This window comes from Pinus tabuliformis, chromosome 4_1 (assembly GCF_031772625.1).
Source record: "Pinus tabuliformis cultivar Carrire ecotype Pingquan chromosome 4_1, CPIR1, whole genome shotgun sequence".
In the NCBI taxonomy this organism is placed as follows: Eukaryota; Viridiplantae; Streptophyta; class Pinopsida; order Pinales; family Pinaceae; genus Pinus; species Pinus tabuliformis.
Window position 1 is genome coordinate 300,197,006 of NC_142303.1, and position 72,089 is coordinate 300,269,094.

A 72,089-nucleotide genomic window follows, 5' to 3' on the forward strand; every position below is an offset into this window, starting at 1 on the left:
TTCAAAAGGTAAAAGAAGCTAGAAAGGAGGGAAAATGGGCAATAATCAGAAATAGAAAAGCCTTTATTCAAGATAGAAACCAAAAAGATAGTAATCAATAGCAATTAAACATGCTCTAGATCCTTTCTTGGAATTGTCGGGGCTTCCCATGGAACAAAGGCCCCAAGCTAAGTTGGATTTCAAATGATGTTGATATTATTTTGCTTGTTGAAACTTGGGAGCACGAAGAATCTAAGGTCCCTAACATAGATGGCTTTACGCTATGGTCTACCTGGAACAAGCGATCCTCCCGTAGAGGCATTGGGAGAATAGCTTGTTACATTAAGAAGAACATCTCCCCCCATGTTAGGATTTACAAAAACAACCCTCACAACCAATATAGTTGGATAGAGATCAAAGACATTAATAATAAAAAGTCCTACATAGCAATATGTTATTTTCCCCCCATTAATTCTAACTTCTATAAGAAGAAGAATCTAGATAAAACTAACCCTTACAATGGTTTAGAGAATGATATTTCTAGCCTAAGGAATGACGGTAATATCCTTTTAATAGGTGACTTTAATGCTCGAACTTCAAACAACCAAGCTATTATTCTACGCAATCATTCCAACCCTAATCCTCTTTGGTTAGATGAAGACCCTACTCTGGCTAGCAGGTACAAAAGGAGCTCTGAAGATCTCGGGGAAATTTTGTTTGGGTCAGAGCTAGTCAAGCTCTGTAGTGCTTAGGATCTCATAATTTGCAACGATCTAAAGAAGTGGCCCAATTCCAACAAGATGACCTGCATCCATGGACTTGGTAGTAGCATGGTAGACTACGTTATTTCCGATCTCCCATTATACAACGAAATAATAAATTTTGACATCTTAAACGACCACGAACCTGACTCTGATCATAGGCCTTTACTTATAACTCTCAATTTTGTCATGCATAGAGTTCCCATAGAAAATAATACTTATAGCCAAAAGAACTTAATATTGGATAGAAATAAAAATGATCTCTTTCTAAATGAATTAAAAACTAATTCGCTTCCTTTATCTAATATAGACAACATAGAAGACCTCTATCATAATTTTACTACAACCCTCTCATATTCTATTAACAAGTTCTCAATTGAAATTTCAAATAATAAAAGAAATAGCAAAACCAATCCATGGTATGACAAAGATTGTAAAAGTGCAAGGAGAGCAATTAAGGAAGCTGTTGATGAATCTCTTAAAATGGACAAGATAAAAATATACAAAGCCCTAACTAAAAGGAAAAAGAGGCAGTACATTCGTCAAAGACAGAAGAATCTCTTACACCTCTCTAAGGTAGCTCCTAAGAAATTTTGGAGGCAGATTCTAACTAGGAAGACTAAGGATAATAATAAAATTGCTCTTCACGATTGGAATTCCTATCTTAAAAAGATTTATGAATCTCCAAATGTCATGGATAATTTGGAAACCCTTCTCACAACGAAAGAAGTTTTCTCTTTAGAAGACATTAAGTTTGGTGTTAATCGCCTCGCTAATGGGAAAGCTAAGGACATTGAAGGTTACCAAGCAGAAATCTTAAAAATTGGAGGTCCTGTCCTCATCCCCCACATCCACAAGCTTTTCAATCAAGCAGTCAAGCAAGGGTTCCCTAAACCTTGGACTGAGAGCCTCATTATCCCTATTTTTAAAAGTGGGGATACAAATAACCCCTCTAATTATCGAACAATTATGATCAGCCCTCTCTTAGCCAAGTTATATGGTAGTATTTTGGAAAAGAAGTTAAGAATATGGCTTGAAAGTGAAGGTAAGCGGGCTAAAGGCCAAGTAGGTTTCAGAAGGCATCACTCAACAACAGACCACCTTGTTACGCTTAGGATCATTGCGGAGGAATGTCATAATGATAAATCCAATTTATTTTGTTGCTTTGTGGACTTTAGAAAGGCTTTCGATACGGTTCCTAGATACAACCTTTGGAATAGATTAGAAGAGCTAAAGGTTCCTCTCGAGTTGAGAGCTGCCACTATAAGGTTATACGAGAATGTAATTGCCAAGCTAAAGAGCAATGAAGGGTGGTCGAAAGATATTAAGTGTAACATCGAAGTTAAACAAGGTTGCCCCCTCTCCCCTACCCTATTTGGCATTTACATCGATAAGCTCGAAGGCTATTTAGAGGAAGCAGGATGTGATGGCACGATCTTAGCTGGGATAGTCATCATCCTTCTTCTTTATGCTGACGATATTGTTCTTTTGGCAAGGTGCCCATCTGATCTTAATAAGCAACTCAGGCTTCTTAAGGATTTCTGCTCTACCATGGGTATGACTGTTAACACTGACAAAACAAAAGTTATGATTATCAAATCCAAGAAGGACACTTACGCTAATTTTATGTATGACAATAATAACCTGGAGGAAGTGTATTCTTACAAGTACCTAGGAATTGATATTCATCACAAGCTCAACTGGAACCATAGCATTGAGAAAAGGATTAATGGGGGGTGGAAAGCTTACTTTGGTCTTGAAAATAATTGTAAAATAGCAAACCTCGTAATGTGGGATAAAAAGAAGTTCCTCTTTGAAACTTTAGTCACTCCTGTTATCTTATATGGCTGTGAGGTTTGGGGTTGCAGCATCTCCAGAGAATCATGGAGAAAGATTGAGCAAATCCAGAAGCATTTTATAGCTTATAACCTGAAAATTAAAAGTAATACACCCTATCCTATTCTCCTTATAGAAGCAGGTCTTTCCCCTATTGAGAGCCTAGCTATGCTTAGGTTTCTATTGTACAAGCACAAAATCAGTAACATAGACGATCATAGACTTCCTAAGCTAGCTTTAAATTCTAGCCAAAACCACCTAAGGCTCAATCGAGGGTGGAATAAAGACACAAGGGCCTGGTTAAACTATTGGGAGATCAATGAAAATGATGCATTGCAAAACATAAATAACATTAAAGATATTGTTACTTCTAAGTTCAAAGAAAAAATGTAGTGTGAGAAAGATTTAGCGGCTAAAAGAAAATTAAGTTATTATAAGAAGGTCATCAACCCCACCCTAGAAGATCAAAAGTATCTCTCTATTTTAACTAGCTCAAAGAAGAAAATTAATATAGCAAAGATTAGAACGAATTCTCATGAGCTCCATAGTGAAACAGGTCGTTGGGCAGTTCCTAAAACGCCATGGACAGAAAGGATCCGCCATATATGTGAGAATAGGAACATCAAGGATGAAAACCACTTCCTCTTAGAGTGCCCCGCGTATAACCACATTAGATCTCAGTTTCACAATCTTTGTTACAATACTGACCTTCCTAGCCTTTTACAATGTCAAAATTATAGTGAGCTCGGGAGGCTTCTCTCCAGGCTTTTTGAGCATAGGAATAAAATCTTAAATCAAAATAGATAATTTGTTTCTTTAGGTCCGATAGACCATTATTTGGTCTCAGCGGACGTTAACCATCATCATCATCATCATCATATATATATATATATATATATATATATATATATATAATTCTTAATAATTCTAATATTTCAAAAAAAATTAATGTATTAAATTATTTCATTGATTTAAATATATTATTATTTATTAAATATTTAAAAAAATATTTTAATATATTATAATACATTATTATTAATTAAATATTTTTCTTACATCTATTATATTTTGTTTTTCATTTTTTTATTAGTGTTTACTTTATGTTGGCTTAATTTCTTCGTTAATTCTTCAAATTATATTATTATTATTAGATAAAATTTAGATTTATTATTTATCCTTTAGGGTTTTTTTTAATCTTAATTCTTTATATTTTACAATTAGGTTTTAGGGCTGACACTCTCTACTGACACTGTCTACTCATCTCATTTATTTATATGGTTCTCTCGAGTCTCTTTCCCTCAAGCTTTTATGTCTTGAAGATAGATAATCCTAGGGATCCAAAATGTCTATAATCGAACATGAATTGTGGTAAATCTAAGCTTCCAATCTATATATATATATATATATATATATATATATATATATATGAGACTGTGTATGTGCCTATAGCTTTTGTTATGACAAATTTATGTAGCCTATACAAAAATAATGTCAAAAATAGAGTTATTGAGAAATATTTAGAAAAATGGAGGTTTTAGCATATTTGTAGCCCGAATCACTAGGTTTGTCACTCCAAACCTAAATTTGAGGCAACCAAATCAGCAAACATGCATATTAGAATTATCACTCCCTCCTATAAAAAATTGAAATGAAAAGAATGTGCACACAATCTTAAAAGTTTGTATGTGCTTTTGTGAGTAAATCGTTTTCCCAATGTATAACCCTCATCTCCACTTGGGGATATCAATGACATTAGAGGATATGAGCATTAAGTGTGGGTAATAGGGTCCTTAGTATGGTAATGGAAGGAAACATGAGCCTTAGGGCATAAATGTTGCTTCTAAGTATCAAGGTCCCTATACCGACAACTCGAATTAACATAATTGACATTTTAAGGGCATCCTTGTCACATGCATCATTAAAATATTTTGAGCACTACTTATAGGTCTTGAGACACTTGATATGTTCATGAGAGGAAACATAGTGATTGAACCCTAAGTAATCTGTTTAGAATATATCCTTTCTTTTATCTAAAAATATGGGTGCACTTAAAAATTTTCCGATAATAAATATGTGATTCTTTGGCTCCTAGACATTTATGAAAGAGAAAACCTAAGCCTTACATCATAAAAGAAATTTTTAAGAATCAATATTCAAAAATAACACATTAATTCACTACCATAGTTTATTAAATATATCCTTATCATTAAAATAAAATATTATTATATTATATTTTAAAATTAAAATAAATATGTTTTAATTTAATTAATATTATTTATAATATTAATTAAATTAAATATCATATCAATACACTATTAAAATTCATTGTAAAATTTATACAGTAAAAAAAAAAAAAAAACCCACATCCCATGAATTTATGAGAAATTACAAAACACACGTAAAACTAAAAATAAAAAAACTTCACACCTCACCCTACTTTCCATTACATTTTTTGTTATAATAATACTTTCCATTACTTTCTTGTTATAATAAGAAATAAAAATAATTTGGACGGTCCATCTAGACTTCATAACTCACCACACTTTCCATTTTCCATTCTTTTCATGTTGTAATAATTATATAAAATGAGTTGGATGGTCGTTTATGGTAGATTAATTCAAAATATGACATTAATATATGTACATGAGTTTTTATCAAATTTTTATTTGATTTTAAATTTAATTTATAAATGAAATAGTTTTTTTCACATAAATTTATCAAAATAATGCAATTTCAAGATTTTTTGTTGTTGTTTATAATATATTTTTAAATGCATAAATGGATTCAGCACTCTTGAAAACCTATGGAGCACTGGAATTATTCAGATTAAACATTTTAAACTCAAATTTTTAAAAATTTCTATCAGATTTTGATTAAAACTATCCTAAAAAATAATTGTGAAAAAACCATTTCATCTATAAATTAAACTACGCCAATTCTAAATCCATCAAACACCCAAATTATATTATAACACTAACTCATATATCTATATTAAGTCCATCAAACAACCAAATTATATTATAACACTAACTCATATATCTATATAACTAACACTACGCCAAGTTATATTACAACACTAACTCGTATATCTATATAACTAACACTACGCCGATTCCAAGTCCATCAAGCAACCAAGTTTTATTATAACACTAACTCTTAACTCATAACTCATGTATCTATATAACTATCTCAGACAGGTCACACCCACACTTTTCACAATGATTAAAACATTCATGCCTTATTATTTTTATGACAGGTTTGACTAATGCTTTACCCTACCCCACCGCACCCCAATTTAAAGATACCTTATTATTATTATAACAGGTTTGACAACTGCTTTACTAAATATCATCATTTGACTTAGAATCAACACGAAATTAAAACCACAATTTAGTTTAGAATCAACACGAAATTTAGTTTAGATCACAAATTTAGTTTAGAATCAACACGAAATTAAAACCAAAATTTAAAGGTTACTCGACAATGCATGGCGGTAATCTACTGATGTTACTTTTGACCTAATTGACGGTGGGTGGGTATGGCCAAAGAATCAAGTTTAAAAGGGGGCGTGGAGGCAGGCAAATCATCTCTCACCCAAATCGGTGAAGAGGAACCTCGGCTCATTCATCTCGCCTGTTCGTGTTCGATTCTCAATCCCTCCTCTTCTCTCCGATTTTTCTCCCAGAGATTCACTGCTTTGGTCCTGTTTTCATCATGGCAAAGCGGCTTCTATCTGTGCACAGATTGTCTTCTCTGCTGTCCGACATAAAAAAATTTCATGCTCGGTATGCACTTCCAGATTCTCCCGGGAAAAACAAAAATGAAACCTATATTGCATTCTTTTTTCCATAAAGCTTCTGTCGCATTCTTTTTTCCATAAGGCTTCTGTTTGGTGAGATTAGGGCCGTAGCTTTAGGGATTTCTAAAGTGCATAACCACAAAGAAAGGAGGTTTAGCTGTTGTATGCTGTTTTGATTTTGCAGTCAATATACGGCAGCGGCGGCCGAAGCGATGAGATCACGCGGAGTAGCGGCACGGGAGTTTCCAGAGGGGAGTAACGCAGGCGGAGGCGGAGGGAATACAAAGAGAACAGCGTTCTGGATGAGGGATCCGGCCACTGGGGACTGGATTCCGGAAGATCACTTCGGCGAGACGGACATTGCAGAGCAGAGGCAGAAGCTCCTCTCCTCCAGAAAGTAGATAAATAGACATTATAAGAATAGCTTAGTATTAGCATCAGGCATAGCGCTGCCGTAAGGAGACTGGCTGTAAGATGGGGCAAGGGACATCTGAGATTTCTCACACTTGCTCGCAGCGCCTGCGGCTGTAAACATTTTCTAGATTAATAAATATATTTCTGTGATCACTACCTTCAATTTCTCATCAGTGTTGGTATGATTTCGCCTCTACTTTCACCGATACTCTGAGTGATTCATTATTTATTCATTTGACCCCGTATTGGGAGCAGAGCATGAAGGTTGAGATTAACAGACGAAATGGTTTTCTTGGTTAATTGCAGATGAGAAAAACCTGAAAATAAAATATAAGATGAAGAATATTGATGTTTAGTATCTACAGGTTTATTTTGTTTTAATGGATTTTAGCTTATGTATTTATTTTTATTTATTCTCTTAAATTCAAGTGTATTTATTTATTTTCTTAGATTCAAGTGTAGATGGAGCTTTGGTGGTTTAATTTGTAAAAAAATTAGCATAAGCCTTTTATTTTTATTTTTTTTAATTTATTTAAATTAAAATATTTTTTTATTTTTTATTTATTTTTTTTATATGTTTATGGATTAAAATAGTTATTTATTTATTTATTCATTTAGGTTGTTTTTATAGATTTATTTATGAATAGTTTTTTTAATGATTTTTTTTTTTGGAAAAAAATTAATGTTTATATTTTTGGTTTTTTTTTTTTAATTTTAAGTGAAGTTGAAGGTTTTTTTTTGTTAATTTACTATTTTTTTTTATTGTGTCTGATTATTTATAGTTTAATATTGGAAATTCAAGTTTTGTTATTTTATTATTTAAATTTAAATTTATTTATTTGTAAGGTGGTTGGTTGAGGTTTTATTATAGATAGGGCTTAGAGTATGCCCTAAAACTGTTTCTACTTGACTAAGAGCTTGTCTTGTTCGGACTTAAGGAAACAAGTTATTCTAGGTGGCTTGATTTTCTTTGAATAATAGTGATGAGTTAACATGCATTGGTGGATAGTAACCAGAGATGGTTTTGTCCATGATAGGTTTTCCCACCTTGAAAAAAAAGAGAGGTCTTATTAGGGTTGTTTAGTAACTTCCATTTTTATTAATTATTAATTTTTTGTTTTTAGTTTTATTTCCTTTTTATTTAACATTTTTTTTCTATTATTTCCATTTTCATAAATTATGGATTTATTATTATATTAAAAATATGTTTTAATAAATTTAATTATAAAAGATTATATATATTAATAAAAAATAAAACGCATAAATATATATATAAACAATATTAATTAATCATATTGTAATCATATTTAATAATATAATATCTTATTAGTTATTTTGTTTTTTATATTTATTTTTATTATTTGTAATTTAATTAAACTATATTTAAACTAAACTATAAACTATAAACTTTTTTATTATTAGATTCTAAAAAATTTATATAAAATCAATCGTTTTTTATTTCCACATTAAAAAGCCGTAGTCTAACTCGTCGGAGGAATTGCCCGAAAAGTTATGGAAATTCTGATAATATTTAGAAAATATCGGGCAAAGATTTTTGTAAATCCAAGTTATAATTGTTAAACTTCAAAATTTTAGGTGTTTTAGTGGTTTTTGATGGTGCTAAATCTATTTCCTCCATAAAAAATACGATTCAAACACTGCCTCTACAAGATTTTTTGAAATTCTTTTACCTGAATTCCAGCCACTTTTAACCGTCCAAAATATTCCTCCACCTCAATAGACCACTCCATTTAAAAAACATGCTAGAAAAATCTACGGGTGATATTTGGACTTTCGAGGGGATTTCGCTTTTCCTGTAAAAAGAACAGCTGTTTTTCACTTCTCCATATTTTTATTTTGGACTGTGGATTTTCTAATTTTTTTCCACACGGACGGACTTGTGGCTCTTATAATTTTCGAGTGTAGTACAAAATTGTAAATTCTCTTCCATTATAATAATAATGAAATAATGATTCAGAATCAGATGTTTTCTGAAAAATGGGAGCTATAATTATAAATAAAGGCAATAAAAATTTTCCCAAAAGATTTATTTATTATGCAGTCTTAAAAACCATTAAATATAAGATGAAAAAGCTGATAGGCTTGTTTCTAATTTTGGGAGTTGTCACAAGATTCATGTGAGGAAAGCTGAGGTGACGGGTCATCGAGTGGTGGAAAGAAGAGATGCTTTATGTAGAAAGTGGAGAGTGACTCGAGCGAAAGTGACATTGTTTTCATTTATGCTCCGGCGGTTTTAGCGGCATAGTTCAAGTTGGTGTCTTGCTCGGCGGTGTTAGTGTCCTAGTTTTATTAGAATTGTTTTTGTGATGGAATATGATAAACTTCCTTAGATACATAACATGCATTTCATATATCTAATAATTATTGATAATTAAATTAAAATTTTAGAAATCTTATTCCAAAATAAAGATTTTATCACTGTATATGTGTGATGATTAATTTTAATAATATATATAAATTTTTATATAAATATAATTAAGTATTCTCTTACAATAATAATAAATAATGATATATTTATTCATAATTTTTTTTTTCTAATTTCTGTAGTCTTATTTAGTGTTGTAGTCTTATTTAGTGTTGCATGAAGGTTATTTTTTATTGTTTTTCATCCTCCTTAATACTCGCCACTAACGCCTGCGGTTAGAGGGTAACAACATCCCTTTTACTCTGTAATGGTTAGCAGGTGACAACATCCCTTTTACTATGTAACCCATACATGCTCATCAGCGAAAATAGAAAGACAACACTATAGTTAGTGAAAGAATAAAACATTTAAGATTGGCCTCCTCACTGAATAAGAATACCAAAAAAAATACCAAACTTTACATTCCATAATATTGTAGATTAATAAGATAGGGGAATTCCCATCAAAATTTACAGTAACCCATCAAGCCAATCGATGAAGAGGAAGAGTAGTCTTAAGAACTCTATAACCCTGAAGAAGAAGAGTGTCCCTAGAACTCGATAGCATGTCATCCACTCCAAAACCCAAGAAGTATCATGTGCCCTAAAATTTCATTCCTAAAAAAACCACCAATTAATGCAAAGGAAGTTAGTGAACCAACATAATTAATGAAAAGTAAGTTAGTGATGCTAGGAGGTAAGATAGTTAATAAAAGCTAGGAGTTTCTTACTAATTCAAGGGAATCCATGGTTTTTTTTGTGTAAATATGCTGATGTGTAGATTGAGTAGGGGAGACCATGATAGATTTTGAAGACATATAGAACCATTATAGAGCTGGGGCTGGGGCTTTTAGTGTAAATATGTTCATATATAGCTTGAGTAAGGGATACAATGTTAGATTTTGAAGTCATATAGAGCCACTAGAGAGCTAGCGCTAGAACAATGTAGATTCAAGTCATAATTTTGAAATTTGTTAATGAAATTAAAAAAATATTCAAGTTGTAATTTTGCAATTTGTTGATGAAATAAAAAAATATTCTTCTTTTGAGATAATCTAAGTATCTTAAAAAAGGATTTACCATTATTCCTCAAGTGAGCCTTGAGAAGGTTATTGGTGAATATACTTTTGCATGCGTTTTGATATTTACATTTTTATTTCATTGCTTTGTTATTTTTAATAATGATGTAGTTATAATAAGTATGTATTTGAAATTTTATCATGATTGGTTAAATATTTGGTTTTTTTTAGTAATCATTAAAATAATAGATAATACTAACCATAATAATAAAAAAAGTATAACAATTGAATACAGAAATGTACATCTATCTTAAATGTTTTTTGAAAAATATTTTTTTTTTTCATTTTTTAATTCACAATGGGAAACTTTTTGTATCAATAGAAAAAAGTTTGTAGCTAAGTTAAACCACAACAAAACTACATTGTTTTTGAGAGCATAACATAAAATATTGTTAAGAGTGGTTCCCAACATTTGGCATCAGTGTAGAACCTATAAAATCTAACTAACATCAATCAAACTTTAAAATACATAATTTAACTAAAAGATGTTGCAACTAACATCCTCTTCCATTCCTTGCAAAGAGTGTTATGGTTCTAGGCCGCTATTTTCATAGCTTCAAAGGGTTGTTGAACAATCACCTTCTTTCCTAATTTCCCCTTTGCACTCTAGTTTCCAAATTAATGTTATTAGAGACAATCATGATTCCATTCTATCTTTGCTACCTAATATTTAAAAAGGCACATGGCTATTCTAATTGTGTTACTTGTAATTCAAATGAGCTAGGAATCCCATAAAAGATGCATTTTGTGAGGTGATTTGATGTTCATGTTCCTATATTTTCATTTTGAATGTGCCAAGAGTATTCCTGTTGTCCTTAATCAAATCATCTTGCACCTGTAAAACTCTCTTGACCTCTTGATATTCCATGATTATCTTAGAGAGAGTGCATATAAAAAAGAGAAGTAGGACTAGGCATGCAGAAAGGGTGGGCCACATTATACAAAAAAATTCCTCTACAAATTCAAGATTCACAATGTAGAGAGGTCTTGAGCTAAATATCTCACCCAAGCCCAAAGAGAAACCTTCCAAAAAATAGAAGAGAGAAATCTCCATAAACCAAATAAATTTGAAACCAAAACAAGCCAGAAGTTGAGCAAGAAAACCTAACCAAATATCATGATCTAATTAAAAAGAAAGATAAAATGTAGAGTTCCAACATAAAATCAAAACCTGACCTTAGTGAGAGAGAGAGAGAATGAGCACTAGAGAGCTACCCACTTCCCTTATAAAAATCCCATTTGAAATTCATTGTTCCACTTACATTGGCCCCTTGACATTCAATTACACACAAGTTCTACTACTTAAGCATTAGATTTAACATCACTATATGCTTATAGCCCACACAACGTTTAGATAACTGACATATGCAAAACTAGCACTCCTCAACATTAGCATGTCATTATCTTGATGGAAATAATAAGAAAATATAGTAATCACAAGAACAAACATAAGATTATACTTATCTTATAAAAGTTATGGAATCTGAGAGTCGGACTCTAACTCTCCACCCAACCATAGAAAAGCTATAGTTAAGTCTTTCTTAAAGTTTTCGCCCCGAGCCAGATTCGAGTGCTTGAGGTGGAATGCTTTTATGGGATTTTTAACCATTGGAAAAACTAAAACAGGACGTCACTAGGCCACACTACCTTCATCCACTAGCTAGCCACATGATCATTCCAACATTTCAGGCGTAATCACTTCATGTCAGGATACAACAAAGCAAATAACTTTAACTTACTTTTCAGGAGGAAAGCCTACAATAAGGAAGGTTCATCAATGATAATTTTTTGATGGGTAAAGAAATCACTCTCCAAGTGGTTCATTGGTGAGTGAAGCACCAAAGCATTAGCCCCAAGGCACCTCTTGGTGGTTATTTTAGCCCTCAAAAACACCTGAGTGAATCCTTCCAATCCAATATGTTCATCAAGCCACCAACTTCCAGTGGTTTCTTCAGACTGAAAGGAAAGCCATTGCTCTCTTTTTGTGATTATTTTGACCTAGCAAGCCTCATGTTGGAGGATTCCTTGGCTAGTTCTCCGATATAGAGTTCAAAACTCAGTGATAGGGATCACTTTTCCTTTCCTTTCGCTTTTTTTTTTGTGCTCTCTCATTGCTTATGCACATCCCTGTGTCCCCCCAAAATCTCCTTGGCTGATTTTTCCTTTCCCATTCAATGGCCAACCGCATACCTCTTCTCAAAGCTCCACGCAACCCCCCTCCTTGGCCAACGAAACCCATAATGCTCTATTAAATTTTGTCCTTATTTTCTTGTTCTTCAAGACTAAGGACACCCGGTCCTATCCTTTTCTGGTTGGTTGAACTTATTGCAAAGTTAGCCCATTAAATACCACTTCGTCCAACCCATGCCTACCATTTAAAACATCCATTTCCTCAAGCAATGGAATTTGTGTCCATTTCTTAGCCAATTAACATAATTACAATTATTTACAATGAGAAAAATATTTATCAAGGGGATATCAAAATTAATATCCAATGAATCTCTAATTATAATAATGGAAAGATCATTAAGTTATATTTAGTGTTATACCTTGAAAGAGAATAGAACTCTTCCTAATTGTGCAAACTTCTAGAGTCTAAGCATATCACAATTCCCTAAAATCTTCAAGAATCCCTCCACAAGTGCCACATTTATGTTTAATAAATTTGCAGTTAAGATAATTCTGTAGCGATTTCAACTCAAACATATTTAAAATATTTTTATTATAAATGAAATACGAACTAATGCATACCTACCTTATTATTAGTTATTGAATACTATAATTTCTTTTTTATTTTTTATCGTCATCAAAAGTTTGGGCAAGATAAGCTAGGTTGATGTTGGTTATAATTGGTTATAGCTCTAGGTTTACTTACCTATGTAACTATCAATCAAACTAAAAAATCTTAATTAAGAATAACCATGATGATCCCATGAATTACATAAATATATTGGATTAGAGATTCCACAATTTATTAATTAAAAGGTTTCCACTAAATTGGATATGCATGCACAAATTTATTTTGTATTATATTAAACACAGACATAAATACATCAAGTATTGGTCTAAGATAGAAATACTATCTTAACCACACAATCAACTAGTTGAGCAAATATCTCAACCAAACACTAAACTAAAAGCTATTTTAGTTGGACTAAGTCTCTCAAATCCAACTAACTAACAATCAAACAACTCATGTAACAATTACATTTTATGATGAATATATCATTCAAAATGCAGAAGACAAGTAAGAGTTAAATCTCCAACACCCTCCTTTAATGAGGACTTTTATTTGATCTTCTTGTTTGGAAAATTATTCATTAGCATCTCTAATTATTTTTTAAATCATGTAGAGTGAATCCCATCAAGTTGTATCATAGCCTTTGTAAAGGTGTAATTTACATGTTGAATTCTCAAGTTCCACCCTTGAACTTAGGAATCATTGATATGGATTTATGAAGAAACGAAATTAAATACAAATTTTAACAAAACATAGAGATGTAACGAAAGAGAAAAACTTCAATTAATTAATAACAAGTACTAAAAATTGTTTACATGCAAAGTGGAACAAGCTAGCTCGAGTGATGGTAGCATATCTCTGAGAAGAGATGTGATGGATACATACCTTTTGAACTATGTTACAATGAGACTCAAATGCCTTTTCATCATAAAGAAGAAGCGTGAAACCCTAACCCTAGGAGATGAAACACCAAAAGTTTTAGGCCCCAATGGGGCAAGTTGGACCGCCAACTTCCCAGGGTTGTAACTTCAACACACGATCTTCGTTTGGCTATCATAATACCTCATTTCAAAGATCTCCATGAGGAGGAAAAAAATGGGATGTGAGATAGATTTCAACACTTTTTTCGTCTCTCTGTTTTCCTAAAAAAACGTCTTTTAAGACCTCAAAATGACTCTGAAAGTTTAGGACTTGAAAAACTACCAAAAATGGAAAGGTGTGCTAGAATTAAGGAAACCGAAAGGAAATAGTGTTAGGGGTTCAAGTGGAATACGTGTTTTGCCACCAGTATCCACCTGGATCATTCCTCCCCTCTAGGAAGTAATGGTCACCATTACGTTGAGTGCCTCCATGAGATGAGGAAACTTCTGCTAAACTTGGTCCCTGGTGAGCCACCTGCCTTGGTGCAGAATCTGGTCTACTTTGACAACCTAATACAGTTGGACCATCTATTGGTGAGGGTGCTTAATCTATGTGTCCATGATCTGGTCATTCGTGGCCTGTTCAATGCAATCTGGGTTGAGATTTGTTGGTGTCAACTACTCAACAATGTCTGATGTGTCCAACATGATTGGAAAGTATGGTTGAAGGCAGTCCAAATTGAAAACTAGGTGTAGGCCAAGGAATGGGGGAATGTTGAGCTCAAAAGTATTATCACCCATAGCCTTGGTGATGGTGTAAGGCCCATATCAGAGTGGTCGAAGCTTCTGATGGGCTCCAGTAAGGCGTTCCTTCTACAAATGTGACCAAACTTTGTCACCCACTTGAAACTTATGTGTAAACCAATGCTGAACATGATGTTGTTTGTACTTGGCATTGGATTTATCTAGGATATCATGGACCTACTTGTGGATTTGCTAGATGCATTCAATAAATCTAGTTTCTTTATCAACTTTGGAATGAACATGTGAAGATTCTTCCTATGTAGTCACAAGAGGCATTACGACATCAATGGGACACAATGGTTGAAATCCCATGCCCACTTGAAATGGATTTTGGCCATTAAAGTTATGGAGAGCTCTATTATAGTTGTGTTGCACATAGGGAAGACTCTCGTCCCATGTTCGTGGATGCTTGAAGTTGTACATGTGAAGTATGTGCACTATCATCCTGTTGACAATCTCAGTCTCGTCATCATTCTACGGATGGAATGTAATCGACTTGGTGAGATTAGTGTCTAATAATGACTAGAGGCTTGACTATAATATGCTCAAGAACCTTCTATCTCGATCTGATATAATGTTTTATGGAATCCCAAAATGAACCCACACTTGTTCGAAGAAGAGTTTGACAGTGTCTTCTACTGTGATGCTCTTCTTGTAGGCCATCAATATAGCCATCTTCAAAAATCTATTGATGACCACAAATACATAGTCATTACCATTCTTGGTAGAAGGGAGGCTAGGCATATAGTCCATGCAGATGGATTCCCAAGGTCGGCTAGGAGTAGGCAGAGAAGTGTATAAGAGTTGCTTCTTAATGGTTGGCTTGGCGATGACACAAGCAGTGAAAGATTTGATTTATTTTCCAACATCCTATTAGAGTTTTTGCCAATAAAAATATTTCTGCAGTATTGACACTGTCTTCTTGACACCAAAGTGTTCTCCGGCCCTATTGTGATGTGCCTGCCAAATCAGCTTGGCATGCTTACTTGAAGGAACACAAGGGTGTCCCAGATAGCACAACAATCCATCCTAAAGGTGGAAGTTTGGAGTTGTCTTTCCATCCATCAACATCTTGTAGATGGACGTGACCTTCGATTCATTTTCATATAGATGTGACCATCCAGATGTCTCATACCCACTAGAGTCGAGAATTATACTTAATGCCACAATCGGGGGTCGACTAAGGCAGTCTGAGACATGATTGGCACTTCCTATTAGATAATTTTTTAGGTCTAAAATTGGTCTGAAAACAAAATTGTACAACCAAAATCAACTTTGTAAGAACCAATAGGATTCAAGATGATGATGTCAAGTATGGGGGATGATTCACCATTTTTTGGAGTAAAAAGGTAAAAAAATTAAAAAAATATAAAATCTGATTTTTTCACTCGTATTTTCAACTTATCTCCCTATGGTTTTACTCAAATTTCGAGCATGAACACTCTTTGGACACATAATTTAATTCCTCATCTAAGGAGTACCCATGTTGCATACTTTTTATGGACCCTGCTATATGAAAAATGAGAAATACATGAAAAACTATGATTGCAATCATGATTTTTCATGTCTTTCTCATTTTTCATGTAGCAAGGTCCATCAAAAGTATGCAACATGGGTACTCCTTGGATTAGGAATAAAATTTTGCATCTAATGAATGCTCCCAATGGAAATTTGAGTAAAACCTTAGGGAGATAAGTTGAAAATACGAGTTGAAAAATAGTTTTTTTTTATGGATTTGAGGCTTCTTTAATCTGTATTTTGTGTGGTGATATCTTCCAGGGTCATCGCATTCATGTTTTTTGTAATCGACGTTTTGAACCAACCTCTGTGGTTCATCATTAGGATCAAATGACTGAATAAGTCAAAGAGTGCTCTAGATCGTTCTAATGTACGAACTTCTCGCGATTTCTCCCTCCTGTATAGGTTGAAAATTATAGATTTGAGGCTTCTGCGATCTTTAATATAAGATTATTTTATTATTTCCACTATTATTTTATAATATTCCTTAGGAGACCCATTTTATACCTCAAAATTCCTCTACCTCCTTCTTGTACTTTATGTTTGCATGGAATTGTTGCAGGTATGTGGACCATTTCTAATGGCAATCATTCTGCAACTTCCCCTATGTATACATAAATTGAAGAGGTCAGTGATCTGTGTGGATGATTGTCTCCTTCCCTAGAATATAATGCTTCCATTGTCGACATGCCTACACAATAAAGTACATATCCTTATCATAGGTGGGGTACCTACGAATAGTATCAGAGAGTGTCTCACTATGATAGGCCACTAGGTGCCCTTGTTGAGTGAGGAATACACCAATAACATGATCTGAGGCATATATCTCAATCTCAAATGGTTGTTGTAGGTCTGGAAAGGTGACGACTGGTGTAGAGAAAAGGCGGTGTTTTAGTTCACTAATTACCTTCTGCTTGCCTTTGACCAAACAAAACTTCACCTTTTCTCCGCCCTTGGTAACTTGACTCAAGGGCCAAGTAATATGAGAGAACCTCAATATGAATCTCTCATAGAAATAGCTAGGCCCAAGAAGCTGCGAAGCTCTGTCATGGTTGTCGGGGTTGGCCAATCCCAAACGACTTGGATATTAGTTGAATCCACATGCACGCCTTGCTTGTTGATGCCCAAATATTGGACCTGGTCCATGCCAAAGGAGCACTTCTCCAGGTTGGCACATAGCTTGTGTTTTCGCAGGGTTTGAAGGACTTGTCGAATATGTTGCAAGTCCTCTGGCCAACTCTTGTTGAAGATGAGGATTTCATCCAAATATAAAACCACAAATGAGTTGGTGAATGGTTGCAATATGTCATCCATCAACCTCATAAAAGTTACAGGGGCATTTGGCAACCCTAAGAGCATGACCAACTAATCAAAAGGGCCCTCCTTGGATTTGAAGGTGGTCTTCCATACATCTGTGGGATCTATTGGAACTTGATGATACCTGTACTTCCAATCAATCTTACTGAAGTACTTTCCCCACTTGAGTTGGTCAAGAAGGTCATCAATTTGTGGGATAAGGTACTTATTCATGACAATGATTTTATTCAATGCTCAATAATCAATGCAGAGTCTCTAGGTCCCATACTTCTTCTATACGAGTACAATTGGGCTCCCACAAGGTGAGGAGCTTGGTTGGATGTGTCCCTTTTGTAGCAGCTCCTGGATCTGCCGCTTGATTTCCTCATTTTCTAGAAGAGAGTGATGGTATATTGGCCCATTGGGTAGAGGAGCTCCAGGAGACAGAACGATCGGGTGCTTGACCTAACAATGAAAGGGTACTCCTATGGGTGAGGAGAATATGTCCCTCTATTCTTCCACGGCCTTATCAAATTGCTTCTACTACATGGCGGAACCCTTTTAAGGGGCCATGGATGTGGTGATAATCTTCCCCTTACTTTGAGAATGAATAAGAAAGAAAACAAATTTCTCGGTATAAGAGATGATCTTACTGCATTGCTTAGCATAGATCAAAGCAATATTGGTAGGTAGGGATACCTCCTGTATCATGTATAGTTTCTTGCCCAAAGTAATAATAACAATGCAAGGCCTGGACTCATACAGAGAATGATGCTTCCATAAATATGGCTAGTCTAATAAAACATCACAAACTTTAAGAGGAGAAAAATCACATAGTACCTCATCTGTGAAGGGATGTTGTAGGGAAGGAAAAAAATTTGGCTGACATGGAGATCTCATCCTTGGTGGAGCCCCCTGATGGTATATGGTTATGTGTGCAGTGTGGTTGACAGGCCCAACCACTTAATGAACTCTGATAAGATGAGGTTACTTTGGCTCCCACTATCTACAATGAATTGCAGTGGAGAACCCTTCGCCCACATCTCTGAGTGGAAGAGGTTCTCCCTCTCCTCTGGATCTTTAGGTTCAGTATTGTATTCTGGACCTTGGTGGTGGCAATGGCAGCGCTGAGTTCTGCATCAATAATCTCCTTCCCCTTGTCTTTCCCCTTGTCAGGATTTGACTCAAAATAATAACATGCATCAGACTCTAAATATTTTAGCTCAACCACCAATTAGTGGTTGGCCCAACACTCATTTGTGTTGTGGGTGGGGATATTTTGGAACTCACACCACTTTCCTGTGTCCTTCTTCATCTTCATGGTGCCATTATTTTCTTGTGACTTCGATGGGTTGTCCTGGGTCATTCCACATTGGCTCTATCCTTTGTTCTACAATTTTGGGGTGATCTTGCCTTGCTACGGATTCGTAGTTCCAAAGTCTCGTTTCTTTTGTTTAAATTTTTGTTCAATCTTGGTAGCATATAGGTATGTTGCACCAAGTGAGGATATGTCCAGGAACTCCATTTCTTCTTGAATGTATTTTTACAGAAAATTGCGGTACTTGAGAACCAAATGTCACTCAAAGTCTTTGATACCAAGCTTTGTACATAAAGTATGAAAAATATTTGTGATATCATGCACATCTTGGTCACTTTGTTGTAGTAGTGTGCTCCATTGTATGTACTTGTCTTCATATCTCCCAACAGGGTAATACTACTCCTTGACAGTGTCTCAGAAACAGTTCCAAGAGGGTGCGACTATAAACAGAGATGGTTCCACAACCCTTTTCTCACATTAAGTTTCCCACCAACCCTTGACATGGGAGGAGCCCTGAAGTAGTGAAAAAGTAATATTTTCCCTATTATAGAAACTATGGACTGAAAAATAACCTTTGAGTAGACTTAACTATTTATCTACAACATCTGCATCTATCTGACCTTCGAATATAGGGATATCTAAGTTAACTTGTACCTTGAAGGCGGCGACATCTTTGAAGAGACTGTTGGATAAAGATGCATCTCATGTTGGCATCTACCAAGTGATCTAGGCAAAGTTTTCCATCATCTCGTTCCTTTGCTGCTCAAGGGCTTCTTCGAGCAACAATTTGATAGAATCTCCTGCTCCCTTGTCTTTCTCTTCTTCCAACATGGGAGGCCACCAATGTTGGTTAGGACGATCTTACAAGGGCTCAACTAGTTCAAGTCTCAATTCCTTATACCTCGACATCGTTGGTGACATGCATAGAAAAACAATAAAAGAGCAGTCTACTATGATACCACTAATCCATATTTATGAAAGAATGAAATGAAATACAAATTTAAACATAACACAAAGGTAAAACGAAATAGCAAAACTTTCATTAATTAATAACAAGTATTGAAAATTGTTTACATGCAGGAAAGAACAAACTAGCTCAAGCATGGAGCCTGATTATCTTCTTGACTCAGAAGTTTTGTTTTAGCCATGTTTGCATCCTAGTTCCTAACAGGGTGGAAACACCACCCGTATGATTGTCATTGCCTCCCCTGGCGGGGGTTCCAGGGCATCGCCCCCGAATCGAAAAATAGATGAAAATTATCCTTGTAAAATATTGTAATTCTGTAGTCAATCTAGGTTGTTCACTAGGAAGATGATATGACAGTAGAAGTTACATAAATTTAGGGGTTTTTTCCCCTAGAAGGAAATCCTCAGTTTATATGAGGAAATTGTATTGCAGTTGTCAATGATGATTCTAAGTGAAAAAAAGAGAGGGATTATGTGAGAGTGAAAAGGAAATTACAACGAATTTGTTGTAGGTTGTATCTCTTCATTTTGCTGGATAATATAAAAGGAAGGATTGGTTGTTTCTTGGTGGAAGTAGCCCAAATTGGGTGAACCATATATATTTGTGTCTCTCTTATTTTATGTGTTTTCTATGTTTGTGTTTCTGCAATATTTTATGTGTTCCATTGCTCTGCAATATATAATTTTCTAACAAGGCGATGGTTATAGCTTATCTCTGAGAATAGATGTGATGGCTACATGCCTTCTGAACTATGTTACAATGAGTCTCAAAGGAATTTTTATCATAAAGAAGAAGTGTTAAACCATAACCTTAGGAGATGAAGTGCCAATGGTTTCGAGCCCCATTGGGGTATGTTGGACCGCCAACTTCCCAGGGTCATAACTTTGGCATATGATCTCTGTTTGGCTATCATAATACCTCATTTCGAGGATATCCACGAGGAAGAAAAAAAAGAATATGTGATACAAACTCTAGAACTTTTCTAGTCTCTCTCTTTTCCCAGAAAACATCTTTTAGGACCTCAAAACGACTCCGGAAGTTTAGGACCCGAAAAACTGCCAAAAATAGAAAGTTGTGCTAGATTTAAGGAAACTGAAGGAAACAATTTTGGGAGTCCAAGTGGAATAGGCGGGTGGCCACTAATATCCACTTGGATCAATCATGGATATCCCAAATTCAATTATTGAACAACATCCACAAGTTTTCACACAACCTCACTAGCAGACCATTCTCATGTCTTCAAAAACTAATGAGGGATTCTTGCCCATATTGACATTCTAAACTAACTAGACAACCATCCATGTTGATCTTTACTTCCAACTGATCTCTTGAAGATATAGTTGATTCAAACCACAGAAAATTCCATGTTTGCAGTTACTAAACTACTAATCATTTTATGGATGTGCTTCCATATACCATGATACATGGGTGCCAACCACTGTACTCGTTAGTTATCTAGGAAAGCAATATATATATATATATATATATATATATATATATATATATATATATATTGAATGTACCAAAATCAATCTTACAACGTGACCTCTTTCATTCGATTTTGAAAAATTCATCATCATTTTACAAAGATAAATATAACAAAATAATCTAACTATAAAACCATTGAAAACTCTCAATATTTATAAAATGAAAAACACCCTAAGAAAGCCTAGAGTAAACAACCATCCAATGTTGGGAATTTTATTTCAGCAAATGAAATTGTAAGGTGGACTTCGTACTACCGTTGCCTAAAAGATTATATTTTCCATAAATATAATTCTTCATTATCACAAATATGGTTGACTTGGATGCTTATGTGTTTCAAAGGTTAGAAAAGCATACAAAGTTGCCCAAGTTGCTAAACATTGGCGAAGAGAAACTCGCTAATGGCTCACTGTAAGAATTGTTGAAGGAATATAGGAAACAAACTCCGGTAAAATGCTAACCATTCTTCCATGATAATTTTACCAACGATTCCATATTTTCGTGTTCTGTCATCGAGATTTAAATCAACCATCTCGTGTTTTAGTAGTCGGGCATGAAGCCTTGCACATGTGCCCTATCGATGTTTTACCAGGGCCATGAGAACACCACCCTCGCTAGAAGTGACATTCATCAATGACATGATCATCTTTGATAATATTGATCAAATCTCTTGTATATCTCATGTGCACAACACAATAAAGATCATCATATCCTTGTTAGTGTGCAATTGCTCACAACTCTACTTCAAATCTTTTACAATTTTCAATCATTCGAAACTCTGGTGGATTTCAGATGTGCTAAGAATCTCAAAAGGAAAATGTCTAGATATAACATGGCACTTTACACCGCCATAGATAATGGCCACACCCTCACACACGTTTAAAATATCACCAAAAATCACTTATAAAATAATTTATTCTTAAACACCTACATCTATGCCAAGCTACTTTTAATCTCACATATTTCTCATGTACTTAGGGCCCTAGGGAGTTACACCCAGAGCTACTAGCTTTGATATTGATTTAGAAAAATATTACACACACAAATCTATTTTATGTTATATTAAACACACATATAAATACATCAGGTATTGGTCTAAGATAGAAATACTATCTTAACCACCCAATCAACTATTTGAGAAAAATATCTCAACCAAAGACTAAAATAGGAGCTATTTTAGTTGGACTAATCTCTCAAATCAAACAAACTAACAATCAAGTATCTCATGTAAAAATTACATTTTATGATAAGGGATATCATTCAAAATGCATAAGACAAGCATGAGTTAAATCTCCAACAATTTTATATTCAAGAAAACTTCACTACTTGAAATTATTTGTCTATGGAGCATAAAGGGCTAGATGTTTTTAGGTCTTAACATGTGTCTTTACATTAGAAGAAGACAATTAGATGGTTTTCAGTGTTACTCAAAAATTTCAACCTAGATATTATTTATAAGAAAGCTAATGTCCCTTGCCAAAGGTTGTTCCCCAAGAAAGTAAATGCAGGAAAGACACAATTTATGAAAGATCATATTCCAAAGAAAGCCAATGTCTCATGTAATCATCGACATAAGCTAATAAAACCATGTAGATTTTAATAACATTAACTTTAGTCCCATACATGAACCAAAAATCACTAACAGTAATTTAAATTTAAATTTTAAAGTTTCTTGTTAATTTATTTTCTTAAATTCAATTTTCTTTTTTCACCTATTTTATTTTGAAAGGAACAAAACTACGTTACCTTAGTTATGAAAGATATTTATAGTAATTTTTAGTTGTTACTATAAAATGCAAGTTAAGAACTATTAAGTTGTAAAGGGATATGCTTTGATGATATTTATAGTAATTTTTTTTGGTTACTGTAAAATGCAAGTTGATGACTAGTAAGTTATAAAGGAATATACTTTCAAATTCACCAAATGTTTTATTATAAGTAATTTTAAATCTTACTTGAAGGACGAAAATGTGGTTTCCACCTATATAGTACGCACATGAAAAGCAATTTCGTGTGCTAAGAGGCTACTTCACATGTTAGGTCTTTAGTTATAAGTAATTTTAAGTCTTACTTAAAGGACGAAAATGTGGTTTCCACCTATATAGTATCCACATGAAAAGCAATTTCACGCTGAGAGGCTACGTCACATGTTATGTCTTAAATTTTATACTAAGATTATTTTAATTTCATATATAAAACTATATATTATCTTGGTTTACAACTTAATTTTTTTTAAATGTTCTTTAAATTTAATTTTAAAAAATTTTTAGATAATTATTTTTTAGATTTTGGAAAATATATTTTAAAAATAAAATTAAAATAATTTTTTAATTTACCAAAAAAAATTAAACCAATTTTTTTTTTCATATTTATAGGATGTTTTTTAAGCAAAAGATGAAGTTTTAGTTTTACTCAAATTTGTTGATTTATTCTTGTACATTGAAGTAAAAATAGATTTGTGTTAAGTTACATCTTTAGGAGTTAAGATGAAGGGTTGAGCATGGAAACTACTTTGGGGGAAATAAACTTCATATGGAGTATTGAGGCTCAATCTAGCTTTGCACGATCTTTGTTGTTATAAGGGTCTTATTGTGGATAGGTCTTCTTTCATCCAATAAACAAGTTAGCTCTAGCCTATGCTCAGTCTAGCCGCAAAGAAAAAGAAGAAAACAGTTTTTTATTTATTATGAACTATGTAGTTTGACTTTTATTTATTTATTATTATTATTATTATTTAAGATTCGGATTAAGATTGTTTTATTTATTTATCAATTAAATAATACATATTAATTTCGGCGCTTTTAAAATGTTTGTTTAAGTATGATCATTTTAATATTTTTTTCAATGTTTATTATACCTGCAGTAGGCATGGTATAACGCTTGGAGTTTTTCCTTTGACTGGGTATTAGTTTGTCTTTAATCAAAAATTTGTATAAAGCATTTATTTATTTATTTGTAAGGGGATTGGTTGAGGTCTTATTATGGGTTGTTTAGTAACTTCCACTTCTATTAGTTACTAATTTTTTGTTTTTTTTTTGTTTTATTTCATTTTTATTTAATTTTTTATTTTTTTTCATGAATTATAATTTTTTCACAATTTTATCAATTTAAATAATTTATTATCATATTAAAAACATATTATTATTATTATATTAAAAACATATTTTAATAAATTTAATTATAAACAATTATATATATTAATAAAAATAAAACACATATTTAGATATATGTATATATACGTATTTTAATATAAACAATATTAATTAATCATATTTCTTAATTTTTGTAATAGCATTTAACAATATAATATTTAATTAATTGTTTTATTTTTTTATAATTTTTCTTTTTAAACTAAACAAATATTAGCTACTATATATAACGTTTGTTAAAATATGAATATTTATTTACAATATTTTTTTATTTTTTCATATAGTAAATATTCATAAATTCAATTCCAAATGATGTATAATAAAACGATAAACCCATCTTGATGGACAAATTCCATTTCAGAAAGAAGAAAAAGGAAAAAAAAAAAATTGGAATGTTGCAAATTCTATGCTCAGCAAAATTTGTTCGAAAGCTTTTACCCCTTTTAAATGGTCAAAATACTTTGAAAAAATGAACCAGGGAAAAGCTGACATAATGGGACCATATTTGAAAGCTCGAATAAAAACAAATAAATTTTTGAATTTTATGTAAAAATTTAAGTTCCCTTCCGTTATGATCAGAATTAAAATTTTATGTACAATGTCAATTTGAATGATTATAAATAATTTTTTTTAATGTAAAATGTCAATTTGAATGATCATAATAAAACATGAATGATGGGTTTCTTTGAAAGAATGTTTTGCTTTTAAGCTTATAATTAAAAAACAAGGGAAAGTCTACTATAACTCTTGATGTTTTTATTATTATTTATTGAAATACTAACTTTGATGAGATTTGAGAAGTTTTTTATTACACGGGATTTATGCCCCTTCAAAAATATATTTAAAAAAAAATAAGATAATAAAAAATTCTAGTCCCCAAAATTCCACAAATATCAGAATTAAAAAACCCATAATACCAAATGTAGCGTGAATCATGGGCTCAAAGTCAAGTAATTTCTTTACTGGTTAACAGACGCAGTGTGAAGTGAATACTGTTGGTGAGCTGTAAAGTGATCCATGTGAGTAAGCTGAAATGACGTATGCTCAGCACGCGGCTCTGTCATGTCACGTAGCTTCAAAGTGGGATGAAAATGAGAGAATGGATTGAAAGCGATGTTTTCTCTTTTACGCTTACCTTGAAACAGTTCTTTGGTCTTCTATCATGTCTTTTCACCATGTGCCAAAAGTAAAGTGTTTTAAAAATGATTCCATTATTACAAAATTTTTGATCTTATGAAACGTTGTTGGATCTTAGGAAAAGTTGTTGTTTATAGTGTGATTTTTTTGGAGTTTTTAGTGTTGGAATTTGGTAAAAAATTTGATGTGAAATCTTGATTTGTGTTATTTAAACTAGTTTTTTGATTGTATATATGGATTCAGCACGATGAAAAACCCCAGGGCATTTCTATTGTGCATGGTTTATCCATCAATCTTGTGATTTCAATGAATTCCTATCAGATTTCGGAAAAATTAGACGGGAAAAATCCACCCGAAAAACTTCCAAAAAATCACACTAAAAACAACTCCCTATAAATGTGTTTCCATTCACGAACATTTTATCAAATCTTCAACCAGTTGCAATAATCTCTTCTCTTTTGACTAGGTAGCAACATAAGATCTTACCAAGAACATTTAATACGGTTAAGGAGAGTGTTTCGCAAATAGAACTCGTAGAAGAAAAGGTCAGCCCAAAAGTTGCACTAGTTTCACCAGGGTAAGAGGATGGAGGGGAGGATTTCTTAGAAATAAGGACAATAGGAAAGTGATTACCGCAATAATAATATATAAAATAAATAAATTTTATTATTGTGAATATTTTAAGATATAATGAAAATCTAAAATTTATATTATGAGGGTTAATTTTTTTTTAAATTTCTAGATTCATTAATTATTGTGTTATGTTTATGCATGTAATATATGAAATATTAATAATAGAGAAGAGACACATACAATTATTCACAATTATAATAACATAAAATATGTTGTGGGAAATTTTTACAAGATAAAACTTCACTGGAAGGTTGGGTTCTTTGTTCTCTCTTTTCTCTGAATGAAAATGAATGCAAGTACAAAGAAGTAACACAAGTGGCCCATGGGTTGTTATAGTACACAAACCCTTTCAGTTTGCTTTCTCTCTATCCACTTTCAGCGAGTCTACTTATCTATAGAACAAAATGCACTTGAATAGAATGGAACGCCTTTTCCTCCTAGTAGCCTGGTCGAGCACTCCAGCAAAACCAATCATCATATTTGCATTGAAAACTCCTGTTTCGTGGCCAAAATTGATCATTATCACCATTGGAAATTTAGAGAAGCTATCCAAATAGGAAAAAACCTTAACAACCTTAATCGTGATGAACGTTGGAAAATGAGTGATAACTGGATTCCCACTCTAACCTTTGATTCCACCCTCTCCTAGTTACTCCCCACCCTCTTACCGCTAGGTTTGCCCTGCTAGATCTTCCCCAGACCACCCCTAAAACTTATTTATAATAGTTTAATCTAAAATAAAGTAGGAACAATTTTTTTTTTTTACATTTCCACATTAAATTAAAAATAATTAGAAATTTAGAACCTAAATAAACCAATATATTTTAATTCTTAACTAAACCTTTTGTTTAATTCACTTATTATAAAATAATTTACAGATTAATCAATAATAATCAACTATGATTCAACATGAAAACCTTGTAACAACACTAATAATTTAATTCTCAATTTATTTCAACAAAATTAAAGATTAATTATAATGTTATTTAATTTTATTTCAATTAGCAAAAACAATAGGTTCATTATGGTTATATTGACAAAACAAATAAATCTCTGGTGACCTAGGAGGTGCTGTGCGTGCGCGCGCCCCTGCCATCGAACTGTCTGCTGCTTGATCGATCAGCTCCATGGATCCTCCGGATCCGCCTGGTGGGGATCCGGAACTACAACAGGCCTTTTCCAAACTGGTCAAATCGCTTCCTCAGCAAAGAACAACGCCAACAGCAACCAAGTTCGTGAAGAAATTAGATGTTTTACAGGAAGTTCATCTGCCACCGACTATCCCTCGCATGGCAGCTATCTCTTTAGCAGAGAAAGGCTTAATAGGGCAATTTACAGGACTATGGCCCTCGCCCAAAACAATGCAAAGGTGGGTTGAACGAAACTGGGCAGACAAGACCCAAGGGAAAATATCCATCAGATTCTGTGGCAGAGGATATTTTACCTTCCACTTCGAAACTAAGGAAGACAAGGACCTAATCTTCAGAAATGGGCCTTACTTCATGGATTCCAGGGGTCTCTACCTCAACAAATGGACCCCGGATTTTGATCCAGAGCTTGACATTCCAAGCGCCGTACCAATCTGGGTCAGGCTGCCCCATCTTCCTCTTCACTGCTGGGGTGATGACTCGGTTAAAGCAATAGGAAATGCGGTTGGAAAATATATAGATCGCAGTGAGCCCAAGGATAATATGCAGGCTTGTGCGCGGATTTGTGTTGAAGTGGATCTCGGACGCGGACTACCGGAAGCAATCAAACTGAAAGTAGACGAGTGGTGCCATATCCAGTAGCTGGACTACGAACAGATACCCTTCAAATGCAAGGTATGTCACGAGTATGGCCATTTTGCAAATAGATGCCCTAAAATTATTAATGTAGAACCAGAAGAGCAAGAAGGGCAATGGGAAACTGTTAAAAGAAAAAAAACATCTCCTCCTCTGAAACCTTCGGAATCTGAAGCCCCTGAGCCCTCTCTCCAGCAGCCCAACCATCCCCATCCATCCCATCAACATCCCTCTTCATCCTCTCAGCAGCCCCCCTTCATCATCCCTCCTCTCCTCCTCGACCCACAGATCCATCCATTCCTCCCTCTTCCAACCCCTTTGTCGCCCTCTCTGAGGAAGAATCCGATCCATCAGATCCACTTCCTCACCCCTCCCCCCCTCATACCTCACAACCTTCCCCTGACACCCCCTCTGCAAGGATCACCAGAAGTTCATCGAAGGACCATGGAGCACCCAGTGATATTCCCAAAAAACACGGTCCAGGCAGAAAATCAGCTAAACAACACAGAGAAGAAAGTGCGCAGAAAGATATTGCTATGGGATCTCAGACTCCTATAGAATCCTTCATTGTTGGACATTCGGATAAAGAAAACAATTACAAAGGCAAAGAGAGGTGAGCACCTCTCCATGCTTCCGGTAAACCATGATGAAAATGCTATCCTGGAACTGTAGGGGGTTAGGGCACCCCTCCAAGATAGCAGCCCTTAAGGAATTAATCAAAAGTGAAAAGCCTGAAATTATCCTCATTCAGGAGACAAAGCAAGATCAATCCGAATCCAACAACATTATCAATCAGCAAAAGCAATACAATGGCTGTGCCAGTGAAGCAAGAGGAGCTTCGGGCGGCATCCTAACAATGTGGGACAATAGCAAATGGAGTTGCAACTTTGTCAAAATACATCAGAACTGGATCAGTGTCAAACTAGAAAGCAAGGAAAATGGAACAACTGTTAAAATATACAATATCTATTCACCAAATCAATACAGGGAAAAAGAAGTGTGCTGGTCCACCTTGGAAACAAATATAGCAGAAGACCAAGACAACAACCTCATTCTCGCAGGGGATCTAAATCTGGTTTTGCATGCAAATGAGAAGAGAGGGGGCATCTTCAGCCCAGACCCATTCAGAAACAGACTTGAGCACATTATGTAGGAGCAAGACTTGGTTGATATAAAACCCAAGAATCGCAGGTACAAATGGAGCAATAGGCGACTAGGAGCAGGTAATATCATGGAGAGGCTTGACCGGTTCCTCATCAATATCGCATTCCTGTCCTCCTTCTCCACCGGCCAGTCAAACATCCTCAACACTTCCGCCTCGGATCATTATCCAATCACGCTCACCTTGCACAGTCATTGCCAGCTCGGACCCCTTCCTTTCAAATATAGCCCCTTATGGAATCGATCTCCTGCAGCTAGAGACGTGGTGGGGCAGGCTTGGTCCCAGCATGTGGAAGGTTCCCCGATTTTCATCTGGGAATCAAAATTAAAGCAAACTAGACAGGCACTCAAAGCCTGGGCAAAGAATAGTTACCGGGAGCCCGAGCTGATTAAAAAGGATATCAAGAAAAATCTTGAGGAAGTGCAGCAACATATCGAAGTTGTTGGTCTCTCCCAACAAGCCAAAGAAAACGAGATACGACTGTACTCCCAGCTGAGCCAAACAATAAGGGACGAAGAGATCAAATGGAGACTAAAGTCAAGACAGTTATGGCTGCGCGAGGGAGATAAAAATACATCTTATTTCCATAAGCAGGCAACAATTAGAAAAACCAGGAACACTGTGAGCACAATTAGAGATAGTGAAGGCAACAACTACGACACCCAGGACTCCATAAAAGAAGCAGCCACCAATCATTTCAAAAATCTCCTTACAGAGGACAAAAGTGAGGAGGACTACTCCAGTATACTTCAATACATGACTGCTGAAGTCACTCAAGAAACGAACAGCAAGCTCACTCAAGATATAGAAGAGGAAGAAGTTCAAAAAGCAATCTGGAGTCTTCACCCAGACAAAGCCCCAGGACCAGATGGGTTTCCAATTAGTTTTTACAGAGAGTACTGGCAGCTGATCAAAAAAGACCTCCTAAAGATGATACGCTGGGCTCTTCGGAAAGGCAAACTGGGGGGATACACCAACTCAACCCATCTAGCATTAATTCCTAAAGAAAACAGGCCCTCCACCTTCTCAAGGTTTCGACCCATATCCTTATGCAATTCAGCATACAAAATAATCACCAAAATTCTGTCAGCAAGACTCAAGCCCCTTCTCTCCTCTTTGATCTCAGAAAATCAAGGAGGCTTTCTGCCTAATAGACACATCTCTGATTCCATCCTTCTTGTGCAAGAGGCCATTCATTCAAGCATTAGCCGAAAAGAGAAGGGATTTGTCCTAAAACTAGATCTTGCCAACGCCTTTGATAGGGTTAGACACTCCTTCCTGTTTGCAGTGCTTCATAAAATGGGATTCAATTCCTCCTTCATTAATATGATCAAAGCCTGCATTTCGAATCCTTGGATCTCCCCTCTGATCAATGGTCGCCCTTATGTTGCCTTTCAATCCTCTCGTGGCCTAAGACAAGGCTGTCCCTTGTCCCCCTACTTATTCATTCTGATGGCTGAGTCTCTTAGCAAAGCCTTGGATTACAACCGAAGAATTGGCCTAATCACTGGCATCCAGTTTGAGCAAGGTACAAAGAACATCAATCACTCCCAATTTGCAGATGATACCCTCTTGATGGGAGGAGCATCAATAATCATAGCAAAGCGCTTCAAAAAGATTTTAGATCAATTCATGAACTATTCAGGAGGGAAAGTTAATCAGGTAAAGAGTTGCATTTATGGATGGAACGCAACTGCTCAAACCATCCACAACATTGCAAACACTCTAGGAGTCTCATACAAGCTAAATTGGAGCCATTTCACTTACCTAGGAATGCCGATAAGTATGGGACCTATGAAAGCTGATGTATGGAATGAAATCCTTGACAAAATAAAGAGAAAGATCCAACAATGGGGATCTATCTGGCTGAATCCAGCAGGTCGCCTTGTTCTTCTAAAATCTGGTTTGTCCTCTCTGCCCATCTATCGTTTTTCTCTGTACCAAGCTCCAATGGCTTTCCACCAAAAAATGGAAAGAGCCCTTAGACACTTTCTCTGGCAAGGAGGGAAAACGGAAAGGAAAAAGTTCAATTTGGTTAGCTGGAAGAATGTCATTCAGCCTCATGAGAGAGGAGGGCTTGGAATAAGATCCCCAAAACTGTTGAACCTAGCTCTTGGAGATAAAATAATTTGGAGACTGATCTCAGGGGCCTCAGCTTGGTGGAAAACGGTCCTAGAGGCCAAGTATCTGAACAGCACAAGGCATCAACTCTTGGACACCAATATCGCCAATAGAGACAGCACAAAAATCTGGCAGCTCTGCAAGAAAGTCATACCATTTATGTCCCAAAACATATCAAAGGTCCCAGGAGGGGGGAGCAGCATTAATTTCTCTACTGATAGAATATTAGGACAGCAATCTATGGGATCCAACATAGAAGCAACCCCTGCCATTAGTTGGCTTAATGACAGAGGTATATGGAGCTTAGCTCAAATAACGCAATGGGGAAACCATTCTCAAACTTGGGCTGGTTGGAATCTCCCGGATTATCCTAGAGAGTTAGAAACAAGCGTTGTAGCTTTTAAGAACCTTCTGCAAAGTAAAGCTCTGGTCCAAAGAGGAAAGCAAGATGGCTACCGCTGGGACCCCACGGGAACTCAATACACAGCCAAGGCAGGGTACCAACATCTTTGCAACAGCGCCTTCCCACAAGCCATATGGAATCAATGGAAACTGGCATGGAGAGCTGAAGCCCCCCCTAAAGTCAAATTCTTTTTTTGGCTCCTCCTGAAAGGGAAGATTCTAACAGTAGAAAATTTAAATAAAAGGGGCATTCTGGGTCCGTCCAGGTGCCCAAACTGCTGTCAAGCTGAAGAAACAATGCAACACCTGTTCATAGACTGCCAAGTAGCTGATGATTGCTGGAGACAGATGGCCTCAATCGGGGAAGTCAAATGGGAACCAAAGGCAGCCATTGCAGAATCTGTCTACACCTGGAGGAGAAATTGTCCTTGGAAAGGAAAAAAGAGCAGATTAACGCAAAGGATATGGCATACTATACCCTTAACCCTTGTTTGGCGCATCTGGCTGGCAAGAAACAGGAAGGTTTTTCAAGACAAAGGATGCAATACTAGAGTTATGTGTCAAAAAGCTAAGAATTTAGCGGTGGAAACAATTATAGTCCACACTCATGAAAAGATTGAGACCACCAATTATAGTGTTGAAGAGAGAAATTTGATTAACTGTGTACAAGGAAACAACAACAGCTTCCAGGCACCAAGGCAAGGAAATCCACGATTGACGGAGGCAAGCAGCGTTTGGAAATTGAGGCTCAAGGAAGAGGAATTTGCACTCTGGCTGAGCAATTGCAATAGGTTCTATATGTTCTTTGACGGCGCCTCAAAATCAAATCCCGGCCTAGCAGGTGCTGGGGGTCTTATATGCAACGCCAATGGTGAGACTATTCTTCAGTTTGAATGGGGGTTGGGTGAGCTATCCAATAACAGGGCTGAGGGACTGGCTCTGTTCCAAGGGCTCACCCAACTGCTCAAAATAGGAATTAAGAAAGTAATTATCTTCGGGGATTCAGCAATTATCATCAGGCTCATGGTGCAAAAGCGGAGCATGCCAAACACCCTTCTGCAGCAAATCAACTGTAGGAACCAAATCCTTCATGAATTGTTGGAGGAGGTCCGATATTATCATATACTACGTGGACTAAATAAAGATGCTGACAAGAACGCCAACAAGGCCTGTGATCGCTCCAAAGGCATCCTCAGCTGTAATAACGTCACATCCCTCCAACCGTTACCATGAGGAATCCGCAGCCAGTCAAAGCTAGGAGAATCACAGTCAAAAGAATCCACTACTACAGGCAAATCCACAGTGCAGGGGATAGTGTAGATAAGGCAGAAAGGACTCGCATCAGAAACCAGATAAGGAAATCAATTCGAAGCATGGGAATTAGACATCCTGCAGACGGAAATCGTCCTAAACATCAGGTCCTAGATATTGGTCAGGATATGCGTTGGAAGGTGCGGTGGACCATTGGGAAGCGTAGTTCTTCCCCCCATCACAACACTCTGAAAAAGGCTTTATATACCCCTGGTGTCCAGACTTATTTCCCCACAGGAGAAGTTCGCATTCACAGTTTCAAGAGCGGAATCGCCGCTGCTCCTCTCCAAGCAATCTGTGTTAATCTCTTCAAGATTGAGGCTCTATCCTCAAGAGGCTGCTACTCTTACCAGAGAGGTGCCGCCACCGAGCGAAAGGAGACTTACCCCAGCTGTAAGGAAAGTCATCAGAGGCACTGTGAGAAGAATCCGATCAACACCTACAACCTTTTTCCAGACCCAATGGAGCGCCCAGAACAGTGTTTTCATTACAAGGACTTACAAGCTGAGTTCGATGAGGTGCGTGCACAGCAGCAAGCTCTGGAGGATCAGGTTCGCAGTTTGGAAACAAGGCTTGAAGACCAATGCAGAATTCTCCATGACAAATACAGGGCTGAGATGAACCTCTTCCTGCATAGAGTTCACACCCTGCATGAACAATTCAGTGATTTGAGTAACAGATGTGCCCATGCTGAAGAAAAGATATCCATCCTCAAGTATATGATGGATAAAAAATTCAAAGATACTTCATCCTCTTCTAGTGCAAAGCCAAACGAGCCAGACATGGACCCAGAAGGATCTACTGCAAGGAAGATAAGTCGTATAGATATAGAATAGTCATGGGTTGTAGATGTAAATTTTGGGGCTCACAGTTTGTAAGAATCTACAGCAGTATAAGCAGTCTTAGGGGCAGTAAAACAAAAGTTAGAATCAAGGAAAGTAAATTTTTTGTAATTCCTTGGATTCAGAATGCTCAGGAAGCATCTTATGTATGGCAATCTGCCTTCTTTTTTTTCAGTTTAATACAATAGCAACCGACCCTTGTCTAAAAAAAAAAAAACAATAGGTTCATTAATTATTCTAATTATTGAAACCTAGAATGACTTTATACTAAATAAATTAATTAAATGTATTTCTTGAAATTAATAAAAATAAATATTAAATTGTATTCATCATATAACAATAATAGGTTAATAAACATGATAAATATTAATTATTCAATTAAATCCAATATATATATAAATATAAATAATTCAATTAAATCAAATATATATATATATATATATATATATATATATATATATATAGAGGTTATTTTATTTTATCAACATTGTTATTTAATTTTATTTCAATTTCATGCAAAAACATTGGTTCATAAAAAGTATATATTAAATATTAATTATTCTAATTATTGAAACCTAGAATGACTTTATACTAGATAAAAATTAATTAAATTTATTTCTTGAAATTAATAAAAATAAATATTGAATTGTATTCATCATATAACAATAATAGGTTAATAACCATGATAAATATTAATTATTTAATTAAATCCAAAAATAATTTTATACAACTTAATAAATAAAAATAATAAAAATCCATTTAACCCTAACATTATAATTATAAAAATAAAAATAAAATAAGTGGTTAATTTTATTAATATTAATAAACATGAGAAATTCTAAAAAAAAAAATTACAAAATTTAACATAATTAACAAATAAAAATAAATATTAAAAACTGTGTTAAAGCATTACCATTATTATCAGCGACCATTCATTCGCAACCCTACCCTCACCAGTATTTATCTTCACCATTGAGTTCTGACTTTTTCACTCATGGACCTATCTTGATGATGAACCACAGAGGAGGGTTCAAAACGTCAATTCTGTTATCACTCAGGTTGTCCTTAAAGCTCCTTAAAGGATACGGCCGAGGTAACCACAAACCAATCTTTGGACTGCAGGTCCTAGCCTACCTGCAATCAGAGAGGGCTCTCTCTTTATAATTTAGTTTTTGTTTTGGGTTGATTTTAGGCTAGTTATGATTTTCTTGGGTTTTGTTTTGATTTTGGTGGGATGGAGGATTCTTTCAAACAGAGTTGGGATGCATAGTGTGAGAAGTTCAAACCATTGGGCATGGAGTCGTGGATTAGGCTTGCTGTTGCGTTTTCTTGGTCACAAGAGGAATACAGAGCAGGATAGCTACACATAAAACAATATCTAGCTAGAATAAAGATGGAATGAAGGTCAGTGAATGAAAGGGAACTAAGTAGCTCTCATTATGCTAACAGAGGGAAGGTGAATGAACATTTATATAGGAGCAATCAAGGATTCCTAAACAACATTCATATATGAAGGAACTAGTGTAAATATGAGCCAATCAGTATTCATATTCAGGACTAATTCAGAGGAAAACATAGATAAATCACAGAAATTGAGAACAGAATACAACTAAGTGAGCTCTGAACTATTCTTTCTTTCTGCTATTTAGATAGGAAAACAATGATGGCATAAACACATATAAATTGTAAACATAGATAAGAAACACTTATTGGGCTATGTAGAAGCATTAGGATTCCATAGTCACTCTACAAACATCAATACACAACAGCCAGTTCACCTCCCAAACATTCCAACGATCTTTGATTATAGAGACTCTCAGAAAAAACAATGCAAGTCTAGAGGAGTTATTGACCAACCAACCCTTAAAACAGTGCAGAGGGTGGTTTAAATAGAAAGTATTTACAAACATCAGATCTGGGATAGATCTCCTCAAATAAATGCCTTTAACCTAATTTGTACAGAAGTAAATGGCAGAAATATCTATCTAACAGCTGTGCTGGGGTAACTGGCATCTCAAAATATCTATTACAGCAGATCTTAGGCAGATCTGAGGAAAATGTGTACTTTAATCTATTTTATCTTGAAGTAAATGCTTAAAACATTTATCTAAGTGTTGCGCTGGGGCAACTGCCTCAAAAATGGATCAAAAGAGTTCCTTGAGCCACGCGCTGTCCTCTGTGTGATAACTGTGCATTTAAGGAAGCAGCGCTGCTCCAAAAATATGACTGGGAACAATGTCTCTGCAATAACTCTGCCTTGAAAGCCTTCATCTATGCCTTTAGGTGGCTTTAAAGCAACAAAAGAAGTGTTGGTGAGCCTTAATGGCCGAATGATGCTTTGTTGACTTTGCTGGGCTTGCTTTGCTTTCATCTGCTTTGAAAAACTGGACTGATACTCTTTGCCGCATCCTGATACACTTTGGCACTGAATCTGGGCCTTTTCTCACCACTGATACTCTTTAGACTGTCCCATCGCCCCCTTTCTACCTTTTAATACAAAAATAACTGCTGCTAATGTCCTTCGTGGCCTTTGGGTGCAATCGGCGCTTGGCCGATCAAAACTAGTATTAAACTCTGAAGAAATGCCGCCATACATTGGGTATTAAATGCCCAATGTAGGCTGGTCCATCTATGTATATGTCATGGAGCGCATCCATGTACACCATGTCTAACATCCCGATCCCCGGCGAATTCCCGGCGACTCCACCTTTTCTATTGAGCGATAGTTTATTTAATGCGGTTTAAGAGTATTAGTGAAAGCAGCATGATTTCCAGTACTTCTCATTTATTATCAGCAGATTCCCATTTATATTTCCCACTTCAGGAGGCCATTTGAATTTGAAATTTGTTTTCCCGCTTTGTTTTGAAATTTGTTGTTCCACCTTGTTATCGCAGGGCATGCTCTCTTTCATACACTTGCGGCATGCTCTTTGGCAGACCCTGTGGAGACAAGATCACGAGATCGACGAGCTCTTGCTGTGGCCATGGTAACGGGGCCTCGGATGGCTGGCATGGCAACAGCGAGGCTTCCCGCGCCGGTTCTGGCAGCGGTGCTGGCTACGGAGAAGCCGGGAGCGGGTACCCGCGTTCCGGTTCGGGTAAAGGAGCAGAGTACTATTCAGGAAATGGTGTTGTGAACGACGATAGTGGATACGGTGAAGGGTCTGGCGACGACAGTGGCTATCGTCAGTCACCTGGCAATACTTATGCCCCATACCCGCCTGGCTCTAATGCTGGCTATGGAGAAGGTGGTAAATACGGCTCAGGCTACGGTGAGCGTTGGGAAAAAAACGGTGCCTACGGTTCAGGGTACAGTGGTGGCAGCTATGTCACAGGCTCTGGTAATGAAAAAGGCTACGAAGCTGGCTCTCGCTATGGTGCTGGATCTGGCAACGACAACGGTGAATTCAGTGCCAACAATGGTTACGATCAGGAAACTCCTTAACTTTATATATTTGTCTCCGCAGCGCGTGCCCCCGGAGTTTGTAATAAAGCAATGTCTCTTAGTCAATTATAAATATTAATAATTTAGGCACGGTGAATGCAACAACGAACGCCTTACTTTTGTCTTTGTAACATGGTGGTGGAGTTTGTAATAAAGTCGGATTTCTTTATCAATCTTAGCTATTAACAATATAGCACAGTGAATGTAGGGGTCACTCTTTCAAGAAAGAAATAAGTCAGTCTGATTTGGTATTGAAGCTGTTGGCAATGACTAAATTCGGTAAAGATTATGGACTTCTGTGTTGTTTAATGCGAAGACTGCCTAGCTTCGTACTTCTTACGATGTTGTTTACTCTTTTCTAAAAGCAACGACTTTCATCATACAACGATATTGTGTTATCATCTGATAAGCTTTTGAAATTAATGTGTTACATTTACTTTGTATTTTTCCTTTTCTTATATTTGAGATAATAAGATATATCCTATTTAATTTTTATAAAATATTTTAAAATACTTTAAAAATAATTACAGATCAAAAGTTTTCTACTACTTTTTTTCAAGTAAATTGATCATATTAATATGTATATAAAAATGTTTTGTGTTTTATTAACCTGATTTGTGTTTTTGGAGCCTGCAATATCAATAAATAATGTATTATTGGATATTGTAATAAAATATATTTATAAGTTAAGAATTTTTATAATAAAATAGTAATAAAATATATTTATAAGTTAAGAATTTTTATAATAAGATAAATATTAAATAATTTTGATAACCTAAAATAAATCATAAAATAAATATTTTAATATTTATTATTATTTACTAATTATTTAATTTATATTACTGTATTAATAAATAAATTTTTAAACATAATTATTATTAAATATTAATTATTTAATTCAAAATAATTCATCAATAATTACATTTTTATTTTCCATAAATATTATAGATAATATTTAAAGTATTATTTGTGAAAATAGATTGAAAATAGTATTATCAAGCTTCCATAGAAAAATAGGAAGAGCAAGAGGACGAGGAAGAAAAAGAAAAGGGTAAGAGAAAGAGGGAGGAGGAGTGGAAGGAAATGAATAGGTAGAAAAATATGGAGAGGTTAAGGGAGAGAGGGGGAGGAAGAGGAGGAGAGAAGCGGAGGGGGGAATAAAAATAGGAGTGGAAGATGGGAAGGGTGAGAATGAGGAGTGGAAGGCGAGGGAGAGATTTGGGGAAGAGAAAGGAAAACTCAAAACCCATATCTAAAACCTAAAACCCATTTGCAAAACTAGTTTCAAAAATCTAATTTCCATCTTCAAAACCCACATCACATTCTATTTGAAATATACAAATTTAAAAAATGACAAAAATCTTACTTATGAATCCAAAAGATCTAGTGATGCCCTAGAAATCTTCCTTTCTTTCTTCTATTAGTAGTGCCCCCAAATCACTTTAAGATACAAGAAGCTCTACCCCTCCATCATGTGAAAATGAAATAAAATGAAGCTACTGAGAATGAATCCATTTTTTGATCAGTTTGCAAATGCTTCCTTCCTAGAACTCCTTATTGAAAACATGGTTAGTGAAATATTAAAGTATTCAAGTTAAGTACAATAAAATAAAAAGGTTTCATCAATTGTGATTATTATTTCTTTTTTCTTCTCAAGAAATAATAGATCAAAAATACCATAGGATAAAATAAGGTGGAGTAAATTTTAAGGGAGTTTCCATCTCTAAGAGAGGACAAAGCAACTTATTATTTCTCCCAAAGGAAGTTTTAAGAGGATAAAGCCAATCAACAAAGAATTTGAAGATTACAATACTAACATATTAAGTTAGCTGGGAAGTGGAAAAGTAGAGACATTCATGAATAAAAATATGTTCCATGTAGGCCTAAATCCTTGGGGAAATAAACGAATATGTGTTGAGGATATCTAGAGCTCTTACCAATGCTACCAAAATCAAATAAGTTGTTAGGGAGGAAATATTTAACATGAATTTAGACTAGGTGGTTTGTGACAACACCAATTACTTAACAACAATATGAGTAGTAATTTTTTTTTTTTTAGTGATAAAACATAAGAAAAGATCACTAAATTCATCCGATAAGAAATTAAAATATTGCACTACTAATGGATTAAGTTGGGTAGGAAGTGGAAGAGTGGAGATACTAATGGTTCAAATTTGTGTTCTAGAAAACCTGATTCATTGGGGAACTAGAATATTGTAATTTAAGGATATGTCAATCATATCAATTTCACCAAAATCAAATAAGTTAGGTAAGAATCCTTTAACATGAATCTATGCTAGGTGATATATCCTAATATTAGGCAATTAATGTTTTAGGTGATATCCTAATATTAGGCAATTAATGTTTTAGGTTACATATTGCAATTAATCCTACGTTTATATACTTCAACAACATGTTTTAGATTAATGTTTTAGGTGATATCCTAAAACATGTAATCTAAAACATATTGTTACACAACACCATAGTAAAATAGTAAAATAGTAAGTTACACAGCACCATGGAAACTTTGATTGAGGGGCTAAAAATAGCAGTAGTGTTATGGAGTTATGTCTTTTGGGGTATCGGGTTATGGGTCACTATTTTGGTTTCTTCGCAACTCCGTGACTCGATTGATCATAGGGGCGAGTCACTAACCGTACCTCACCCACGACGGGTGAGTACTCCGTTCCTCTCCCTTTGGTCGAGCACTTCGTTCCTCTCCTTGACAGTCGAGTGTGCTAACGCACCCTGGTGTTTATTTCGTTACATAAGTCATGGCAAGGCCCTGTCACGTTATAGGCGAACCTACTTGAAGAGTAAGGCCCCCCTGATTCTGGGCCTGAAAGGTCTTATCAGGTCCTGGGTCAACCCAGCCAGTAAGGTCCTGATCAACCCTCTCATTTTTTTCACCCGGTCCTTGCCCGGTGCGGGACAAGTAAGAAATTCCTCTCCTTATTAGTCGAGCCCCCTGTCGGGTGCTTGCACTAGGAAGCGCAAGCCCCTCCGGGTTCAATTTACTTATTTGCCCCCCCAAATAAGTAAAAAAAAGAATCGAGCAACTAAAGTTCCTCTCCTCTCTTCTCCTCTCCCTAATGGTCGAGCCCCCTAAAGGGACGGAGTCACTCACTATTCATATGGTGAGGGTTTTAACGCTCACTCATCATATGGGTGAGGGACGGAGTCACTCACTATTCATATGGTGAGGGTGCGTAAGCACACTCGACTGATAAGGCCACCATCGTTTTAACGCTCACTCATCATATGGGTGAGGGACGGAGTCACTCACTATTCATATGGTGAGGGTGAGCCTGCCGAACTCTCGACCCCCGGGCCGCCATCGTTTTAATGCTCACTCATCATATGGGTGAGGGCCCTTACTTCTTCATAGGGCTCACTCACTATTCATATGGTGAGGGTCCTCTCCCTATGGTCGAGCGCCTCCGGTCCTCTCCTCTCCCTCTCCTTAACAGTCGAGCACCTACAGGTCCTTATGGTCGAGTACCTAAAGGTCCTCTCCTTAACGGTCGAGCCTGCTTACGCATCCTCTCCTTATCAGTCGAGCACCTAAAGGTCCTTAACAGTCGAGCCTGCTTACGCATCCTTATCACTCGAGCCCCCTAAAGGGACGGAGTCACTCACTATTCATATGGTGAGGGTGCGTAAGCACACTCGACTGATAAGGCCGCCATCGTTTTAACGCTCACTCATCATATGGGTGAGGGACGGAGTCACTCACTATTCATATGGTGAGGGTGAGCCTGCCTAACTCTCGACCCCCGGGCCGCCATCGTTTTAAGACTCACTCATCATATGGGTGAGGGCCCTTACTTCTTCATAGGGGTCACTCACTATTCATATGGTGAGGGTCCTCTCCTTATGGTCGAGTGCCTCCGGTCCTCTCCTCTCCCTCTCCTTAACAGTTGAGCACCTAAAGGTCCTTATGGTCGAGTACCTAAAGGTCCTCTCCTTAACAATCGAGCCTGCTTACGCATCCTCTCCTTATCAGTCGAGCACCTAAAGGTCCTTAACAGTCGAGCCTGCTTACACATCCTTATCAGTCGAGCCCCGTTGCCGGTCCTCTCCCGGTGGTCGAGCCCCATTGCCGATTCAATTTACTTATTGGGTGGGGGGCGGTGGTCGAGCAACTAAAGTTCCTTTCTTTCCTAGCGTCAAGCAAGCCCCTACCGGTCCTTGCCCGGTGCGGGACAAGTAAGAAATTCCTCTCCCGTTGGTCGAGCGATGGCGGCCAGTCGAGCGTTCGTACCTCACCCTGCCGGGGGCATGATGGCGTTGGTCGAGCGATGGCGGCCTTAACAGTCGAGCGTTCGTACCTCACCCTGCCGGGGGCATGATGGCGTTGGTCGAGCGATGGCGGCCTTAACAGTCGAGCGTTCGTACCTCACCCTGCCGGGGGCATGATGGCGTTGGTCGAGCGTGCTCCGCATCCTCTCCTCTCCTTATCAGTCGAGCCCCCTAAAGGGTCCTTATCAGTCGAGCCCCCTGTCGGGTCCTTGCACTAGGAAGCGCAAGCCCCTCCGGGACCTTGCTTTCCTATCGTCAAGCAAGCAAGAAATTCCTCTCCTTATCAGTCGAGCCCCTGCCGGTCCTTACTGGGCCCTTGATTTCTTCCCCTCAAAGAGCTCGAAGAGTTGGTCCTTCCTGCGCCGGTCAACCCCTTCTAAGTAAGGTAAGGTCCTGCGCGTATTTTAGGGGAAGAAATGGCCTGCGCCGGCCTTATTTGGTTGGTTTGGTCCTGCGCCGGTCCTGCGCCGGCCTTATTTTGTCGCCGGCCTTACGAAAGATAAGGAGAACCTTTCGCTACGGGAAAGGGATAACCCTTCGCTATGCTCAAGGGAGATCCTTCCCTTCGCTATGCTCGCTCAAGCCTACACAAATTCCCACCTACACCAATTATGGAAGAACCGGGATAACGGTGTTATGTAGAATTGTACGAACACTGTTAGTAAATACTGCTTGGAACGGGAGGCGGAAGGCGCGCAGTGGAAATGGAGTGGAATCGGAGCCAGCGCGAAAGCAATGGTCGACGAACGAAATAGTTTATTAGGGTCGATCCCTGGTGGGGGGCATGAAATGCCCGACCCCGCCCGATAAGAGGTGGTAGCAGACAACCTAACCTACTAGCTCGCCTCGCGGTGCATAAGTAACTATTTCATGCAAAACCGCCTATCTCTTTTGTTACGTTATATATCTGATAATGCCGACGAGGGCTTAAAAATGATTCTCCATAGAGAGGAGGTAGGTGGCGCCCGGTCTACCACTAAAGATGAAGAGAAAGGCCCGGCATTCCAGCCTCCCGCTTCTTCCAACCAATATGTGTTCTGCAACCCAGCCAATTTGATTTTCATTGTACCCATCTTTCCTTTATCTCTCGACTACTGAAATTCAACCGCATTTGTTGATTGAAAGACCTTATCCCGAACAGAACCCCTATCGATTGAAGGAGCATCACTCACCCTACCTATTCGTTCATCCGGGTGGGGACGAAAAACAGATAAAAATGACGAATTAGGTGCCGGCAGCAATTACCTGGCTGGCGCCGTTCGTCTGCCTTTCGTGCGTGTTCTCCATGCATGCAAAAAGTGCACCATTATTTATGCATGCGCAGCTCTCGCTCGCCACATTATTGAACAAAAGAGATAATAGTTATCGGAAGATGCTTTCTCCATCGGTCGGTATTGGACAACGAAGGGAATAATCCATTTCTTATTCATCAATTTCTCTCCCATGACGACTAGGAACAAACAAATCAGAAATTTCACTTCGAATTTCGGACCTCAACATCCTGCTGCTCATGGTGTTTCACGATCAGTATTGGAAATGAACGGAGAAGTGGTGGAACGTGCGGAACCGCATATTGGATCACTCCAGTGCGGCACGAAGCCGCTGACGCCGAGTCGGCTCCTATGCCGCTAGCGGGCGCCCTGCTCGGTCCCCTGGCACGGGTGGCGCGTGCCACTTCCGTAGCGCGTCATGAGCACCGGGCAAAAGGCGGTTGAGCCACTCAAGTGGGGCGAACCGCCCCCAAGGGAAAGAAGGGAGAGGGTTGCGAAGGTGGCCTCGTTATCCACACTGTAGGTACGGGGAATGGGGTACGTCCCCCACCTTGGTTGGTTGGTTGTGCCCGGCCTGGGTTTTCTCCGAACGAGCGTTGGCGGGTCCTGGAGTGCCCGTCAAGGGCGCGCATACCCCGGGGTGATTATCACCACCTGCACCCCACGATCGATCATCTCGGCACAGTGGAACGTGTAACCTGCCTGCTGCCCCATTCAATTACACTTGTTCCTGTCATAGCCTACCTAACAGAACGCACGAGGGACAACCCTGGAATACTAAGCAGCCAGCGGGGAGGATGGCACTACTGGCAAATACCGTCTGGCGAAAACGCCGCAGGCGCGAAGCGTGGTAGGCCTGCGCCGAGAGCATAGGAAAATTCAATTTACTTATTGGGTGGCCCCTCTCAAATAAGTAAAAAAAAGGGCCTGCTTCCGCATCCTCTCCTTATCAGTCGAGCCTGCTTGCGCATCCTTTGTTTGCGGGAGGAGCTGAGCCCGGACGGTGAAAGAGCCAGGGGAGGCCGGGTCATTGGAAATGGAGAGGCCTTCTGATCCATTTCTTTAGGGGGTGAGGGTGCGTTAGCACGCTCGACTAAAAGGCCGCCATCGCCCCTACTCCTTTATAGGGGTCGCTCGACCAACGCCTTTTAGTTACTTATTTGAGAGGGGCACCCAATAAGCATCAAGGATAGTACACTCGACTGCCCTTAGTTACTTATTTGAGAGGGGGGCCGCCATCGATTTGGAAGCTCGACCATCGCCATCGCCGATTCCTTTTCCGAGCGAGAAGGGGGATCAATTCTTGGTTGGAAAAAGAGGGGGGCCGGCCCTCTCCCCCCGAGGGTCGAGTGATCCGGATTTAAACAGGAACGCAATAGATTACAGAGATAACCATAAATACAGAGATGCGATAACCATAAACACAAAGATGCAGCGGAAATAATACTTCATTTCATTAATGGAAAATACTGAAATATGCTTACAACCAGAAATGGAAATAAACCAGCTAGGGCGATGGTAGCTTATCTCTGAGAAGAGATGTGGTGGCTACATGCCTCTGAACTGTTCTGAACTGTATTACAATGAGGCTCGAAGGCCTATTTATTGTTGAGAAACAATGGAAAACCCTTCACATCCCGAAACCTAACCCTAGAAGATGAAACGCCAAATTGTGGGCCCCATTTGGGTAAATTGGTACATCAATTTCCCGGGGTCGTAACTTTGGCATACGATCTCCGTTTGACGCGTACGATAGCTCGTTAGAAAGATCTATCCGAGTACTACCACTTTGGGAGGCAACATCGGTCCATGGACCCATGTTGCCCCAGAATCCCAAAAAAACGTCGTTTAGGGCCTCAAAACGGCTCCGGAAGTTCAGGACCCGGAAAACTGCTAAAAATAGTAAATTGTGCTACAATTTAGGAAACTAAAAAGACTGAAAGAGACAGTTGTGGGGGTCCAAATGGGATAGGTGGGTGGCCACCAACATCCACCTGGATCATTCCTCCCCCCTTAGGAAGCAATGGTCCCCATTGCGTTGAGTTCCTCCATCTGCTGAACTTGTCCTGCAATCTCTGATGTGTCCAGTGATGGTGGGAAGCATGGTTGACGATGGTCCACATTGAACATTTGGTGCAAGCGAAGGAATGGAGGAATGATGTGCTCCAAAGCATTGTTCCCCATAGCCTTGGTACCATGTCGGAGTGGTCTGAGCTTCTGATGGGTTCTGGTAACGCGTTCTTTCTGTCGATGCAACCATACTTTGTTGCCCACCTGAAACTTGTGTGGTACCCATGTGGGTGAGGAGAAGTTGTTCCTGTGTTTTGTCATGACCGTATCCCTTTGCTGCTGCTGCTGCATGGAGGAACCCTTTGCAGGGGTCATGGATGTAGCAACGATCTTCCCCTTATTTTGGGAGTGAACTAGACAAATGAATTTCCTGGTCTGTGATATGAGCTTGCTGCCTTTCTTGGTAGTGATCAAAGATGTGGCGGTAGGTGGGGCTACCTCCGGTATCCTGTAGAATGAATTATTCAAAGAAATAATGACAGCACGAGGCCTGGACTCATACACAGCATGTCGCCTCCACAAGTATGGTTGGCCTAGTAATACATCACAAACATCCAGAGGTGTAACATCACACAATACCTCGTCTGTGAAGGGCTTGATGCTGTAGGAAAGGCGGCACTGCTGGCGAACTTTGAGATCTTGTCCTTCATGAAGCCACCCGATACTGTACGGCTGCGGGTGCGGTGTAGTCGGTAGGCCCAACCGCTTCACGACCTCTGCTGAAATGAGGTTCTTTTGGCTGCCACTGTCGACAATGAATTGCAGCGGCGAACCCTTCACCCACATCTGTGAGTGGAAAAGACGCTCCCCCTCTTCTGGATTTTCGAGCTCATCTTTCTGGATCTTGGCGGTGGCAATAGTGGCGCTGGGATCCGCATCAATGATCTGCTTCCCTTTGCCATTCCCCTTGTCGGGTTCTGGCTCAGGATCAGAACATGCATCTGATTCGGAAGCCTTCAACTCAGCCACCAGCGACTGCTTGGTCCGACACTCACTTGTGTTATGAGTGGGACTTTTGTGGAACTCACACCACTTTCCTGTGTCCTTCTTCGGCTTCGTGGTGTTGTTCTTTTCTTGTGGCTTCGACGGGTTATCTTGGGTCACCCCGCCTTGGATTTGTCCTTCGGGCTTCGGATTTGCAGATCCAAAGTCTCGCTTCTTCTGTTTGAAATTTTGCTCGATTTTGACAGCATATCGGTATGCTGTGCCGAGTGAGGAGATGTTCAAGAACACCATCTCTTCCTGGATGTACTTGTGCAGGCAGCCACGGTATTTGAGTACCCGATGCAGCTCAGAATCTTTGATACCCAACTGTGTGCGAAGGGTATGAAAAATGTTTGTGAACTCCGGCACATCTTGGTCTCGTCCCTGCCGCAGTGTGGTCCATTTGATGTATTTGTCCTCATAGCTTCCGACAGGGTAGTACTGCTCTTTGATGGCATCCCGAAAGTCATTCCAAGTGGGTGCGGCTGAAAATAGTGAGCCTGTACTTTCATCCTTCTGCTCATAGTAGGTTTCCCACCAGTCCTTGACGTGGGGGGCTGCTTTGAGAAGAGCAAAAACAATCTTTTCCCGACTTGAAAATTTGTGAACAGAAAAATACCCATCTAGTAGATTTAACCATTTATCTACGGCATCTGCGTCTATTTAACCCTCGAAGATGGGGATTTCAAAATTAACTTGTACCTTAAACGGTGTGGCGTTTCCAGAGTCGCTGTTGGAAGCCGATGCGTCGCCTCTGGGTAGCCGCTGAAGGATCTGCACAAAGCTATCCATCATCGCGTTCCTTTGCCGCTCGAGCGCTTCTTCGAGCAAGATTTTGATAGGATCTCCTGCCCCCTTGTCTTTCTTCTCATCCACCATGGGAGGCTGTCGGGATTTGCGAGGCTGGTCTTGCAAAGGTTCGATCAGTTCAAGCCCTAACTCCTTATATCCCGACCTCGTTGGGGACATGCAAAGAAAAACAGAGAAAAAAGCAGACCGCTCTGATACCACTGATCCGGATTTAAACAGGAACGCAATAGATTACAGAGATAACCATAAATACAGAGATGCGATAACCATAAACACAAAGATGCAGCGGAAATGATACTTCATTTCATTAATGGAAAATACTGAAATATGCTTACAACCAGAAATGGAAATAAACCAGCTAGGGCGATGGTAGCTTATCTCTGAGAAGAGATGTGGTGGCTACATGCCTCTGAACTGTTCTGAACTATATTACAATGAGGCTCGAAGGCCTATTTATTGTTGAGAAACAATGGAAAACCCTTCACATCCCGAAACCTAACCCTAGAAGATGAAACGCCAAATTGTGGGCCCCGTTTGGGTAAATTGGTACATCAATTTCCCGGGGTCGTAACTTTGGCATACGATCTCCGTTTGACGCGTACGATAGCTCGTTAGAAAGATCTATTCGAGTACTACCACTTTGGGAGGCAACATCGGTCCATGGACCCATGTTGCCCCAGAATCCCAAAAAAACGTCGTTTAGGGCCTCAAAACGGCTCCGGAAGTTCAGGACCCGAAAAACTGCTAAAAATAGTAAATTGTGCTACAATTTAGGAAACTAAAAAGACTGAAAGAGACAGTTGTGGGGGTCCAAATGGGATAGGTGGGTGGCCACCAACATCCACCTGGATCATCGAGCGATAAATCCCTATAAATGGATCAATGAATAGATAGAGCAGGTTTACGGTACAACAGACAGCACGCCAATTTGCTTCCAAGGTTACAACAAGCACGCGCACAGGAGACAGGGGACATTTCACCAATGGCCACCCACCTACCTTGTAAGTAAAAAATGGCGTGAGCCGCATGCGGGGATACTCGCACGTACGGTTCTTAGGGGGAAAAGACCGGCGCCCACCCGGCTAGAGGCACAGAGAAACTAATGGAATACAAAACGTATCTTCAAGCTCTACCTTATTTTGATCGTTTAGAGGGCGATCGCGGAGTCACTGAATGAAGTCCTCCGTTTCTTCCGGAGGTAGGTGCTGCAGAGACCCGCAGCGAGGAAGAGATTACCAAGTGACACATAGAATATGGCGACGACAACAGCATGTCGTAGAAGGAGATATGGAGCCACCCTTGGCTCGACGTATCTACAACTACATCCTCGAGCGGCAGTGAAACGGGTATCGTGAATGCGAGATGCCAGCGGAATGATCGGCCAGACGTGCGTGCAGGGGCTAGGGCCTACCGCGTCCTCCCTTGTGTGTCGGAGATCTAGAGCGAGTGCACCAGAGAGGAACGGGAACTAGGTTTATATATTCTATGGCGAAGCATCTGAGGCATAACTGCACACTCACACGATCTTTGCCGAGAGATAGGAGCATTCGGTGGAACCGGTGAACTACACTTGCTTCCGGATAGATGTGTGGGACAGAGGGCTCGTGGTACCTGCTGCCTACCCTTCCGCTTTGGAAACCGTGTGAACGGAGAGTGGGCAGAAGGGAAGGAGGTCCTCATACGGAGTCGCACACTTGAGCAGTGCGGGAGACCCGGATGGGGAATGGGTCGGTGCAGTGAACTCCACACCCTACCCCTTGGAGATGGAGAAGAATCACCACTTACGGGGGACGGAGAGGTATTGATTTCTTTATTTCAAGAAAGTTCCGGTATTTAGTCAAGGGAAAGAAAGGTGAAACAACGGCTGGCTTCTTCTGAAACTGCTGCTTCTAGTGCTACTGCGTTCCATTCATTGCTACGTACGACGACCAGAAGCAGCTTGTGGTCGGCTCGGTTCGAGTTCCAACTGCATCTGATATAATATTGACAGCCTATATAAGAATAAGAATTTGAAAACAGCCAGCCACTTATCAATAGGTTATACCTTTATTGAATGGAATGAAATCCCCTACCAGTCTTTCTTTCTTAACTAAAGAAATAACCTAAAGAAATCGATGGCGGCCCGTTGGTCGAGCGACCCCTATAAAGGAGTAGGGGCGATGGCGGCCTTATTAGTCGAGCGTGCTAACGCACCCTAAATAAATCCCAGCGAGGCACCCTCAAGCAAGTGCTCTCTGGCAATACGGCAGGCAAGCGAATCTTAGAACGCCCACGTAGATTAATACGCCTTCCAACATTAGCACTGCTGTGGATAGATGTGTGGGACAGAGGATGTATGTTGTTGAAGTATATAAAACATGTAATCTAAAACATATTGTTGAAGTATTTAAAAGTAGGATTAATTGCAATATGTAATCTAAAACATTAATTGCCTAATATTAGGATATCACCTAAAACATTAATCTAAAACATGTTGTTGAAGTATATAAAAGTAGGATTAATTGCAATATGTAACCTAAAACATTAATTGCCTAATATTAGGATATCACCTAAAACATTAATTGCCTAATATTAGGATATATCACCTAGCATAGATTCATGTTAAAGGATTCTTACCTAACTTATTTGATTTTGGTGAAATTGATATGATTGACATATCCTTAAATTACAATATTCTAGTTCCCCAATGAATAAGGTTTTCTAGAACACAAATTTGAACCATTAGTATCTCCACTCTTCCACTTCCTACCCAACTTAATCCATTAGTAGTGCAATATTTTAATTTCTTATCGGATGAATTTAGTGATCTTTTCTTATGTTTTATCACTAAAAAAAAAAATTACTACTCATATTGTTGTTAAGTAATTGGTGTTGTCACAAACCACCTAGTCTAAATTCATGTTAAATATTTCCTCCCTAACAACTTATTTGATTTTGGTAGCATTGGTAAGAGCTCTAGATATCCTCAACACATATTCGTTTATTTCCCCAAGGATTTAGGCCTACATGGAACATATTTTTATTCATCAATGTCTCTACTTTTCCACTTCCCAGCTAACTTAATATGTTAGTATTGTAATCTTCAAATTCTTTGTTGATTGGCTTTATCCTCTTAAAACTTCCTTTGAGAGACATAATAAGTTGCTTTGTCCTCTCTTAGAGATGGAAACTCCCTTAAAATTTACTCCACCTTATTTTATCCTATGGTATTTTTAATCTATTATTTCTTGAGAAGAAAAAAGAAATAATAATCACAATTGATGAAACATTTTTATTTTATTGTACTTAACTTGAATACTTTAATATTTCACTAACCATGTTTTCAATAAGGAGTTCTATGAAGGAAGCATTTGCAAACTGATCAAAAAATGGATTCATTCTCAGTAGCTTCATTTTATTTCATTTTCACATGATGGAGGGGTAGAGCTTCTTCTATCTTAAAGTGATTTGGGGGCACTATTAATAGAAGAAAGAAAGGAAGATTTCTAGGGCATCACTAGATCTTTTGGATTCATAAGTAAGATTTTTGTCATTTTTTAAATTTGTATATTTCAAATAGAATGTGATGTGGGTTTTGAAGATGGAAATTAGATTTTTGAAACTAGTTTTGCAAATGGGTTTTAGGTTTTAGATATGGGTTTTGAGTTTTCCTTTCTCTTCCCCAAATCTCTCCCTCGCCTTCCACTCCTCATTCTCACCCTTCCCATCTTCCACTCCTATTTTTATTCCCCCCTCCGCTTCTCTCCTCCTCTTCCTCCCCCTCTCTCCCTTAACCTCTCCATATTTTTCTACCTATTCATTTCCTTCCACTCCTCCTCCCTCTTTCTCTTACCCTTTTCTTTTTCTTCATCGTCCTCTTGCTCTTCCTATTTTTCTATGGAAGCTTGATAATACTATTTTCAATCTATTTTCACAAATAATACTTTAAATATTATCTATAATATTTATGGAAAATAAAAATGTAATTATTGATGAATTATTTTGAATTAAATAATTAATATTTAATAATAATTATGTTTAAAAGTTTATTTATTAATAAATATAAATTAAATAATTAGTAAATAATAATAAATATTAAAATATTTATTTTATGATTTATTTTAGGTTATCAAAATTATTTAATATTTAGCACATGATGTGCATGGTGTAATGGTAGGGGTGGAGGCTGTCACTCCCCCCACCCAGGTTCGAGTCCTGCAGAGGCAGGTGATTGATGTAAAAAGTTGTAAATGTTGTAAAATGTTGTAAAGGGTCCCGCCGAAGCTTATAAAAAACAATTAAAAAAATTATTTAATATTTATCTTATTATAAAAATTCTTAACTTATAAATATATTTTATTACTATTTTATTATAAAAATTCTTAACTTATAAATATATTTTATTACAATATCCAATAAAAATTCTTAACTTATAAATATATTTTATTACAATATCCAATAATACATTATTTATTGATATTGCAGGCTCCAAAAACACAAATCAGGTTAATAAAACACAAAACATTTTTATATACATATTAATATGATCAATTTACTTGAGAAAAAGTAGTAGAAAACTTTTGATCTGTAATTATTTTTAAACTATTTTAAAATATTTTATAAAAATTAAATAGGATATATCTTATTATCTCAAATACAAGAAAAGGAAAAATACAAAGTAAATGTAACACAATAATTTCAAAAGCTTATCAGATGATATCACAATATCGTTGTATGATGAAAGTCGTTGCTTTTAGAAAAGAGTAAACAACATCGTAAGAAGTACGAAGCTAGGCAGTCTTCGCATTAAACAACACAGAAGTCCATAATCTTTACCGAATTTAGTCATTGCCAACAGCTTCAATACCAAATCAGACTGACTTATTTCTTTCTCGAAAGAGTGACCCCTACATTCACTGTGCTATATTGTTAATAGCTAAGATTGATAAAGAAATCCGACTTTATTACAAACTCCACCACCATGTTACAAAGACAAAAGTAAGGCGTTCGTTGTTGCATTCACCGTGCCTAAATTGTTAATATTTATAATTGACTAAGAGACATTGCTTTATTACAAACTCCGGGGGCACGCGCTGCGGAGACAAATATATAAAGTTAAGGAGTTTCTGATCGTAACCATTGTTGGCACCGAATTCACCGTTGCCGTTGCCAGATCCAGCGCCATAGCGAGAGCCAGCTTCGTAGCCTTTTTCATTACCAGAGCCTGTGACATAGCTGCCACCACTGTACCCTGAACCGTAGGCACCGTTTTTTTCCCAACGCTCACCGTAGCCTGAGCCGTATTTACCACCTTCTCCATAGCCACCATTAGAGCCAGGCGGGTATGGGGCATAAGTATTGCCAGGTGACTGACGATAGCCACTGTCGTCGCCAGACCCTTCACCGTATCCACTATCGTCGTTCACAACACCATTTCCTGAATAGTACTCTGCTCCTTTACCCGAACCGGAACGCGGGTACCCGCTCCCGGCTTCTCCGTAGCCAGCACCGCTGCCAGAACCGGCGCGGGAAGCCTCGCTATTGCCATGCCAGCCATCCGAGGCCCCGTTACCATGGCCACAGTAAGAGCTCGTCGATCTCGTGATCTCGTCTCCACAGGGTCTGCCAAAGAGCATGCCGCAAGTGTATGAAAGAGAGCATGCCCTGCGATAACAAGGTGGAACAACAAATTTCAAAACAAAGCGGGAAAACAAATTTCAAATTCAAATGGCCTCCGGAAGGGCAACCAATAGATCCCATGCTATTGGGCCATTAATGCCCACCCCATCTTATGTCTATAGCATGGGATTCGTATGCAGCACCATGCCATACCCATCCCCCATGGCGTAAATGCAATGCTGACCGAGATTTCCGGCTTTCCGAGATTTCCGGCTTTGCTGAGATTTCCGGCGCCGCGTATTTACCACGTTATAAATTTCCCGCCGTCTGATAGCTGAATTCCGCCTTTTAAATAACAGCGAAAGGGCGAAATCATGTTATCCATTTCGGCATCCATTTCTGCGTCTGCGTTTTGAAACCAGGGTCCATTTCTGCGTCTGCGTCTGCGTTTTGAAACAGGTAAGTTTATTCTGTTAGCATGGATGCCTTTTCAATTTTTAATAACATGGAACACTTTATAAATGGCTTGCGAGAGGAGGTCTGCTCGTTTAATACTCGGGTCTCAATCTTAGAAAACATTTGTCTCTAAAAATATCCAGCTCGGCTTGAGAGGTTATGGTCATGAAACAAAAGAAATCTCGTTGTCTGCGGGTTGCCGACTCTCCTAGAAATAGTCGTAGCTAAAGAATTGGAATTACGTCATTTTGAATGGTCTCTTTTCATTGATATGTTATCTCGCAGATATTGTTTATTTCTACGAATTTTTTGTCGTGTCTTTAGTAGAAGTGTATTTGGTAAAATTTTGAGCATTTTGTTTACTTGGATAAATGTACATCTCTATGGACAAATCTAACTTTTCATTGATATGTTATCTTGCAGATATTGTTTATTTCTAAGATATTTTTTTGGAAGTGTTTTTGGTAAAATTTTGAGCATTTTGTTTATTTGGATAAATGTACATTTCTATAGACAAATCTCCCAATGCTCTTTTAAGGGTTTTAACTTTCTCTCTGATTGTTATTAATAGAATATTTTTAACTGTTTTTAAAAAAAATAAATATATTAAATTATGTTATCTAATACGTAAATTTAAAATATTTTATTTATAGTTAACATCACCAACATCTTCATTATCATTTTATATAAAATTTATAACAATTTTTATTTTATTATTTTAATTTTATTCATATAAATATTATTTTATTATTTTCTTCTTCTAAAATAATCTAACATTGATTAGATCAATACTTTAAACGAATAACACTAATTTAATATATATATATTTTTTCAAATAAGCTAAATTGCAAGCTTATCGTACAATCTCCTTTAAAGACTCGCAAAAAACTTGCTAACGATTCATTATGTAAAGCATTATTAAGTAACAAATATCTTGAACACTTTAATCACCTATGTGGCTAGCAAATGGGCCCTAGATTAAGTGGTTCAGAATCCAACTTCACCAAGTTCAGAAGCAGCAGCACTCTGTACATGAACTGACTCACTAGTTTCTCTTCTACTTCTTATAAAGCTATGTACATCTTAGTATTGGTAAATGAATTGGTTTTTATATATTTATTATTAATTCATTAGTTATATAAAAATAATAACACCATCTTAAGAAGCTGTTATGATCGACTTTGAGATCTTAAAGTTATATTTTCAATGTTCTACTATACACGTGGTTTAGGGTAATTATCATCATCTTGACGTGGTTTAGGGTAATTATCATTATACAAGTGAAGGAGATCTTTAACATTTGGGTAATTATCATCATGTTGACAATGATATATATAGATTTTGTCCAACCATCAAAGTCTACGATGCACGAAATTAACGAAATCTGTTGAAGTATTCCAAGTTTTTGTGCTTTCATTATATATGAAGTATATTTATAATAATAATATAAGGAGATAAAGTTATAAGTTAATGACTTACAAATATATGTAGAGTAATAGATTTTTTTGGTGGACTATCAATAAATTATTTTTTTAGTATCCAAATTTTATCTACCCATAATGATGTAAGCTAAACCAATAACTCTAAGTAATGTAAGTTTTTACTTATTCAAGATATAATTTTGTTTTTTTAATTGAACACTACATATTTGTGAATGAAAGTTTATAGCTAGCCTCTTAAGAGAAACGAAGTGTGACATCGTTTTTAATTTGTTTTTTTATTTTTCACAAGTCACATAACTTAAGTGGTCCATAATCCACACATATTTTTTTACTAACCAAAGCATTTTTACTTCATTAGGAGTGGGACTTTGAACAAAGGGCATCAAGTTTCAAGAGCTTTTGTTCATAGTTTATTTGAGCTTACTTTTTCACATCATAAGTGAAGGAAGACACATAAAAGCAATCATAACTTGAACAAACTAAATTTCCCCACAGGGGCCATAAAATAATTTATTTTGTACAAATTGAAATATGTTCCGAAAATACTCTTGTTAATATCTAAATGGAAATTTTGTTATACTAAAATGGAAATAATTCACGTATTTGTCATTGAGATTTTGAAATTTGTTACCAAATGATATAGAACTGGTTATGGTTTATTAAGTTTTATGTCTTAGGAGCCAAATCAATGTTCTTAACATTTATTTATAAGTGGAGAAAGAAATACAACTAACACATTTTAATACAAACACACACATATTGAATAAATAAATAACCTACCGAGTTCATCAAATGTACCGACAAAAGTAGGATTCTAATTCTTACAACTAGCCGCAAAGTTTATATCAATATATATCAAAGTAAAAAAAAATTACTTCCAAAGCTTGTGTTTTTGAAAAACAATATGTTTGATTAGAAAAGTTCAATGAAACTATTGCAACCATATAAATTAGATGACTAGTAAATAATAGATATCAATTCATAATCAATAACAATAGACACTACTTTAGCATATCTCATTTTATTAAGATTTAAAAAAACATAAAACCCAACTAATCTATAATTGTATTTCCCTTCGACCCCTTCCACCTCAACCACTCATCACAAGTTGTACCATGAGACCAACATGGTGACACCACCTCCACAAAGACATCATATGTCATACATGGTTAGTCTAAATTTGTATGAAATCTATAAGTTGATTAATGACCCAAATATTACCTTTACCAAAGTGGTTTACGTGAAAAGTATAAAATAGTTACCTAAAAATGTGATTGCTATTCTTAGTGATATGCATTAATCAAGACCATAATATCTACTCAAACCAAATTATTTTCGATGCAATTTTTATAGGTATTTGAAGAATGAAGAAGTGGGAGAGGATTAATGAGTTGGAAGTTGAAGACCTGGAGGATATGATTGAATTTTCAGCAGAAGATTTAACATGGACAGAGATTAATGGGGACCAAGTTGCAATTATTCCATATTGTCGACTTGATGATTTTATAAGAGGAGAGGAATCGAGTGAACGAGCACCCACTCAATTTCTTCTTGCTTCTCAACGAAGTAAAAAAGCAGAGGATATCGGACAAACATATTTTTCAACATATCTGGAGTACATGATGTGAGTCTTTATATCTTTTTTCAATATATGTATAATTCTTTTCAATATGCATAAATTTTATATCTAATTTGTTGTAAATGTTTTATATATAGTTATTGGTGTGCATATGGTCCGAAGTGCAACAACAAAATTATGAGTGCATCCTCAGATCAAAACAAAAAACACAATCAACGTGAAAGTATTAAAGTTGGTTGCCAATGTCACTTCATTGTGCGGCGACTTCAACTTAGACCAGATGATGCTGTAATAATATATACTGCATGTAGGCATATTGATAAATCCAATGTTGTTTGTCATGGAAAAGATGCAATCGGTAGGCCTATGAGATTCAGTTATGCACCACATTTAACAAGGGATATGTGATCTATTGTCCAACATTTAATCCAAAGAGGTTTTAATGTTACAATGATATGGGATAAGTTCATCTCTGATGTGAAGGATGGATTCGGTGAGTTATACACAGGGACATCTCGAGATACATACATGACAAGACAAGATATATTAAACATTTACAATGATACCATAAGGCTAGAGTATGTTAAAGATCAAAGTGATCCAATCAGTGTAGAATGTTGGTATAAGGAACACGCTGAGAGCTTTTTCTTCTACCAAAAACAAGATCTTGCTGAAAACATCCCTTTTATCATAGGCATACAGACAAAGTGGATGCGTTCAATGATGCTAAAATATTCTCACAACAATATAATCTCAATGGATTCAACATTTGGTACAAATAAGTACGGGGTGAGTACAAAATTACCCTAAATCTAATTCATTTATTCAACACCATTTTAATGCTTGTATCTTATATAAATATAATTATGTACTTTGTTTGTAATGTAGTATCAACTTTACACTTTAATGGTCTTCGACAAACATCACAATGGGGTTCCAGTAGCTTGGGTGATATCATCACGCAATACTATAGTTGATATTTGTAAATGGATGTCAACTCTCTTTGCCATTGGGAAGAAAGAGCAACCCGATTGGCATGTTAAAGCCTTCATTACAAATGATGCTACTGCTGAAATTGAAGCATTAAGGTGATGTGTTTATTCTTTTTATAAGAGACATAAAAATATTCTTAATGTATATTCTCTCTAAAAATTATGTTATTCCAGGTCTTCAATCAACTGTACAATATTATTATGTGTGTGGCATGTTCGTCGTGCATGGTTGAAGAATGTTGGAAACAAAGTCCAAGGAAGGGAAAACCAAATCCGAATTTTCCGTGCTTTAGGAGAAATCATGCACACATGTGCAGATGATGAATCTGTAAAAATGGCAGTTGAAAATTTATTTGAAGGATTCAGTGACCATACAAAGTTTTTGGAATATTTTAAAGCAACTTGGTTAGCCAACAACAAAATATGTAAGTTTCTTATAAGTGGCTTTAATGACTCTTTTTTGCATGTCATATGTATAGTTATTAATTCATAACCAATAAATTTCTTTCTACAGATATGTGGGCAAAAGCATACAGAAATTTTCCACATTCCAATCAAAATACAAATAATGCAATTGAGTCTTACCATCGGTATATCAAGCAGAGGTACCTAAGTGAGAAAAACAATGCATGCCATAGGCGGGTTGATTGGTTGATTTATGTGTTGTTGACAAAGGTTGTATTATATTACAATCATATGCAACGTTTAAAAGAAGCTGGTTTTGTACGACCCAGAAAAATTGAGGAACAGTTGAATTCATCCAGGTGTAGAGCTAACCAAATCCCAAATGAAGATTGTGTGCATGATGAAAAGAGTAACAACGATTATTGGGTTCGTAGCCAAAATAACAATACTCGTGATATTTGGTACAATGTCATATATAAAGATTCCACTCTACACTTTTGTAATTGCAAGTGGGCCTTAAATGGAAACATCTGTAAACATGTATTGAAAGTTGAGATGTTGGCAAGTAACATTAGCTTGGGTGAAAATGTATTCCCTAATGTCACTAATCCTACTACAGAAATTCCTAGAATTTTATTTGATTTGAATGAGTCACCTATATTGGGCCCAGAAATCCAAACAGAGCTTCTACCATGCTTTGATTCTCCTCTCATTCTAAATTATCATAATGAAACAAGCAATGATAATTTAGATAATTTCTCATATAATGTTGAAACGACCAATGTACGACCAGATAGTGCATTATTTGAAGATGATGAGATGAAACGTGTTAACTCATCAACTCATGAGAAATTGAGATCCATAATACCTACAAATTTGGAACAGGCATATGCATTAAACAACTTGGTAGACAAAGTATGTCAAGAATACAACAAAATGTTTTTCAATACTATAACTCCATCCAAGATCACTACCAAGAGAAAACATAGTTTCTTGAGCCCAGTCAATAAGAAAAGGTGTTGTGGTCACAAGTCAAATGCAGGGAAAGATAAACTACAATTTGAAAGGGTTGGACGAGTTCGTGCAAAAAAAAAGAGCATGAATGAACAGCTGGAGTTGTCTTCTCAACGACAAAGAACTGTGGACCACATGCCTGAGTTAGTGCAACATTCTATTATACACAAAAATGGTAAATCTGATGTTATGCATTTTTTCATGTGAAATATGATATACTATCATTTGCAATGCATAGGCATAACTATATGAACTTTTTTTGTTGTTACAGTTGACAGGCCAACTTGTCGACTCCAATTATTTGATGAGCATGTCGATGAAAGAAACTATAGCATTGGGAGCACTTCTCCAATCAGTACTTCTCCCATGCCTATAACCGACTCCCCAAACCCTTCCCAATTCCCACCCCTCCCCTTTAACCATCCGCCCTTCTCATTGTTCCAATCATCCACCCTCAACATTCCAATTTCCCCCCTAGGGTGATCGCTCGCCCTAGGGTTATTCCCACTATCGTACAACCAATAGGGATGTATCATCGCCCCAACCCACTACATTTTTCCAATTTTTCTCCCACCATGCCTTTATCCATCACCCCTGAACCATGCCTATATCCATCACCAAGTGCTCCACCATCTACCCAGGAAGGGCAGTCTTCTCCATTGCCTTAGATCTTCATGGTGAGAATGAGTAGTTGACCAAAAACTTATCATTAATTAACGAAATTGATTATATGCATTTTGGATTTTACAACTAATTGGTTATTGAATTTTTGCAGCAATATCACTTTGGAAATGCACTTGGGAGTGCCAAGAGTGGCGATGGTGACTTATACACCCAATTTCTAGATCAGTCATGAGGCGGCATTTCCATAATGTCATTCATGGGCATGAACTTCCATTATCTATGTTGGGAATGAAGTTCCATTTTGTAGAAAAGAAAAATGTATAACTAGACAAATTTGGAATACAAATACATGAATTTGAACTTGTGTGTATGACAATGTCTTCATTGACTTTTAAATTCATGATGTGGATTTGATGTTATATTCTATCAATGTTACATCAGGTTTGAGGAATGTAGTTAGAATGGATTTATTTGTTTCATGTACAAGTTATCAAGTTTGCAAGTTAAGTTACTTTTATATTTATATCTTACTCAATGTTGCACGCATGAAAAAACATATCATTACCAAGGAACTTTGCTTAGTTATAATAATAGATGTATCATGTACATGAAGAGAGCATATATATGGATTTAGATTTATTTTAATTTTTTATTTATGAAAAAGAAAACTAAAGTTGAATTTATGAAAAAGAAAAGTACACTATACATGCCATATAAGAAAATCTGCAAAAATAGATAATGATTTGAGCCTTTACCACTTAACTACTAACATTTAGAGATGAAAAATTTATTGATAAGTGGTGTAGTATTATTTAAGTTTTATTATATATATATATATATATATATATATTAACAATTCCTTTATTTATCTTTGGAGCCCTGTAACATAATGTACACAACTCCTCAACAAATCCTCCTCCAACATGTTGTAGATACTAAAGTAAAATTCCATTCTCCAATTACATCCAAAACAAGACTTTTGATTGTCCAATTGTATCAGAAGCAAGACTTTTGGCTTTTTGAATAAGCACTTCACTAATTTTATTTATTTTGGATATTTCAGCTTATTGCCTCAATGGGTGCATCATAATGAAAAGGTAAGTGGCTAGGTTGAGAGTTTAACATCACACTTCATGTTTAGATTTATACAAATCTTGATGCAATGTAAGCTATATAAATTTTTGGAGTGCTAGAAATTACAATGCCCTAATTTTATTGAACAAAGTTGATTGTGCTATAACAATATGACCCTATAATAATATATAAGGGCAAAATATATTATGATGCGATAAGGGCTTGGAACCAAGGATGGATCTAGAAGGTTTGAATTCTAGTTAATTCGACCATGCATTCTAGTTACTCAAATGAAAAAAAATAAATAGCTTTAAGCTAGTTCTTTGGTAAGGAATTTTTAATTGATTGAACATTTTAAATGTCTATTCTCTCTTATTTTGAAATGAACAATCCAACAATGCTCATGTCATAAAACAAAGACAATATTGATTCATAATTTACTACAAACATATATGGAAGATGTTTAAACCCCACAAAAAAAAAGAAAAAAAAAAGAAGAAAAGATTATGTAAAATAACAAAGGTAGATACCAAAATACATGAGCAAGAAAAAAAGGAAAACTCAAACTAGGAAAGTGTTCACCCATAATTGAAAATCATCAACAACTCAAACTAGGAAAGTGTTCTGTCTGCCCCTCTATTTGTGGATGGTATGTTGTACTGAATTGAATATGAGTGCCTAACCCAGTAAAAAGGGCTTTCCAAAATGCAGAAGTAAACTTTACATCCTGTTCGGAAATAACTACTTTCGGCATGCCATACAACCGAAATATCTCCCTCATAAATATATCTACAATTTCAACAATTTTGTAAGTATATGTGATAGGGATAAAATGAGTTTTTCCTCTCAACTTATCCACCACTACCATGATAGAATAATTTTTCTTTTTGGATTTGGGCAAGCCTATTATAAAGTCCTATTGTAGCAGCTACAATCACCTTCCAAAATTTTTCCTTCGCTTCATTTTAGAGCCTCCCTCCTCGAAATCATAGCAGCGATCCTACAATGATAAGGTACTTATGTTTATTTGTTTTTATCTGTCACTTAATAGCTTGTGTTCACTCACTTGTTCTGTCCCAAAATTTTGAATTTGATCCTCACAAAAGTCGTATTTGTTGTACTTAGCATAATGCTAATTTTCTCTTAAGGTTTTCAACATTATCTGAAGGTGCTCCTTATGCTCTTCTAAGTTCCTTGAGTATATAATAATGTCGTCAATAAAAATCAAAACAAATTTATCTAGGTAAGGGTGAAAATACTATTCATTTAACTCATGAAAGTTACAGGGGAATTAGTAAGCCCGAACGGTAAGACGACAAATTCATAATGACCATAATGGGTTCAAAATGTTGTCTTGCAGATTACTCGCACTTTTATTTTGATTTGATGATACCTTGACAATAGATCAATTTTAGAAAACTGAGTCGCTCCCTTGACTTAATCAAATAAATCATCGATTCTTGGAAACAGGTACTTGTTTTTAATAGTTAATTTATTTAGTTTCCTATAATCGAGATATAGGTGCAAGGTCCCATCTTTCTTTCTCACAAACAACATTGGGGCTCCCCAAGGTGATACACTTGGGCGAATGTACCCTTTGTCTAGCAACTCTTGTAACTGCATCTTAAGCTTTGTTAATTCAGGCATACTCATTCGGTAAGGGGATTTTGACACTGGGGTAGCTCCTGGAACTAGCTCTATATTGAAATCAATTTCTCTTTTTGTGGGAAGCCTAATAATTTTTTTTCGGAAAGACATCTAGGAATTCTTGTTGTCACACATGTGAACCTTGTAGTATTCATCATCATGTAGAATCATAGAATATCAAGGTTACTTTCTATGATCACCTTATAGTACCTGGACCTATTTCTGAGCGCTATGTTGCAGATGGTCTACTTCAATATGCCATCAAGTATCATGAATATGAGTTGTCAAGACTGTATTCTTTATAGCAAATGATTCAATCCGAGGTAGTGATTGTCACTATTATGATGCCATCATGTTATTATTGAGATCACTGTATGACATAGACTGAAACTGTGGGAGACACCAAAATTGTTGATATGTACTCGAGTTCTGAATGCTTCATCTTTTGACTGAGATTACTTGATCCTAGAACTTTAGATAAGGATCCAAATCAACCTTACTGTAGGACTAAATTGTCTTGTTGTTGTAGACTTTCTCCTTAATTATATAGACAAAAGCCCTTACCATTGTATATTGCTGTTGTAGACTGATCCTTCAATCCCTGAAGTAGGTTTTGAAACACAAAACCCTTCAACTTTCTTTGATGCCCTTCTTGAAAAATGATCCTTGAATATCTCTTTTTGCCTCCCTTCCTTTGACTTCAACACCTTAGATTTGATACCATGTTGAAGAATCTAGTGCAAATTATGTTAATAAGATTCTTCTCACCAGGATAACTATTTGTGAGGTATTTTTAACTGTTTCTTATTAGCACTATCTTCGCTTTTATTATTAGAGTGCATTCTTAGTTCATCAAATAGTTACCAAAACAAAAGAGACAAGGACACAAGATGTTGGCTTTCTGCCAGGGCCAAAACCTCTCACTCTTTAAGAGGAAAACACAGTACACAAAATTTTTCTTATAGAGATTCCAATTGACGAATACCAAGACCATTACCCTTGACCTATTAGGCCACTCCAAGACCAAGACACCAATCCTCTTCTTTGTCGCTGTTGAGATCATCATCATCACTGTTGCTTCACTGAGGTCATCATTATTGCACCGCATATATCATTATAGTTGCACCATTGCAACACCTTTATTAAGATCATTGCTACTCTTCCACTAAGATCATTGCTGCTCCTCCATTGAGACTTTCACCATAACACCAAGATCTTTATACTAAGATATGTATATATATACCAAGATCTTCATCATGCTTATGACTATGTATTAACTATGATTACTTCTATGCTCAAATTATAGTTGCATCTTAAATGTATGCTGAGACAGAGAGTGATAGTTTAAGATCCTCCTCTTTACAAGAATGTCAAGACTGTATGTTGAGACAAAGGTATGCCAAGAGTATATTATTGAGAGATCTTCATTACACATATGTGGACAATGGGACTACATCTTAGTATGTCGAGACATTACTTCATTAATACTATGAGGAGGCCGAGACATCACCGAAAAACACAAAGATCCTTATTCATCCACATCACTAAACTACTGTACTCATCGGATATTTCTGAACCACTGTACTTGTCCAAGATTTCAAAGGATCTGAGTTCCTATCCTTCTTATAATGTAGATCCTTTTCACGCCTATATATTGTGGTTTTCCTTGTATATATGTCGACATGAGACAGGGAACCATTGTGTCTCTTTATTTGAGCCGACATGATTGTTTTTTATTCATTTTGCAGGCCGACATGATGAAGAAAATTGTGCTTATCATTTGGAGGGCTTCTTGACATTTCTATAGACTTGTATACATTAAACATAAGCTCAAGAAGAGCTTCTTCATACATGACATTGACTCTTTGACTTAATAATAAATCCTAAGGCTCTCAATGTGAGCCACTAACAAATAAACCTATTGCTCATGAAACCCACGCAACAAGGCATACAAAAATAATTTTATTTCTTTTATTTCATCATTTACAAAGATCATTTCATTATGAAGACTGAAGCTAGTTACACCTTTTTCAACACAATGTCACATTGTGACTAAGATTTTCTCAATATGAAAATTAACCATGGCCCAACGTCACATTGTCACAAAGATTGGCTTGATTTGAAAATCAATCATGCTCAAGAATGGTCAACCATGGTTGAATGCCACATTGTGACAAATATTTTCTGAATATGAAAATGAACCATGGTCAACCATGGTCAACCATATTTATTTTAGGGTTTATAATATTTATATTTCAGTTTATATGCTTTGGGTTTATAATATTAATCCCTTGGGTTTAATATTATTGCCTTGGATTTATAATAACTTGGGGTTATAGAAAAATGTATAGCATTTTATAAAGATAAATGTTTTCTCTTTGTATTAACATTTTAATGTGGAGAATATGAATCATAAATAAAATATTTCAATGTCAACTACTTACAAATTATATAAAACAAGTGAAAATAAAAAATATTATAATTAAAACAATTTTTTTAGTGTGTTTCCCAAAACCAACCTCGATCCATTGAACTATGGATCTACCAATACTAGTCCAAAGGAATAAAATATCTCTACCGCATTTTAATTACAATTATGATTTCTCATTTATAGTTTATCTCAGCCCATTTATCACTTCACATAAAACTTATTGAATATAACCTATATTAATTTTAATTATACATATATACATACTTTCATACATTTCAAAATACATGAACTCTATTTTTATTTTGTGCGTATATATAAAATTATATTTTTGGGTATTTATTTAAAAAAAACACACGGAGTGGGGATTATAGCCCTTACATAAATATGTTGAGCTCTAATCCCCACTCTATGTGCTTTTTTTGATATATATATAAAAAGAGTCCATGTATTTTGAAATTCAAGTTCTTATGTGATGGAACGTATATATGTATAATTAAAATTAGTATAGATTATATTGAATGAGTTTTTCATCAAAATATTTGAAAACTTAAATATTATATTTAAAATTTTAAAATTTATTTATTATAATAAAATAAATTTCCATCATAAAAAAATATTTTAAATTTTCTTTTTTTAATTAGGTTAATTAAAATGTTCATGTCAATTTATATATATATTTCTAATGGTTATATTTAAGAAGTTAAATATTATATTTAAAATTATAAAATTTATTTATTTATTACTATAATAAAAAATATTATTTCAAATATATATTAAATTTTTATTTTTATTATATTAATTAGGAACCCCATTTGTTGGTAAAGCGTCCGCCAAAAAATCTTTTTATGTGATTTCTACCAAAAGACTTTGCTTAATTTATTATGGATCAAAAAAAACTTGAATACATAAATAAATATTTATTTTTTATTAAAATTTATAATACTCAAAATAATGTTAAATTTACATAATTTATATTTATATTTTAAATATTTAATTTTAATTTTATAAATTATATAAATAATACTAATATAATAATATTTCATTTCTATTTATATTTTAAATTCTCAACCTAACTTCAAATTTTATAAATTATATAATTAATATAATTTAATATTAATATAAATTATTTTATTGATTGTAATTTAAAATCTCTAAATTTATTTATTTCAATAATTAATATAAAAAAATATTTTATTTCAAATTATTTAAAATTCTTTAAAAACACCTTTTTTATGCTTCTCGTTTCACGCCATTAACAAAGACATATGAAAATATAAACAACGATATCAATACCAATATCAAGCCTAGATGCGAGAACTATTGATATAAAGACGCCACCCGAAACAAAAACCGGAGCTTTGACGGACTATATATTTAATTAAAATGAGTGGAAAAAAATTATAGAACAGTAATTTTGTGGTAATTTTATACGATGTAGTTTAAGTAATACATGAAATAGCTTTTAGTAAAACCTGAACATACAATGTAGGGTACATGAATATGACGCGAAGCTCTTGAGCGACATCCCCATTGCCATTTCATGAAGTGCGCTCAAATTTCAAATTTTGAATTTCAAGTAAAAGATTGTTCTGCATGCGTGCTTTAATTCAGTGGTCCTTGCAGAACAGTGGCGGCGGCTCGTTGTCAGACCTCCAGGACATGCAAACCGGCGTAGCAGGGAAAAAGGAGCTGCCCATCCATCATCATAGACTATTCCGAAGATGCCGTAACCATGCCTTGAAATGGCTATGGTCATACATAAAAGGGCGTACTATAAGGCATTAAAATCCCTATAGCATGGGATTTATGGCTTGCCCTCCGGAAGTGGGAAATATAAATGGGAATCTGCTGATAATAAATGAGAAGTACTGGAAATCATGCTGCTTTCACTAATACTCTTAAACCGCATTAAATAAACTATCGCTCAATAGAAAAGGTGGAGTCGCCGGGAATTCGCCGGGGATCGGGATGTCAGACATGGTGTACATGGATGCGCTCCATGACATATACATAGATGGACCAGCCTACATTGGGCATTTAATACCCAATGTATGGTTGGTTAGCTCTTGCCATGTCACATAGCTTCAAAGTGGGATGAAAATGAGAGAATGGATTGAAAGCGATGTTTTCTCTTTTACGCTTACCTTGAAACAATTCTTTGGTCTTCTATCATGTCTTTTCACCATGTGCCAAAAGTAAAGTGTTTTAAAAATGATTCCATCATTACAAAATTTTTGATCTTATGAAACGTTGTTGTTTATAGTGTGATTTTTTGGAGTTTTCAGTGTTGGAATTTGGTAAAAATCTTGATGTGAAATTTTGATTTGTGTTGTTTAAACTAGTTTTTTGATTGTATATATCGATTCAGCAAGTTGAAAAACCCCAGGGCATTTCTATTGTGCATGGTTTATCCATCAATCTTGTGATTTCAATGAATTCCTGCCAGATTTTAGAGAAATTAAATGAGAAAAGTCCACCCAAAAAACTTCCAAAAAATCACACTAAAAACAACTCCCTATGAATGTGTTTCCATTCACACTAACATTTTATCAAGTCTTCAACCAGTTACAATAATCTCTTCTCTTTTGACTGGGTAGCAACATAAGATCTTACCAAGAACATTTAATACGGTTAAGGAGAGTGTTTCGCAAATAGAACTCGTAGAAGAAAAGGTCAGCCCAAAAGTTGCACTAGTTTCACCAGGGTTCCATCATATAGGCAAGAGGATGGAGGGGAGGATTTCTTAGAAATAAGGACAATAGGAAAGTGATTACCGCAATAACCGTATATAAAATAAATAAATTTTATTATTCTGAATATTTTAAGATATAATGAAAATCTAAAATTTATATTATGAGGGTTAATTTTTTTTTAATTTCTAGATTCATTAATTATTATGTTATGTTTATGCATGTAATATATGAAATATTAATAATAGAGAAGAGATACATACAATTATTCACAATTATAATAACATAAAATATGTTGTGGGAAATTTTTACAAGATAAAACTCCACTGGAAGGTTGGGTTCTTTGTTCTCTCTTTTCTCTGAATGAAAATGAATGCAAGTACAAAGAAGTAACACAAGTGGCCCATGGGTTGTTATAGTACACAAACCCTTTCAGTTTGCTTTCTCTCTATCCACTTTCGGCGAGTCTACTTATCTATAGAACAAAATGCACTTGAATAGAATGGAACACCTTTTCCTCCTAATAGCCTGGCCAAGCACTCCAACAAAACCAATCATCATATTTGCATTGAAAAATCCTGTTTCGTGGCCAAAATTGATCATTATCACCATAGGAAATTTAGAGAAGCTATCGAAATAGGAAAAAACCTTAACAACCTTAATCGTGATGAACGTTGGAAAATGAGTGATAACTGGATTCCCACTCTAACCTTTGATTCCACCCTCTCCTAGTTACTCCCCACCCTCTTACCGCTAGGTTTGCCCTGCTAGATCTTCCCCAGACCACCCCTAAAACTTATTTATAATAGTTTAATCTAAAATAAAGTAGGAACAATTTTTTTTTTTTACGTTTCCACATTAAATTAAAAATAATTAGAAATTTAGAACCTAAATAAACCAATATATTTTAATTCTTAACTAAACCTTTTGTTTAATTCACTTATTATAAAATAATTTACAGATTAATCAATAATAATCAACTATGATTCAACATGAAAACCTTGTAACAACGCTAATAATTTAATTCTCAATTTATTTCAACAAAATTAAAGATTAATTATAATGTTATTTAATTTTATTTCAATTAGCAAAAACAATAGGTTCATTAATTATTCTAATTATTGAAACCTAGAATGACTTTATACTAAATAAATTAATTAAATGTATTTCTTGAAATTAATAAAAATAAATATTAAATTGTATTCATAATATAACAATAATAGGTTAATAAACATGATAAATATTAATTATTCAATTAAATCCAATATATATATAAATATAAATAATTCAATTAAATCAAATATATATATATAGAGGTTATTTTATTTTATCAACATTAATAAACATGAAAAATTCTATTATATCTAAACATGTTATTTAATTTTATTTCAATTTCATGCAAAAACATTGGTTCATAAAAAGTATATATTAAATATTAATTATTCTAATTATTGAAACCTAGAATGACTTTATACTAGATAAAAATTAATTAAATTTATTTCTTGAAATTAATAAAAATAAATATTGAATTGTATTCATCATATAACAATAATAGGTTAATAAACATGATAAATATTAATTATTTAATTAAATCCAAAAATAATTTTATACAACTTAATAAATAAAAATAATAAAAATCCATTTAACCCTAACATTATAATTATAAAAATAAAAATAAAATAAGTGGTTAATTTTATTAATATTAATAAACATGAGAAATTCTAAAAAAAAAAATTACAAAATTTAACATAATTAACAAATAAAAATAAATATTAAAAACTGTGTTAAAGCATTACCATTATTATCAGCGACCATTCATTCGCAACCCTACCCTCACCAGTATTTATCTTCACCATTGAGTTCTGACTTTTTCACTCATGGACCTATCTTGATGATGAACCACAGAGGAGGGTTCAAAATGTCAATTATGTTATCACTCAGGTTGTCCTTAAAGCTCCTTAAAGGATACGGCCGAGGTAACCACAAACCAATCTTTGGACTGCAGGTCCTAGCCTACCTGCAATCAGAGAGGGCTCTCTCTTTATAATTTAGTTTTTGTTTTGGGTTGATTTTAGGCTAGTTATGATTTTCTTGGGTTTTGTTTTGATTTTGGTGGGATGGAGGATTCTTTCAAACAGAGTTGGGATGCATAGTGTGAGAAGTTCAAACCATTGGGCATGGAGTCGTGGATTAGGCTTGCTGTTGCGTTTTCTTGGTCACAAGAGGAATACAGAGCAGGATAGCTACACATAAAACAATATCTAGCTAGAATAAAGATGGAATGAAGGTCAGTGAATGAAAGGGAACTAAGTAGCTCTCATTATGCTAACAGAGGGAAGGTGAATGAACATTTATATAGGAGCAATCAAGGATTCCTAAACAACATTCATATATGAAGGAACTAGTGTAAATATGAGCCAATCAGTATTCATATTCAGGACTAATTCAGAGGAAAACATAGATAAATCACAGAAATTGATAACAGAATACAACTAAGTGAGCTCTGAACTATTCTTTCTTTCTGCTATTTAGATAGGAAAACAATGATGGCATAAACACATATAAATTGTAAACATAGATAAGAAACACTTATTGGGCTATGTAGAAGCGTTAGGATTCCATAGTCACTCTACAAACATCAATACACAACAGCCAGTTCACCTCCCAAACATTCCAACGATCTTTGATTATAGAGACTCTCAGAAAAAACAATGCAAGTCTAGAGGAGTTATTGACCAACCAACCCTTAAAATAGTGCAGAGGGTGGTTTAAATAGAAAGTATTTACAAACATCAGATCTGGGATAGATCTCCTCAAATAAACGCCTTTAACCTAATTTGTACAGAAGTAAATGGCAGAAATATCTATCTAACAGCTGCGCTGGGGTAACTGGCATCTCAAAATATCTATTACAGCAGATCTTAGGCAGATCTGAGGAAAATGTGTGCTTTAATCTATTTTATCTTGAAGTAAATGCGAAAAACATTTATCTAAGTGCTGCGGTGGGGCAACTGCCTCAAAAATGGATCAAAAGAGTTCCTTGAGCCACGCGCTGTCCTCTGTGTGATAACTGTGCATTTAAGGAAGCAGCGCTGCTCCAAAAATATGACTGGGAACAATGTCTCTGCAATAACTCTGCCTTGAAAGCCTTCATCTATGCCTTGAGGTGGCTTTAAAGCAACAAAAGAATTGTTGGTGAGCCTTAATGGCCGAATGATGCTTTGTTGACTTTGCTGGGCTTGCTTTGCTTTCATCTGCTTTGAAAAACTAGACTGATACTCTTTGCCGCATCCTGATACACTTTGGCACTGAATCTGGGCCTTTTCTTACCACTGATACTCTTTAGACTGTCCCATCGCCCCCTTTCTGCCTTTTAATACAAAAATAACTGCTGCTAATGTCCTTCGTGGCCTTTGGGTGCAATCGGCGCTTGGCCGATCAAAACTAGTATTAAACTCTGAAGAAATGCCGCAAAAAGGAGGAATTGCATGCTGCTGATCATGCTGAGGCCGAGACTGCCTCTTGGAGCTAAACAGGGCTTTGGAGCAATCCATAATGGCTTAAGGATGCATGAATTTCTTTAACTAGAGCTGGGCGCGGGCGCTAGAAGAAACCCTGTGAAAAGTGGCCGTTTTCCTTTTATAAGGCAAAAATGCCTTAAAACATGAAATTTTACCACAACTAGGGCGGGAGCGATCACTGTTCATTAGATTAAATCATAGCCGTTGGATCTGGCGCGGGCCGATCCAACGGCTGGCGCTAACTTGCATCGGGGCAGACCATTGGTCCTAACACATAAAACCTTCGAATTGCCGCTGACCCGAAATGCTTTGAGGTTGCCCTTTATAACTTTTCGGCTCCGCCATATCGGAGCCTTCCCTTTTCGCTGTACAAAGGATCCTTACGGACCCGAAATCATTATTGTGCCACTCTATAATTTATTTCGGCTCCGCCAGTAGGACATGGGGAGAGCCGTGAACAGATCATGTTCGTTGATCTGGGAGGGTGATCCAACGGCCGGCGCTAAATCGCATTGGGGCGGACCGAGGGGCGGCACATAAACAATCGCCAAAAGCGCGGACCCGAAATGCTTATAGGCCCTTTCTTTATTTGAATCGGGTCTGGCCCATCGGCGATGTCAATCGGCGGATTTAATAAAAAAGGGTTAGCGGACCCGAAATCTATATATGCTGCAGTTTATTATATTTCGGCTCCGCCCCGTCGGAGCCTTCCCTTTTTGCTGTGCAACGCCCCCTTACAAACCCGAAATCCTTTATACGCCGCGCCTTAATTTTATTTCGGCTCCACTGGTCGGAGCCATATACATGGGGTGACCGCCGATTACATATGGGCCGTTGATTTGGGGCCCAAAAATGGATGGCTGTGATTAATTCGGCAATTCGCTATCGGCGGGGTCATGGGGCTGCCACATAGAAACGCCGAAATGTGGCGGACCCGATATGCTTTTACCAGTCCACTTTATATGTTTTCGGGTCCGGCCCATCGGCATTATGCCCCATGCCTTGAGACTTAGCCATTTCGCTTATATATGCCACTGCCCCCTCCCGATAGCGATATCGCATCGGAGGGGGATCAAATAGATCCTTTTCTCATCGGGGCATGCATTTTATTAAAATGCAAAGGAAACATGAATTCAGAGGAGTTATATATGGTGTTTGAACATATGACTGCCCCTCCCGATAGCGATGTCACATCGGAGGGGGACCCAAAGGACCCATTTCTCATCGGAGCCATTATTTATTAAAAAATGCAAGTCTTTTGAATTCGGAGGGGGTAACCTTTATGCTTTTGCTTGGATTCTAAGGCATCGGAAGGGGTCCGATAGCCAAAAAAGGGAGGATTTTATCATTTTTTGAAGGTTTTTCATGGTTTTTGCATGGTTTGGATAGTCTTATGCCTTGGAAGAAGTCCAAAGGCACTTAGGAGGAAAGTGATGTGGTTTTGAGAGGGGTTTAGTGGCCAAAGAGGGTTTCATGCCTTATAAAGGCAAACCAAGGTCAAAGGGGTGATTTTTAAACATGTGAAGGGGAATTATGCAAAGGAATGAGTCCTTATGCACTTGGGAGATAGTTAGGGGGGATGAAGGGTTCTATGCATTGGAAAGTGTCCAAAATGCATGAGAAGATGGTTTGAGGGGGCAATGAGGGTTCTTGCTGAGTTTCAGATAAACTTAGCAATTCCCAAGGATGCATATGGTTATTTTTCAACCAGGGGGAGGGATAAGTATATAGGGGAGTTATATACATAGTTTTAGTAGGGGAAGGGGAAATAAATAGGGAGCTACATAATAAAGTTAGTAGTTAACATGACAAAGATGAGAACAAGCGCTAAGTATGATGTCTTAGGCTATCAATGGGGAAAATGACTGATAGAAGAAGTGTGAACATTCCTTGAGTGAAGCAGATCTTCACCA

At 36.4% G+C, this 72,089-nt stretch overlaps 4 protein-coding genes and 1 pseudogene across 4 annotated transcripts; 3 read left to right on the plus strand and 2 right to left on the minus strand.

The window, feature by feature from the left end:
* The first annotated feature begins 6,148 nt into the window (after positions 1–6,148).
* On the plus strand, positions 6,149–6,942 carry LOC149175474 (uncharacterized). The gene is made up of 2 exons (XM_089419684.1): positions 6,149–6,361; positions 6,560–6,942. The coding sequence occupies exons 1-2, from the start codon at positions 6,291–6,293 to the stop codon at positions 6,774–6,776; spliced, it is 288 nt and encodes a 95-aa protein (XP_089275810.1). The 5' UTR covers positions 6,149–6,290; the 3' UTR covers positions 6,777–6,942.
* Positions 6,943–29,214: 22,272 nt separating this feature from the next.
* LOC149175475 (uncharacterized) lies at positions 29,215–32,901 on the plus strand. Its single transcript, XM_089421142.1, has one exon. It carries the CDS (start codon positions 29,215–29,217, stop codon positions 32,899–32,901), a length of 3,687 nt encoding a protein of 1,228 aa, XP_089277268.1.
* Positions 32,902–36,744: 3,843 nt separating this feature from the next.
* LOC149175476 (uncharacterized) lies at positions 36,745–37,266 on the plus strand. The gene has a single exon (XM_089421143.1). It carries the CDS (start codon positions 36,745–36,747, stop codon positions 37,264–37,266), a length of 522 nt encoding a protein of 173 aa, XP_089277269.1.
* Positions 37,267–47,837: 10,571 nt separating this feature from the next.
* Positions 47,838–49,000, minus strand: LOC149175477 (uncharacterized; annotated as a pseudogene).
* Positions 49,001–51,504: 2,504 nt separating this feature from the next.
* LOC149175478 (uncharacterized) lies at positions 51,505–53,004 on the minus strand. The gene is made up of 3 exons (XM_089421144.1): positions 53,000–53,004; positions 52,515–52,646; positions 51,505–52,346 (listed from the first exon to the last, which is right to left on the minus strand). The coding sequence occupies exons 1-3, from the start codon at positions 53,002–53,004 to the stop codon at positions 51,719–51,721; spliced, it is 765 nt and encodes a 254-aa protein (XP_089277270.1). The 3' UTR covers positions 51,505–51,718.
* Between the last annotated feature and the right edge of the window lie 19,085 nt (positions 53,005–72,089).

What these genes read in the sequence shown, in the direction of transcription:
- LOC149175474 (XM_089419684.1), top strand. Translation starts at nt 6,291, where the DNA reads ATGGCAAAGCGGCTTCTATCTGTGCACAGATTGTCTTCTCTGCTGTCC. An exon ending in ATAAAAAAATTTCATGCTCG is followed by an intron (nt 6,362 to 6,559) that starts GTATGCACTTCC and finishes TTGATTTTGCAG; the next exon opens with TCAATATACGGCAGCGGCGG.
- LOC149175476 (XM_089421143.1), top strand. Translation starts at nt 36,745, where the DNA reads ATGCTCTTTGGCAGACCCTGTGGAGACAAGATCACGAGATCGACGAGC.
- LOC149175478 (XM_089421144.1), bottom strand. An exon ending in ATTTACGCCATGGGGGATGG is followed by an intron (nt 52,347 to 52,514) that starts GTATGGCATGGT and finishes TTGTTATCGCAG; the next exon opens with GGCATGCTCTCTTTCATACA.
- LOC149175475 (XM_089421142.1), top strand. Translation starts at nt 29,215, where the DNA reads ATGGAGAGGCTTGACCGGTTCCTCATCAATATCGCATTCCTGTCCTCC.